The sequence below is a fragment of the Melanaphis sacchari genome, unplaced genomic scaffold (assembly GCF_002803265.2).
Source record: "Melanaphis sacchari strain LSU unplaced genomic scaffold, SCAv2.0 Contig43_pilon_pilon, whole genome shotgun sequence".
Classification (NCBI taxonomy): Eukaryota; Metazoa; Arthropoda; class Insecta; order Hemiptera; family Aphididae; genus Melanaphis; species Melanaphis sacchari.
The window spans coordinates 4,022,279-4,094,367 of record NW_020271284.1 but is presented as its reverse complement, the minus strand read 5'-3'; the positions used below and the strand labels follow the sequence as shown (position 1 = coordinate 4,094,367).

The 72,089-nt window shown below is 26.2% G+C and overlaps 2 protein-coding genes and 1 non-coding gene across 4 annotated transcripts; 1 reads left to right on the top strand and 2 right to left on the bottom strand.

Moving 5' to 3' along the window:
* Nucleotides 1–24,079: 24,079 nt before the first annotated feature.
* On the bottom strand, nucleotides 24,080–43,248 carry LOC112597689 (pro-resilin-like). The gene is made up of 3 exons (XM_025343852.1): nucleotides 43,143–43,248; nucleotides 25,988–28,164; nucleotides 24,080–24,374 (listed from the first exon to the last, which is right to left on the bottom strand). The coding sequence occupies exons 1-3, from the start codon at nucleotides 43,164–43,166 to the stop codon at nucleotides 24,143–24,145; spliced, it is 2,433 nt and encodes an 810-aa protein (XP_025199637.1). The 5' UTR covers nucleotides 43,167–43,248; the 3' UTR covers nucleotides 24,080–24,142.
* Nucleotides 43,249–63,434: 20,186 nt separating this feature from the next.
* On the bottom strand, nucleotides 63,435–68,202 carry LOC112597794 (caspase-1-like). 2 transcript variants are annotated; one of them, XM_025344008.1, is made up of 6 exons: nucleotides 67,694–68,202; nucleotides 67,516–67,635; nucleotides 66,779–66,820; nucleotides 66,174–66,430; nucleotides 65,767–66,063; nucleotides 63,435–63,724 (listed from the first exon to the last, which is right to left on the bottom strand). In XM_025344008.1, exons 1-6 carry the CDS (start codon nucleotides 67,723–67,725, stop codon nucleotides 63,486–63,488), a joined length of 987 nt encoding a protein of 328 aa, XP_025199793.1. In that variant the 5' UTR covers nucleotides 67,726–68,202; the 3' UTR covers nucleotides 63,435–63,485. The 2 variants fall into 2 exon arrangements, with proteins under 2 accessions (XP_025199793.1, XP_025199794.1); XM_025344009.1 differs by lacking the exon at nucleotides 66,779–66,820 and having other exon boundaries at nucleotides 67,694–68,200.
* A 1,728-nt stretch (nucleotides 68,203–69,930) lies between these two features.
* Trnam-cau lies at nucleotides 69,931–70,003 on the top strand. The gene has a single exon. It is a non-coding gene; the product is annotated as a tRNA-Met (tRNA).
* The last annotated feature ends 2,086 nt before the right edge of the window (nucleotides 70,004–72,089 follow it).

Genomic DNA, 72,089 nt, shown 5'->3' with positions numbered 1-72,089 from the left:
TGACCAATGCATTTCTATGTAAAAGACGACAAGCACATCCGTGCTGATTGTGTATCGCAGCTTAAATCAGTGTCAATAATGTATGAATATCAATCTAAGGAGGAAAGAAATTAAAAACACATAAAACATCGAAGTAGAGAATATCACTCAACAGACATTCTTGATAAGCAGTAATGAACTACTTAATATAAGACTTTAAAAAAAGATTACTAATTTGAAAAATTAAGAAAATAATAACAAAACTACGTTTCCTAAAACCGAGTTCTTTATTTGTATGATTAATATCAATCAGTAATATATATAATTTAATATAGTCTAACTAATGTTATTTTGTTATGTTCCAGTATTCAAAAGATTCTCGTATTTATATTCATATTGTTTTAGTTTTGTACATATCAGTTATCGAGAGCAAAAAGCGAAATCGAATGATCAAATGTTTCCTGTTCTGGGCCTTATGTTGGACAGACTACATGACCAGCACCTACTAGATATATATTAAGTACCATGGACTGGAAATCAGAGTTATATTTGGTCCATTTTATCTAGTTTATATGATAAATACAAAGTATACTCAGTACATATTTGCTCATTGCCATCCACATACAGTAAAATACTTTCATAAACCTTAAACGTTCCGAATTATCGTCACCCGCACTCATATTAATTATCCCAGTGACCAGCTTAGTGAATATAAATTCGTACCTATGTGGTTATTACTCGGTTTTTGGCCCTTTACAGTCTACGCAGTGTGAACCGTACATTATCTGGCGTTACTATTTAGCTGTTACTAATAAGCTAAACCTTCAGTTTAATAACAATTTGAATCATAAGAACATGTTGGTGTGTGTGCTCTTATAAGTTAATAAAAGTATAAATAACTTACCAGGCGAATATAATAATTGCAATCTTACCATTTGTTCTGTAATAGGATAGAATATAAATAAATGTGAATATAATATACTATTGTAAATTATGTGAAAAGAGCGGGATGTGAACTATTTCAGTCATGAAAAATGTTAGGTTAAGTAGTACTTTCTAGTAATTTTTTTATTATTATTTAAAATAACTGCAAGTATTTTATTATAACGATCAATGATCATTAAAAATGCATTACAAATATATTCATAAATACTTAAACATCTAAACACTTTGTTAAAAATATATACAAAACGTGCTTGGGTTAAAACACCCAGTGAAGTCTGGGACGACTTAGGTTCATAGTTTATACTACGGGAATCGTCTGGTTTTTGAGATTTAATCGCAATATTATGTCTTAAAAGTTGCCATATTACGTATTTGAATCTCTACTAAATTATTGTGTTGATTCAGTTCTATCTTGTGATAACCTACAAACCTAATTTATACTAGACAGAGGATAATGTGGTTTCAGTCGTATCGGTATGTTACTACAATAATACGGAGAGCGGTATTTTGGTAGCGTTGAATAGTCTGAATGTTGGACTTACTGACACAACTCCATAGTTGAATTTTATATTACTACATTGGTTTAATTATTGCAATGTACATTAGACGTTTTTCTATAAGGTCTTGTTCGAAGTGTCTTCCAACCAGCCAAACAATTTTGCTTATTTTTTGCAGTGTTTTTTTTTTTTACGTTTCCAGATGAGTTTTCTGTTAAGGTGCATTCCTAAAATATTTTAAGCCATCTCTCCGTGGAATAATGTGTTGATCAAATATTATCGGACTGTAGAATCATGTACGTAAAGCTTAATTAACGTGTAGTAATTTTTCACGGTTAATTTGAGTAGTTTTTTGAATAATTTTAATAAGCTTCGGAAAAAGCAATAACGATCTGTATAAAGTTACTTCTTATAACGGTTTATGTGGCTTGAACAGTATGATAACTTAAACTTAAATCTATTCACGTGTTTCGCCTAATATCAATACTATACTATAACAAGTTCAGAAACAATAGTATTTGGGTGGAAAACATATTCTAAATGTCGTGCTTACGTATCAGTTTTATTTTGGTCACAGTGCTGTGATCCTTTTTTTTTTACAAATTAGTGATGATTAGCCTCCAGGCTTTTTCATTTGCCTTGTGTCTTCTATAATGAATAATTAGGGTCATTCGAGGTTTAAAAATCACTCAAATAACATTTGGACGTTTCAGTTTTGACCTATTTTGTTTTACCATGTAATAGTTTACTAATGCGATTTCAAATAGTTTTATTAGAAAAATCTCTTGTTAAGTGCCATTTTATTCGTGATTTGCGCTTTTCTTTGAACTGTGCACTGACTATTAATGAATAGGTGATTTCTTGATATCTTCTTACCAGCAATTTTACGGTGTTGGTAATTTCTCTGCTTTAATGATGAATTTATTGTACAACAGCGCAATCAATTCCAATTGATGATTTTAGTCTTACTAAGATATTATATCGTCGAAATTACCACTGAAGATGTCATAATGTGTTATTTTATTGGTTAAAACTAGTTTCGATTTTTTTTTTTTTTTTAACATTTGATCCTAACGTATCAAGCAAGGTTATGTTATGGGACGTCAGTTCAATGAGTTTTATAATTTCAAAGTAATTCAAAAATGTACCCAGTATATTACTTTACTTTTAGAAATTACTTCAAAATTGATACTGTTTGCAACTTTTAACAGAACACGTCCTTATTGGGTGGTGATAAGTCTCAATCACCAGTAAGTATGCTTGGAATTTTAATCCTCCTCCAATAATAAATTTAGCAACCAAAGCATCGGTTAGGTTAATACAGCAAATTTGATTTCATTTAGAAAATTACATAGACGTTGAGATTATGTTTTTGCTATTTATAATAATGCTGGTCGCTTGTAATATGATTTGCAGAACATTTTACGCGTCCTCTTACTGCTTTAAGAATTCTTTTTCTATAACAGCAGAGTCATTTTAAGCTTTAAACTGGAATGTAATGTGATATACGTTGGAAAGTTTCTTATCTATAGGAAAATTCATTATGTAAGGTAGATTTCCGATTTAAAAACTTTATGTATATCATCGATACTTAAAACTTAAAAGGTCGTCGAATTTCTATATGCGCTTTACTAACCCAAAGGCGTTTAATGCTATAATCCATAATTTAGGTTCGTTTCTTTTTTGATTCGATGTTTTAGAACTTGGTCTGTTTCTAACTTTTTCATCCTCATTGTTTTCTGATTTTTATGTTTCATTGGTTAACGCAACGAAAATATCATTGAGTCGGTGTTCTTCATTTTCCTTTAGATGTTGATTTGGTTTTTGAGATGCTATTCGATTACTTATTGAAGTATTCGGATTACTAACTATACGTGAAAAATATTTTTCCTGCAACTGACTGAGCTGATTTCTTACAGTTGGCTTTGTGATTTTCACCTCAATTAGCTCATTTTTCTTTTGACATTTTAGGTTTAGTGTAGTCTATGGTAGGTTAGATCAGGTTGACCATGGTCATAGAATTCATATTTTATTATTCGCTGATCTCAGTAATGATTCATACATACCTCATGATAATACTCGAAATAGTGTTTTTGTTTGAATACCGTCTTTTTTTTTTTATTATTTTTGTCATGTGTCTTAATTGAGATATTTGTTTGTTGTTAATAATTTTTTTTTCTACTAAGACTTTTAGTTTTTGTTCATATCCTGTCGGTTCTTTACGTGTCAATATTTGTTTTAATTTAACAAGGTGTTTTATACCTTCAATAATAGATCTATTTCAAATTGTTCACATTATTATTGCAATAATAGGAGTATCTAATATGATTCAACTAATTAAAAAATAAAGACATGTAGTTTAAACATTTAAATTAACTAGACATTTAAAATTTATAAAAAATTATAATTACACATTAAAAATAATTAAAAAAAAAAACCTAATTTAAAAAAATATATATTTTATAGGAATTAATGCATTGTAAAGTAAATAACTTACCACAGCAAAAATTATAATTTGCTTCTAAATTAGATAATAATTAATGATAAATATATTATTTTATAAATTCGATGGATACAATTTAGATGAATTATTAAAGAATATCATATCAACTTACAATCCAATAAAAGTGTAAATATTATATAAAAAACACAATTCAACAGAATAAATTTTGTATTATCTACATAGTTGTAACTCATAATTAGAGCGCGGATTTCTATGCCATTGCATATTTTTTTCCTTTTAATATTTTTGGATTTTTGTCAGTTATCTCCATGAATTATCATAATTTGAAGCTAATGGTGAAATTTTTTTTTGCATATTTCTGCATATTTGAAGGTTATTGCATATTTTTGCATATTTTGACAAAATTCAAAATTTATTGCATATTGAAGCGAAAATTTAAAAAAATGTATAGGATAATATTTTGTCAAGTAGAATGATTTAAAATTTATATCTATTCATTTGGCATTTTTAGTGATAAAAATAGTCATAAAAAAAACTGGAAACTCGAAATATGACTTTATATCTAAGCTTTTCAATAATTGACGAAACGAAAGAAAAAATGCATTCTATTCCTGGATTGAAAGGTGTAACACTTACAACAAAATTAAACGAGCTTTCCAATAAAAATGAAAGTCTGAAAATTCTACGAAAAATTAATTCACTGTTATTAAGTGAAAACGTTCATCTTGAAGATCTTTATCAAGATCCGACAATACTAAGTTGCTTCAAATATGCCCCAATAACTTCGGTTGACGTCAAACGTTCGTTCTCAGTCTTTAAAAATATGTTAATCGATAAATGATACAACTTCACAGAAGAAAAACTTGAAATGCATATGATTATTAATTTTAATAATAAATACAATTTTAAAAATAAATTAAGTTTAGAAAATTTCCTAAATTATTTATTATTAAGTATTTAAGTAATTAATTATTATAAGTTTTATTGTAAATTTTAAATAAATAAAAAATTTTTGTATATTTTTGCATATTTTCATAATTTTGACTGCATATTTTCATTATTTTTACTGCATATTATATGCCATATTTCGATACTTTTAAGTGCATAAAAATCCGCGCTTTACTCATAATACAATTAAAATATTAACATAGATTTTCACATTAATACACTAAACTGGTTTTGCAGAAAACAAATTTGATATTGAACCTTAGTTATTATTAAAAATATAACATGTTAGTTAGGCATCTTTTTTTTTTATAGAATATGACATTGTTATTCAATAATATTTTATAAGTTACAACATGTAATTATTACAAAAATATAAATTATGAAAAAAATATATTATATTATTTAAATTAGTATTTTAATACAGTACAAATATAAAAAATTAGGTTTATAACCAAATCATACTGTTCGATCGCGGAACGGTTTTTTCTTTTGGCCAAATTATATATATCTCCTCGGGACACCACAGGTGTGGCAAAAGATAAGGTGTCCGGCTACAAAATAAAGCTGTGTCCAGCAAGCTCCCCCTCCGCTGTCTGGTGACAGTTCGTAAACCCATGGCCGAATCGCTAGCCAGCTCGACGTCTGTGTGTCTGTCTTTTTACAACGGTTGACCTGAGAACAACGTGTTCGTCAACCGTTATTTTTGCGTGTCGCAACCAACAACACCGCATGTGATCACGAGGTGTCATTTTTGTTTTAACTCGTCAACGAAGAGCTTGTTTGCATCAGCTACAGTCGTCATCGGTGTCAAGGAGCCAATTGGTCCAGTGCTGTCGCCATCAGGTCCTACATTGTTAGTCTACTCATATTTGTCCCCTCGTGTTCAGTGGCCAGTAAAATTATTATTTGTATACTATGACCTTAATGCCCAACTGTTATTATTAGTATACGATTACGTATTATTATATATTTTTTTTTATACCTGTGGCATTGAAGGTCCTTGTACTTAAAGGCCTATAGAATTTTATTAGCGCACATTATTATAGGTGTAATTATTGTTTATTCATTTGTTATACTATATTATCTTATATGTAAATGCTCTGGGCGCCCGCATATTATTAATTATTAGTCAATGCGAACCTTTTCATATATATAATTTATTTGTAATATATATGTATACTGTACGCTAGGCGTTGCAGTGATATTGTCATTCTTAAATTTTGAGTATTTCGTATATATTTATAAGTTGATCACCCGATCCTTTGTCTATCATCTGCGCAAGTTGCGGCAGAAAACTGCCCTCTATCGTAAGCTCTGTCGCAGCGAAGACACATACTAAATTTAACGTTAATTAATACTAAAAAAATCTTTAGGTACCCAAATCTGTAAAATAAAAAAATTATCGTAAAATATAATTTTACTTAAAAAAAGTCAAAATATTTTAATAAGTATTGTGGTTAGTTCTTATTGCAAGTTTTAGATTTGGTGACTTTGTTTTAGACCTTTTTACAATAACATAAGAAAAAAATATTATACTGTGTTTATTGATTATTAACTCTAAATAATTACATTTTAAATAATTTGAACAATATTTTTGTTCATTCAAATTTTTAAAAACTTTGTTCTTAAGATTGTATTTCATAAATGCTAAAGAACATTATAATATACAAAAAAATATAAATATAAATTTTAATATTATGCATGATTGAAGATTTAACAAGTTTGTTGAGTTAATAAATGCATTTTCATATTAAATTTAATTCAATTGAATAATATATTTTTATCAGCACATCATTATAATAAATAATAATACATCCAATCAATTAATTAAAATTACAATCAAGTGTGAAATACCTAAGATTAATATTCATTTGTGATTTATTTCTGTCTTAAAAAAATTTACTCACGTGCAGCATAGGTAGATCCAATAAAAATAATCATAAAAAAAATAGTTAACAAATTAATATTTTTGACCATTTTTGTAGGTATTTATCGAATTTAAATTAATAACGAATAATAACAGAGGTAAATGAGATAAAGTAATAATAATAAAAATATTGTTCAACAACGATATTTAAATAGGGTTGTTATGCAATAACAAATCAAATAATGTGAATTTTGTTTTTGTATGCACCTAAGTAAACTAATAAAAAAATAGTACCTATTGTAATTAATGTTTTTGGTTTTGGGTATAGTACAGTAAAGTGATATCATATTCTAAAAACAACTAATACATTGTAAACAAAAACTCAGAAATTACGACATCGACCCACATTGAACATTCAGAGTATAAATTATTATATTATTAATATTTTATAGTTTTTCCAGTGCTGGGTTCAAATAAGTATTTTTTTAATCAAATAAAAATAGAGATAATATAACAAATATTTATCTAAATAAAAAAAATATAATTTTTTTGTTAACACATTGAAACTTGGCTTTTGTTATAAGTTAGCTATTATGCTACTATAGCTATTACTTTAATATGTTTTAAACATGGATAATATATTTAAATTAATGTTTGTATTAGAAAATTGCTATTAAGTATTAACGAAAAGTAGAAATGAATAAAACATTTTTTGAATTTAATATAACTTTAATATTTATAACTTATGAGTTATGACACAAAAACTATGAGGGATTAAATAATTCAACGATGTGACAATATCCTTAAGACGCATAAAATAAAAAGCACATTATTGAACTATAGTTTTTAATATGTTGATTTCGCCGTTATGGATTATGATTAGAGTCATACACATATTAAGCAATAATTTTCGACAATATTATGTCCATACTCTATAGTTTAACGATTATACTAAAACACTATAACTCAAATTTTCAATGGCAATACAATTTCGCTACCTATTTACTTTTTTTCCCATCCGTTATATCATTGTGGAAAGTAATAAGTAATAAAACTAATAAAATGTACCACTCTAATACTATAATGTTATTATTAATTAATAAATAATCTATCAACGAGTTTATATGACTCAAAACTTGAATACTATTTAGATACCAACTATTGTATATTCGTGTAAATTAAAATAAAACAAAAATTATAAGTTCCCTCAACTATTATACAGCCAGATATAGATAATATAATTTTTGTGTTTTTTGTGTTCGTGGTTACAATTTAACTCAACATATTATTAAAAAATGGATAGATTTCTCTCTTAGTACAAATAAGTAATAACATTGTCTGATTTCTAGTGAAAGTGACATTAAATCCGAATTAATTTTTTCACGAACAGAGTGATTTGTATTTGTGTGTGTGTGTGTGTGTGTGTATGGTATAATATAAATGTTCTAGAACTAACCGAACAATTTCAGGTAGCTCATAATTACAAATAGTAACAATTTAGCAATGTTAAATTTCGAGCACTAAAAAATTTAGAACAGTACATGATATATCAAAAGTTGATATTATTATATCAAATAAGGGCAATGTTTTTTTTTAAATAGTTAGAAATATTATAAAAATAACCAATTTTCATAGCAAATGAACAATTAATATTATTTAAAAAATGTGTGATTTGAAATGTTGTTATCACTTAATAATATCTTAAACCAGAAAAACCCGATTCGATTGTTGTATAATATAAATAGTGGTTAATGTTACTTATTTAATTTTTTTAATAATATAGGAAGGATTGAATTTTAGCAAGTAAGATATTTTAATTAAATTAGGTCAGACCTATGAAGCAGATATGCTGAGGCAACAAAAATTGTACAATTTATAACGCCGCCAAACAACAATGCAGAGGGACTCCAAGTCAGTCCGGGGAGTCCTGGTCGGTCCGTGGTCATCGAGGTATTCGACGAGATACAGAAGGACGAAATAGAAGTATTTTTGTTAAAAATTATTTTTTTTTAATAAATTGTATTTCCGACCAATAATTTTGTTTGAGTAATCATGAAATTCTGCCGTACTCCTTTCAATCCGATCTGAAACCGGTTAATTCATGGTTTTTGAGGATTGAAAGTCTAAGTAGTTATGTAACGATATCGACTTTAGAGAGCCAATTGAAACCAATTAATTTATAATTTTTTGATAACTTAAGTGTCAATAGAGATATATCACACCGAAAGGTGGGAATACGACACGATAAAAAGCAACAGTTAATTAGATACGAAATAAAAAAAAAAAACCATGATTTTTTATTATCAGATTGAGAAAAACAAGTACTGAAGCACTCAATCAAATATAATTTATTGACTAAACATTGGCTTTTATTGATTCAAAAATTTATAGATTTGAGACATTATTGACAATGACAACATTTAAGTTATGAAATGTAAGTTAAATATAAATCATAAATTAAAATATTATTTGGTCAATTGCGGTGAAAATGTATTTATTTAATATTTACAAATCTACAATTGTTTTAACAAACATATTATTTCAATGATTAAAATTTTAAAAATAATATAAAAGTATGAAGTCATACACTAATTTAATTTTTTAATTAAAACAAGCTTTAAATAATTATTTATTTAATAATATATCAACTGATGAGGTCATATAATATTTTTAATTTATAATTATAAAATTTGGATTTTAGTTAAAATTCCAAATTTTTTCTTGATTTTTTGTTTGTTTTTATTATTATTTTAGAAAATACTGTGAATTTTTTATGACGACCTGCTTTTTAGTATCAACTCTTTTTAATTTTTTATTAGAAATTACCCTCAGTTTTGAAAATCAAGGCGTTTATAATCATTGTAAAATCAATACATTCATCGCTCCGTTCATTATCTAAAATGTGGTATTATAATTTAGCGCAATAATATTTTATTTTTTTTAAAACAAAAATATTGAAACAAAAGTTTTTTTATTCTGTAGTTCTTTGTGTTACACCCTATAAACCAGGGATATTCAACCCACGGCCTGCTGTTTATTTTAATGCGGCCTTCATTTTAATTTCAAAACCATTAATTAGTAGTAAACAATATGATGAAAAAAATCTATTTTAAGAATACTTAACTATAAAATATTTAAAATTAAATAAGCTTTAAAAAAGTTTAATAATATATGAAGGTGTTATTTTTATTAAGTTCGGTAGCGATATCACGGATATCGGGCACGTAATATTATTGTTACGGGTAAGATTCGAAAAAAGCAAGTAAAAAAGAAAAAGAAAAAAACTATAGTAAAAAATGCAGTTGTATAAAAAGTAAAAAGAAAATGATTATGTGAAAAATTTTGTTTGGGAACAATAATAAGCGAATTTGATATAGTATTTTTATGTAGGTATTATGTATATGTATTTGCTTATTATTAGTATACATAAATATATACATAAAAATACTCTACCAAATTTGCTTATTATTGTTCCCCAAATAAAATTTTTCACAATAATTTTATTTTTGATTTATATACAACTGTCATTTTTTTAACAATTATACGTAGTTAGACTCAAGTTAAGATAAATAACTTATCTTAATCTTTATTTTAATAACTTCGGTATTTTGTCTACTAGAAAAAAAATCTAAACCATTTATGAATATAATATATTACAAATATTAATTAATGAATGTCATAGTAAAAACCAGTGGCGAAGGAACACTCGATAGCGTCACTGGTAAACTTAGAAAAAGCTCCTTTTTATCAATTAAAAAATGAATGTGTTAATATTTTTTTTGACCTTTAATTAACTATTTTTTTTTTTTAAGAATACAATTATATTTATAAGTTATTATGACAGTGTAAATTTTAAACTTTAAACTTTTTCTTTTTTGCTTTAAGGCAGGTGAATTCATCAATAATTAATTCATATGACATTTTTATAGAAAATTCACGTTTCTTTGGATAAGATGCAATGTTTATTAAACTTTCTTGTTCAATAGTTATACTTAAGTCATTTTTTATTAGTTTAAGGCATTTAAGCTTACTAAAACTTCTTTAATAACTAGCAGTTGTTACTGGAACGATAAGAAATATTCTCATATTCTCAACGCTATTTCTTTATTAGGATAATTTTTTTTTAGATTTTATATGTTTTGAAAGTAGTATAAAAATACCACTTTTTTAAACACAATTTTACGCCTATGACGTAAGCACAGTTTACCATAACTTTGCTACACCATTATTGGTAAAAACTTATATTCAGACATTCTAAATGTGCATATTGATTTTGAAAAGACAACCATAAATTCAATAATTTCTATACTAGAAGTGCATATACTTATAAAAGGTTGTTTTTTCACCATACACAGAGCACTTGTAGAAAAATACAACCCCTCGGTAAAGTAAAATTGTACATGAATAACGAAAGTTTTGATTAATTTTGTAGGAAAATTGATTCTTTAGTTTTTTTACCCGTTGATGATGTTCCTGCTTAAATGAACTGTATTAAAAGTATTACGTCAAATAGATTTAGTTAATTATTTTGATTAAACCTATGTTTTTGGTACAAATAGACTTTTAAGAATTTCACGGCCTTGTAAACAAAGCACTTTTCGACATAGGTAAGGTCTTTTTCCTGTTACATAGTATGTACTATTATTATTAGGTACTATTCAAAATTTAGAATGAACAAGTAATCAAACAGAGGGATTTAACTATCGATTTTAAAACTTGTAAGTTATAATTACACTTAAATTTGTAGTTTGTACTCTTATGAACAAATTTGGCTTGAGAGAAATTCTGCCGTAATACAATTAACACAATATGATTTATGTAATTTGCTACCAACAAAAAAAATAAATAATTTTTACTGTATTTTTAGTACAACGTAAATAACATTGAACTCTGTAGCGTAACATAAAAGATTATTGATTCATTTTTTTCAATTGATTTAACAAACATTATAATAATTTTAATGATTTTAATTTTAAAAATAATTTAAAATTATGAAGTCATGCGCTATTCTAGTTTTTAAATTAATACAAACTTTACATATTTGGTTTAATAATATTCAATGATGAGGTCATATAATGTTTTAGTTTTATAATTATTATAATTTTTTTATGTATTTAAAATTAGAATTTTAGAGAAATTGTCAAAATATAAACTTATTTGTAGTTGGAAATTCATAAAAATAATACAGCTTTCATTTTAAATAACTTCATAAACCATAAAATCTAAAATTATATTTTTTATAGACATTTAATTATTTCAAATTTTGAAAAAATTACTTATTTAAATGATAAATAACGAAGTTAGTTATTTCGTTGAAATTTAAAATTATTATACGTGGTAACTTGATAATACTACTTATCATGAATTTTACTACGCTCGATGACATTTTTGATTTATTTTAAGATATTTTATCTATTTATACTATGAATCAGATTTGCCGTTTAACGATATTTTCAGAAAGATATTATTACATTTTGACTTATATAATATTGATATAATGTAATATAAACATGTTTTACTATTATAATAATTAAATACTCATTATATAACATTTTCAGGAAAAAATATATCAATTTACTGTAGTACTATAAGTAAAATTAAAATAAAACATTGGCCTTGAACACGGTCTCCAGGGGGCGCGGCATACGTTATCACTTAAATAAATAATATCAATATTATCACTGAACAATATATTGTTCAAAATTAGTTGAAACTGTTGAAAGAACACTGAATAATAATAAAAAAAATGCAAATATTGCAATTTCAAATTTACTCGTTTCTAGCAATGTTTGGTTATATAAGACCCGCGAAAATCACGAGGGCAATGGATTGTTTCAGTTTTTATAATATCGTAATAACAAATAGGGATACACATTACCAACATCTAGTTAGATTACGGATACGGTTTTAATTTTTAGAATAAAATTCAATACTTCATATCGTAGGGATACAGTAGACCGTCCAGCTGATTGAGTTTAGTTTCTATATTGTTCTGTCGTTCTGTGGTATCGTGCGAACCACGGTGCGATTGACAACAGCTGTAGTGTAATAACCGACCGGTGCGTGCGTGCGGCAGTTATTCCATGTTCGTTTAAAATGTTTTCGTTGTTTCGTAATTTCGTATTGTGCGTGTGCGGTCGAAATAAATTCGATTATGTTTCATGTTTTTTCTCAAGTCATTGACCTCAGTGTCACCGACAGTTCCATAAGTTCGTGTGTTTTTCATTTGTATAGGTGGCACTGAGCTTTCGTTTCGTACTTCATGATGTCGTCGGGTTCGGTTCGTTAAAAACCGCGTGTCGGACAGGCTCGTCTCTCCTGTTTTTTTTTCCGCATGTTGCTGCGGTGTGGAGCTCCGCATGTATTGTCTGTCATCCATTGTCTGCAGTAGAAAACCACGTTGTCTGTGATTTTCATGAATTGGTTGTTGGGTAAATATCGTTCGAACAATTTCTATTGTCAACATTTTTATATTTTTTCCCCAGTCTAGGGTGTTCATTATTGTTACCAACAATCATTTGTGATTTTGTGAGTCGTGGTTTTCGTATTCTTCATTTCCTGCTGTGTGCACGTGTCTGTGCTGTTGTGTATTTAAGTTCGTCATTGGTGGCTGTGACCAGCTAATCGCGCACGCGTTTGTCATTTTTTATTGTATTAAATTATTATTACGTAACTGGTGCGCGCATTACCTGACATAACCACATTGTGAGTATTGGTTGACCAAATATTCGTGTTTTTGTAGGACCGACGGGTCCATAGTCATTATTATTATACATATATTATTTACTTTATTATCATTGCATTATTTTGTATTATCTGAGCCATTGTGAAGCCTGATTTTTTTTATTATTTACATTATATTATCTGATTGGTAGTGCAGCATTTTGGGTGGCCTGCCTTCTCATCGTAAAGACACCTTAGTATACAATACTGCTTAATATTAAAGCCGAATGCGGCGACAACTACAAAACCTTATAAATTATAAATTGAACAAAACAAATATTGATTCAATAACTGTTCAATTAGTCGATCAAAATTTTAATCCAGTCGTTAATTTTGGTGATAATTTATTTTTAAAAACATACATTATAGTTTTTGAAAATCACTGTTTTTTTTTTTTTTTTTTTGTGTTACACGAGAAAAAAATGACCTCAAACGATATTTTCCCCCTTAAACTTTTTAAAACTCCCTGCCCAAAAAAGCCGTGAACATATAAATACATACTACTCAGATTCATCTTATAAAGACAGTTTGACAATTGGAATTTTATGAAAACTACACATTAAGTAAGAAATATTAGTAAGTATCCAAAACCTGGTTTTTGAATCTCCCCCGTGCTAAGAAAAATCGAAAGAAGCCTAATACACGACTAATGTAAGACAGTTGAAATCATACTTGATCAGGGGCACCTTCTCAAAAACAATATAATACCCTCAGGCTCTCTGAGCGCACTTTTAAGTTTTAAAAATAAAACAAACACAACTGATATAGCAAAATTCATACAACAAAAAATCTTCCAGGCAACAAACATATTAGGGATCAAATATATCCCTAATCTGGATCCCAGGGCACTGCAAATTGAAGGGAATGAAAAGGCAGATGAAGAATCCAAGAAAGCAACAAAATCACCAAACACCCCTAAATTAAACTTAACAACTTACGCAGATGTAAAAAACCAAATCTAAACCTCCATCCAAACTAGATGGTAGAAACACTGGCTGAGATAATGCACAAAAATTCATGAAATCAAAAGTACAATATAACAATGGCCTAACCTCAATCTTAACAGAAGAGAAAGAATAGTTATCAATCGCCTCCGAATAGGCCACACAAGGTTAACAAATAAGTTCCTTATGGCTAAAGAAGAACCTTCTTAATGCCCAACCTGCGGAGTCATCTTAACAGCCAAGCACTTAATAACTAAATGCTTTAATTATGCAGAAAACGCTAAAAAACATAATATCTCATCTAACATAGACAAAGCTTTAGGCCCCAACACGAAACATTAACAAGATAATCAATTTCTTAAGAAAACTATAACTAATGGCCTTTTCAGCTGATGTATTTTAAAATTAAAATAAAAAAATAGTAAGTATGTTATTATTTGTTGAAAAATTATTTAGATATTTACAAATAACTCATTAGAATTTACAATAATTTAATATTATTATTTAATATATTTGCACCTTTAACAATATCTAACCAACGATTGATATAAGCTCTAAAGAAGCAACAGTTGAAATTATTTTCAAAAATTCTTATTTCACAGCTTATAAATCAGCATCAATTATAGATTCACAAAAAAAAAAATTACTTTAAGCATATACATTTTTTTGACAAAAATAAAGCCACTAACCATTTTATGTAGACCATTATTATGAAATTGGACATTAAATAAATTATAAACAAAATTATAATATCACTATTACTAACTAATTATTTCTGAGTAATATTAAGATTATTCAACTTAAATAAATCAATTTTAAATCATATTTTTCTTCAATGTATCATATAGGTATACACGCACCTAGTATAGTGGTATCTATGTCTATAAATAATTATTAATTATTAAAACAATAATTAAACTCTTATAATACGCCTATTTTAATTCTTCGTTACAATTTTCTTATGAACTATTTTATTAATGGTTATTATCCGCTAATAAAAGTTATAAATTATAATAAATATAACTAGATATAATACCTCATAAAATAAAATCCAGACTCTTTGAATAATATTAATTTAGGGCTCGGAACTTAATGCACTTAAAAAGCACTAAATATGCATGCACTTATGCGCTTAAAAAAGTACAAATATTCACTTAAATTTTATTTTTTTACACAAATATTTTATAAAACTATATAATTATAGAAAAAGCAAAATAATAAAAATAATTCGAATTTTTAATTTTTATTTTGAAGCAGAGCAGACAAATTTTTAACCACCCGAGCACCTAAGTTTTTTTCAGCTATGTCACCAGATTTCTCTGTGTACACATCGAAGTTCCTTAAGTATCCATGTTTGTCAGTAAAAGCCCATACTATATAACCTCTTTTTATGGGCTTTTTAGGCATATATTGTTTACATGAATTACGACCTTTAAATTTCATCATAGATTCGTCGATAGCCACTATTCGATTAGGATTATACAATACCTGACTATTTTTTTAAATAAAATTTAGGTATGATCTTACTTTGTATAATTTATCAAAGTTTACTTCACCTCTTTTTGGAATAACCGAATTATCGTTCAAATGAAAATGAGAAAGTACCCAACTAAAACGATTTTATGGCATAATACTACTTATTACGCATCATGTAAATCTGGGGCGGATGACCAATAATCTCTATAGCTGCATTGTTTTTTTATCCCCATCAGCAGATTTAATCCAATGAATGCATTTATTTCGTTAATAGTTGTTTCCTTGTATGATTTTCCGTCTCGCGTGTATTTTTAAATTGCGTACAAATTAGCGTGAAAGGTAATATATGTAATAACTTCGTCTGTCAGTAAAAGTTTGAAAACTGAAAATGGAGTAATTTTGGGTAAGGTTTTCACAATATTTGTAGGTCCTTCCAAACAATCAAACGAAGAAATGTCTATATTTATATTTTTATTAGACGATCAAACAGGTTCTATAAACTCGTCTTGAAAATTTGAGTTTTTATCAAAAGTTGATACTTCACTTTTATGTTGTGTCAATATAGGTACTAACTGTAAGTTCATCATTTGTTTGATAATTTTCAGTATTAGGAAAAATCTCAAGACAGTTGGAGAAAACATTTGGTGTGCATTTTCGACGATTTGATGAACGATTTTTTTGTGGACTTGGGAGAATATAAGTAATATTTTCTTCTATATTTAAAATTTCTACATTTTCATCACTTTCTGAACCTGACTTCGTGACTAATAATGTATCATGATAAGATTCAGAAACATATGTTTCGTCGTCATCGATATCGTCAATTGACAACAAACTTTCATCATCTGATGGTAAATCTTCAAATAATATTTTATTTACTTCATAGTCTGAATAACGTTTAGCCATTTTAATAAAATAATAAAATCACACACTCCAACGAATAATAAACAAACGAATTCGAACAGTACGCGTACCACCGTCGGTGTCTATTACGAATACTCACGTTATTGCACGGTGGCACATTATAATGGACGCTCGCTTTTACGCAAATATTAAGCCATATATTTAGAATAACTTATTAAAACCAAAACCTAAATAAACTATATTCTATTTGGAATTCAGTGAAATAATAATCAAACTAATTGGTCAATTCAATAAAGAGAAAATTAAAATTTAGATTTTAAGAATAAATATTTAAAATTAATAGTTTGAAAGAATTAATTAAATTACGAGTATATTTAATAATATTAGCTTTCTAAGAATTTATATACATAAGCTATATATAATGGAAAACATGTTAAATTTCTTAAACCAAACCAACAGACGATTGAAAAATAGAAAAAAAAATATTTTATATGTGGTATTCTATTTGTCCCATTGTGTCGAATGGGTTATTTTTTTGGTGGGATTACATGTATCTCACCATGCCGGAAAGAGCTAGTCATTACAGTCATTTTGAAAAAGCACAAACTAAACACAGACGAAACCGAGTAATTCAGCTAGTTCATCATAAAATATTCGTTATATTTTATTTTAAATTTTAATAGATACCACTTTAACAAAAATAAACATATTTTATTTTTTTTTAATCATAAAATATATTGTAATTTAGTATGTTTATAAGTCTAATAATTTGAAGTCTAACATACGATTTTTTTTTGATAGTACTTTCGAATTTTATTACTGCAACATCTTTTAAATTATAATGATTAGTTTAACCACCACAGTATGCGTAATCTGATGAATCAATGGTCATTTGAATTTTTTCGATTGGTATAAACCTGTCTGAAATACTTTAGTGAATGATATTATAGAAACGTTGTCAAAGGACTTGCATTTATGCAAAATTTTATCAAATAAAAAATTTATAATTGTACACCAATTTTACCATCTAGTCACAATTAATTTATTTTCTCATGCACTATATATAGGCTAACTATTACATTGTATAAGCTATGATTTAATTTAAAATTTAAATTACTTTGCCAAACTAATAAGTTGCAAATAAAATTGGTGAAGATAAAAATATTTTAAACGATTAAAAAAAAACTCAATCAAGCCGTGAATATTTAAAAATGTAATAGCATAACAAATATCTAAAAAAAAGGTCAATTTTTTCATAATTTTATAGGTTAACTGAAACTGTTATTAAATTCTTAATTATAATATATTTATACATATTTTGTTATCGCCAAACATATTTTGTACATCAATAGTTATTATTTACAGAAACATTTTACCAAGTAATTCTATCTTATGCATTTTTAAAGTGTTTTTACTGATTAACTCTAAATAAATAAAATTTAACTGTGTAACGGTATAATATGATTATTTTTCAATTATTAAATAAAATTCTCTCTTTTAGGTAGAAAGTTTTTCGTTATATTCAATAAAATAAAATCCAGAACATTTATTACAGTACTACTCGTATAAGAAAGATAAGCGAATGAATTAACCCACTCCTGAATAAATTTAAATAATATAAGTTAATAAGACGTAGAATTTTAACAATTATCATAAAAATGTTATTTAACTTAAATGTCAAACGTTCAAACACAATTTGCAAAATGCATAGATAGAATCTGAAATAAAATACCATACTTAAACTAAATAAGTTGCCTTTAAACTTTTTAATCTATCTTTAGAAAATTATTTTGCTGTAAATCACATTATTCGATACTAAAATAAACTGTATAGAATGTGTACTTGTATAAGTGTACACTGTACCTATATATTTCCTAAAATCACATAGCCGAAAGGCTTTTAAGAGTGTCTCCATTTATTTTGTCAACTATTCACAAGTTATACATTTTCACGTGAAATCATTATTATTTTTTTCTAAAGTTTATACTTTATTTATTTATACACATGGCACTTAGTATAAAAATTAAATAACGTTTTAAATTTTAAATTTTAATTTAACAACATTAATAGGTATATATACATAGAAAATAAAATAAAACAGAACAAACTAAGGATATGATATGTTTTTTTATTAAATGATTATAGAGTCATATTTCAAGCTCCTCTAGACATTTGACCGCTGTTGGTCTGCAATCATGCAGTGCTGTTATCCTACCTTCAAATTTTATCATTATTAAATATTTATTATTTGTAAATCTTTAAATATCAAAATTAGCGACATAGACTATAATGTAATATATTAGTGTCGTGTGTAAAATAACATTTAGATTATCTACCTATATATTATTTATAATACAACAACTAGCCACACATTTTCCATGCTTAGGCCATTTTTTTACAGATACCTTTCTTGTTTATTATAGTTTATTTTTTGTAAAAAATAGTGTTAATTTAATTTTCAATTAAATTATTATACTATATATCAGCGGTTCTCAATTTTTTTAATACCGCGAACCAAATTTCCCCTCGAAAAATCTTTAGTGAACCACATGGTTTCACTTTTCAAAAAGTAGTTAAATAAAAAAAAAAATTTTGATTTAAAATAATATAATATAATAATATATTTCAATTGTTTTAACAAAATTTGTTTATAGATTTAAATTATTATTTTTATTATTGTATAGGTTTATAATCAATATATTTTTACAAATGTACTTTTATTAATGATAATATATTTAATATTAATTTAACATGCATTTCTTGGAATCTGTATAATTTAAAATTTGTTGGCGACCTACCAAAAATTTACCGACGACCCACAGTTTGAGAAACACTGCTTTATATTGTATCATATTATTATAATTTATCTTTTTTTAAAAATCTTCAAATACTTAATTTGTATTAGGTAGGTATATGTATTTATAAATGGCTTATACGTATTATTTCTTCCCTTTTTTTATAATTTCTAGATATTTTCCTATATTTTTTAAATTTTGAATACATACCAAGTTACTGCATATTCGATAATTTTACTCTATTCGTTGCTTTAACTTATGAAAAACTTTTGTAATGTTTAAAATACAATATTTTATTATTTCATATCTAAAAGTTATTTAACCGAACAGGAAATGAAATATTATTTTTTTTAATGTTTTGCGTAGGTAAGTAAATATAATAGTTATTGATTCTCATAAAAAAGTTTTTCGAGTTTTTAATTATTTTAAGGTGACATAAAAACACAATATTAAATTTTAACAACATTGATGAAAACTTTTTATCATCAAACCAGTATTTTTAATACGAAAAATAAAAATAATAAAAACCCTGTTAATGCTTAGATACTATGCAAAGTTAAAATATATAAATTTAGTCGATAATTTGTTTGTGGAGTCATTATATTACTAATGATAATAATTATTATTATTCATTATTTCTTGACAGTTATAGCTTATATAAGTTATAGGCTATAACTGTAAAGTTTTATCCTAAACAAATTTCAAAGTTAAAAGATAGAGTAACGTTGATAACATAGATTCAAACATATTGTGTGCATATGGAGAGAAGATAAAAATAAAGTGTTCGGTAAAATGTTTAGTACTTATTTCTGATCATTTTTACTAATTCACATTTTTCAGCATTGTACATGTATTATAATTTAAGCAACTATACTGTCAATGATAACATTTTGTCCAAATAGCGGGTATATATTAAATATTAAACACTATATATTATATAATATATATAAATATAAATAATTATTATGTAGCTTGTAACTTTTAAGTCATATTCAGTTGCACTAAATACTTAAAATGTCTCACTTTTTACATTTTTACAAAGTAGCTATAACATAAATGTTATGCATTTAACGTAGCTAGTTCACTTAGTATACTCGATAAATAAATCCGGTGAATGATATGGTGCAGCGACGAAATTGTATACGACCTGTTACAATCAAGTTATTCAAAGAAATAGCGTTTTAAAGCTTAAAATAATTTATCCAAAAAAATAATAATTATTGTAAAAACATACATATGCTACTATGTAATATTCATGTAGACATGTGTATTACAATTTGTTGACGGGCAAACACCCCCTGGGACAATTATGGATAAAAATCAAATAACATAATGGTGTAATATATAATAATGTATAGTATTAGAATAATCCCAACGGAGTTAATTTTTATGTTACTATAAGACAGTTAAACGAACAATATTATGAAATTTAATTTGGCAGTTATTAATATTATACTAATAAAATTTTTACTTTTATTGCTATATAATTTTATTGTTTACGTACATAGAATATACATTATTAATTATCTTATTATTATAAACTTAAAATAAAAGTGCATAATATTATACTTATAAGATTAATTTTAATTATTTCTACAAATTTTTCACATAGTATTAAATATTAATCATAATTTTATATGTACATAATAAAATACATTTTTTCTATAAATACATTTAATATAATGATAAATATTTTTAAAACATAATATAATAAAGTTGTTTAAGTGTTAACAGAGTTATATGTTAAGACATTTTTTTAGATCTAACATAAATCACATAATTGTAGGTATTAACGAGTAATGTTGAAACATTAAATTTTAAAATTTTAAAACATTGCACTTAATATATTATTATATCTTAAGTATTGATAAATACCTAAATAAATATATAAATATATTATTAATTTTTATATTTAATTTAATTTTTACTTAAAGCAAAGAAAATTTATTCACTAACGACAAATGTTTAGTATTATTAAGAAGATATTTGATAGATAATATATGATTGATCGTACTCATTTCAGTAAATATAGATGATTTAAAATTATTTTATTTTTTTAAAGTTATCATTCTAAAATCTAAAGAATAAAATATTAGAAGTAGTATTTCATTTAACTTTTTAAATTTACTATGACTTCGAAAATAAAAAGCGGGCAAGTGGGTACCGCTCTGCTGTACATTAGGGGGTGGGGTGAACCTCGGACTAGGGTAGGTTAAATTTGAATGCAATGATAAGTATCATTGTATACGAAAAACGATTCTGAACGGAGATGATTTGTTAGTCTAGGATATATTATATTTAAATATTGTCATACATTCTATTTTGAAACAAATATTTTATTTTTCAATTAGGACGCATTTGAAAAAGTCATGGTTATCAATTAATTATTAATTTTTATGAATTATACCTACAAAATAGTTTGCAAATATTCATGGTCTTGACGAATTTTTGTCAATATTTGAACTTAAAATACTAATAAAAAAAATTGTGCCTATGTATCTTAAAATTTTTTGATCATTATAAGAATAACTTATGAGAAACTTTGTATTAAATTTTAAAGTATTTTAATTGGGCCAAAAATATTTTATAGACACTTAAAAAAAAAAATTTCAGTTGTCTATAAATAGCTCAAAAAAAGTCAAAATATTTTGAAAATTAAATCATGTAAAGAAAATACCAATCTAAATAACTGGTAAAACTTTCAAGTATCTACGACTTATACTTTTTGAATATTAACAAATATTTAAAATCGTTTGAAGATAAATTGTTATCGTTATTACGCTATTTCGTAAAAATTTAAAATTCAAACACACTTAAAATTTTTGAAAACTGTTGTTAAATGTTTACTTTTTACCTCTATAATGCATGAAGGATATTCACTTTGCCATCGGAAACCACCCCCAAAGTTTGAAATTGAAGCATTATTTCGACTACTTATGCTGTACACAGACACAAAAAAAAAATCACACATCATTGTAAAATCAATACATTCATCACTCCGTTCAGATTCTAAAAATATCATTATCTTTCACTTAATAGCTGTTTTGTAATGAAACCAGTCTAAAGTAATTTATTTTATACTTTTATTAGATTTTATTTTCAATATCAAAACAGCATTTTAAAATATTCAATATGGCTTATAATAATATTATATACTTACAATCATAAACATAATATTGTATTTAATATAATTCTCCTTTTTTTAAAAAATTTTTATCCCTTTTTGATGTCTACTTTTATCGTGGAGCTCTTATTTTTTTTTTAGCTTTTTTGCTTTTTTTTAGGGTTAATTTCGATAAAACTTGAAATTATTTCATATATTGATTACCTATACTATAGAATATAGAATCTATACTACAGACTACACCATACATATTATTATGTAATATACAAATATTTTTTTACCCCTCTAATCACCACTAATCTTTAGTTAAATATTTTAAAATAATTTTCTTGGAAATTTTGAAAAAAATTAATTAAGCACCTTGAAGTGATCTTCATGAAGCCACAGCTTTCCGCGGAACACAATTTAAGAAACACTGATGTAATTATTACTTAAACATAGTACAATACATATTACTTCTACAAATTATAAATGAGAATCATTAATACCAACTCTTAAGATAATATTAAGTATAAACATAAACCGATCTTATGGCAAGGATAAATCTTTAGACTTTAATGAACCTATATTTAATTTTAATAACCCATTTATATATACCAGATAATTCAAAATTTATGTTAACAGTTATTTTATAAATAATATAAATATTAGGTATATGTATCATTTTTTTCAATATTTTTGTTTTTACATTACTATTTGAGTTGTTACAAAACAATATTTTTTAAAAAGATATAATATTATTTACGATTTTTAATCATTATTATTTAAATTTTTACTCTTTTTAATAACATATACTTATAATTTTACATTCTAAAGCTGAATATTATTCGGAATATGTAATTCGAAAATCAAATTTTTAACTAGTAGGTAGTTAATTAGTCATAATTATTTAAAGTTTAGAATTTTAGATGAGCAGATATGTGAGCTAATATTTTGCTAAGTACCTTTATTCTACTTTATTATACGCTCATAACATTTTTAAATTGCTTTAAATAATGTATTTTAATCACAAAATTTCAAAAATTGATTCTAAACTTTCTTTAAAAGATTTTAAAAATTTTCAAGTTTTTTTAGATTTTTCTTAACAAAATAACTTTCGTTTTATTTATATTTTATTCTATTTTGTATATTTTATGATAAATAGCTGTGATATTTATTTTAAATCATCTAGTATATATATATTATTATGTTTATAGTTTATACCTAGGTAGTAAGTACGTATAATTAGTTTAAAATAATTGTTTAAATAATTGTCGATTTGTTTACATTAGGTACGTATATAATAATTAATTGTCACTAACCACATATTATGGTATTGCGCCACATTAGAAAATTTAAAAAAATATGTTGCAAACATTTTTTTTTAATCTATATTAAAATAATATAACTAGTTATAATTATATTATTCATCCCATTAGCGCTAAGAAGGTATTATTGTATTACACGGCTTAAATATCAATAAAAAATTAAATGATTAAAAATCATATTAATTAAATTATGATTTATATGAAAACTTTTATGAATTATTAGTGGTTGGCATAGGAGTGGTAGACGAACCAATAATCGTCGACGGACTCCTGTATAGGAAACCATTGTCGGTTGATGCGCCGATCCCACTATGCCCGTTGTAATGTAGAGGAGTGGACTCGGAGGGTCTGAAACTCGATCCGGATTGCAACACATCGCCATCCGGTCTCCTTTGTAAGTAGCCCTGCTGCTGGTCGTTCCATCCATTGTTGAACTGTCCCCTACAAAGCGAACAAAACACTTTAGATCAAAATTGTGCACAGTAAGTACCGTGTTAAAGACTTTTATAAAGTTAAATACGTAGGTAAATGTAAAAAAAAAATAATGATGATATGCTAACGTTAAAATTATGGCTACATCTCAATTATTAATTTCAGCAGCTAAAACTCGAAATCCGAGTATTAGTTATCACTAAGATTTTATTAAAAGCAGAACTTGCAAGCGTTATAATAACGTAATATTTGACAAAAAATGATTGAAATTTGTTAACGTTATTATAACAGAAAACGATAAACATAAATAATTAAACAACACAAAATAAAACACAACGATTTACAAAATATACGAGTATGATATATCATCAAATAAGACATTACGCAAAACTTTATAATATAGTATATCATTAAATGAAATAATTAATTTCCAATTATTTAATAATTATAAATTAAACATTTTAATTCTGAATAACGATAAACGCAAAAATTGAATAATATTTAAATTCTGAATAAGTATACCACTAATAAAATAAAATAAAATGTGGAATATGGTTAATGGAAAACAAAATTTACATTGGAATAAATTATAAACAGACGAATACAATACGTTTGATAATAAAAGTTCCAATATAGTATTGGGTAAATCAATGTTTTAAATTACGCATTATGAGATTACAATAGATAATTTAAAACTGTAAATTGCTTTTAATAGAGATAAAATCGCGGGTAACAATTTTTACATTATCTATTTATAACATTTCATAAACCAATTCAGAAATTTCATAACTTACAGATCAGATACAGTTTCAAAACCATCCGTTATCGTTTTATAATTCCTTCAAAATTATATCAAGCGTTTGCATTACGAATGTTTCAAAAAAAAAAACAACTCATCCAAATAATTCATAATAATTTCAAGGTTCTGATTTCAAATTAATATATACCTACCATCCCGATTATAATAATAATAACAATATTCCTGTTGTCTAGCATAAATTTAACGGTCCGCTGGGCCGATGATACACACGTGTTACAAGTTGACCTTTCGGGTTGCCGACCGACGTTGGTTGGTTGTTCAACTTTTATTGTTTATGTTACGCGAAAAGAATCTCGTATTCGATAAAAAAAAAAAAAAAAAAAAAAAAAACAATAATAATAGTGAAAAAGTATATTATTATAGTTTTTAAAATAATAAAAACCTTGCAAAGTGTATACACATACCAAAATTGAGTCAAGGGAAAATAGTATATATTTGAATAATAATAGGTAATCGTTTCTGATATCTATTCGTAACTATCATGTTTATCACGTATTTACAATAACAAAAACTGGAATTGAAAAAATATCGATAAAATCAAACACGACACATGTTCTGAGCAATGCAATAATTGCAACTTAGTGTTCATATGGATTATGATACACCATAATATCAAGTGTTTATTTTACGGTGACACACGATAATGCTATAAGCTATAAGTACTAAATATCTACACCCATCTTGTGAGCTATATCTGTAAGGTAGCCGACAGTCTCAGAGTAGGTATGTTATGTACTCAATATGTTGCTACACGCATATCTAACTATAAAAATCCTAAAGATTAGTATATATTAATTATTACCTCATGGAATTAGAATAATAGTCCCAATTCGATGCGTAACCTTTTCCATATCCCGAACTCGTCTGCTGTTGTGAACCATAAATTTCGTTTCTGTCCATAAACGGTCTTTCGTTATTGTATCCCGGTCTTTGAGGTCTACCACCATCGTTATCTGAATAACCACTGAATTTATCAAACTCCTGTTTTTGAGAACCGTAATCTGATACCATATTGTTCATGGACCCCACGTACGGCCTGAAAGATCCATAGTCTGATGTTTCTCTTTCACTGCTGGGTCTAGAAGATCCATACACATCTGGACGAGAATTTCCATATTCACCCGGACGAGAAGATCCATAATTTTCTGGTCTCGGAGAACCATTACCTTCTGGTCCCTGAGTTCCATAACTGCTTGGTTTCGAAGATCCATAATCAACTGGTCTCTGAGTTCCGTAACTATCTGGTCTTGAAATACCATAATCGGCCGGTCTTGCTAGACCATTTACACCAGGTCTGTCATAACCCATTGAACCACCAACTACACTATTGAATTGTTCATCAAATGAATTTTCACCCCAATGTTGAGTAGGCCGAGAAGCGATCATTTGGTATCCAGGTTTCTGAGAATCCCACACAGGAGGTCTGGGAGATGTAACTACAAATCCAATTGGACGTGATGTACTCTGTAAATCAATATGTGGACTAGAACCATAATCATGAGTAGTTGGAGTACCATAGCCTTGTCCATTAGTATTACCGTAGTTGAGTGTGAGTTTTCCGTAATCATTTATTGGTTTATCATATCCGTGCAAAGTACCATAGCTGTAAGGCCTACTTTGGTCGTATGGTCTACCATGATCGACGTTCATTGGTTTTAATCCGTAATCTTGACTTGGTTTGTTATTGTAACTTTGCCCCCCGTACTTATAACCGTTTCCGTAAGAAATTCCATAATCACTGTTACTATTTCTGTCAATATATTTGTACCCGTTGTTCATTTTTATCACCTCGTACGATCCAGAACCTCCCCAACCCATATAAGGTTTCTTTCGGTCCGAATTGTTTTCGTAACTGGTTCCTTTGTTGTAGTAATCGTTGTCATCTTTGTCATTTTCCTGATGCGAACCGTATGCTATTGAAGGTTTGCTTGACTCATATTTTTTCGGGCCACCAATCCATCCTGCTATCACTCCCATCTTTTTGCTTGCCTCATCCCAGCCAATATCTTTAGGTGGTTGGCTCTGCCAATATCCTGATTCTACTTTCACTGGATGTGCTCCTTTGATACCCCACCGATCGTTGGACGGCTTATGGTAATTGCTCTGCACATGTGTTTTATGACTGTCGGGAATATTAGGAACAGGATACGACATTCCTTGATAATATCCAATACCGCCGATTCCTGAACCACTAGTACCATGTTCATAACTACCACCTACGCTGATACTGTCTCCATAGCCATTACCCCCTCCTATAACACCTCCATAGCTACCACCACTACCAATACCACTTCCATAACTATTGCTGCCACTAATAACACTAAGTTTTTTATTGTTGTGTCTTCGTTCCCATTCTGGGCTTAAATTGTCGTAACCATTACCACGGTAATTGGGATTTTTTATTTTATTGTCTACGTTATGAGTGTTGTAAATTTGGACATGATTATCAGTAACGTGACTATTACCAGCGTAATTTGAATTTGACATATAACCGTTGCTAGTAACATAACCGATTGAATCATAACCATTGGGTCGACTATTCGGATGGTCACGATTGTCATTTCCATAACCATTACCTCGGTTATCGGAACCATAACCGGAATATCTATTATCCGAACCATGCGTACTCGCACTACCATGATTATTCGCCATGTAACCGCTTACAGAAACCCGATTGTCTGACATGTAACCACTGACACTAATACGGTCGTTAACACTATACATCCCATTGTCATGGGATTGTGTTGTGTACTGAGATCCAGGCAATGGCGGAGGAACATTTGTACAACGGCTACAAGGATCTATAGGTTGTCTGCTGTCCCAGCCGTAAGAAGATATCCCGCCGCGAGTTGTCCATGTTCCACTTGCAGTGGTCGTTGGATAATTCATCCCACTGCCATGATCCATAGAACATCCTGCCCCAGTCGTCTTGTAAATAAATTGCAGCAACAACATACAATTAACCACATAACAGGAGCTCTGAAAAATATCATTATTGTTTAACGATTATTTACATATTTACCTCAACTCATTACAACGGTTTTTAATGTTCAATATTTAGCAAAACAGAAATTAGTATGTACTGTACATTATCGCGTATTAGAAAATATAATATTTAAATAAAATTACAATAATTGCATTAGTTAGAGACTAATAAGTATTCCAAAAATTGAGATACTTCCAAAAATTATACATAACAATATAAGTAGATACCTACTGGCTACTTAATATAAAAGTAATTTCAGATACATATAATTTAAAAATACGTTAAATACTAGTAAGCATACTTTAAACTACGTTTGTAAGTGTAGACCACTTTATAACTCTGATGAGGAATTGATCACGTCGATTTATAAGTAGTTTTATTTAATAATGTATAATATTCATAATAATATGTTAATATGATAATATTTTTTATTTTTTTTTATTTAAACTTTGTTATTAAAATTAGTTTCAAAAATTAAAAAATGTTAACAAACAAGATTAAAACATGGGTAATATAATACATGAATTATTAACAAATAAGCAAAGAATAGCAAAGTAGCAAAGTGAGGAGAGAATGATTCTCAATATTTAAGCCATAGGTTGGTTGTGCAAATCCTAAGGTTAGGGATAAAGTCAGACCATGGAATTTTGGAGCTCGGAGGGCACCTGATAGATGCCGAGGCTTTTACTAATTTGACAACGAATTCATTACCTGCGATACCAGTATGTCCTGGGACACATAAAAATTGAATATCCATACCCGCTCTCGTTAAGAAATATAAATAAAGAGAAAAATATTATTGACATAATTAGGTGGTGAAGATATTAAAAAATTGCACGAATGATTAAAGAAATCTTTGTATATGTGAGTATTAGTGAAAAGTAATAAATATAGGAAATTAACTTCATAAAGTGGAAGCTTGTTTGTATTGATAATATAATTACGCGTATCTTTGAGAGAATGTGCTGTCAAGGCAAGAATTGAGAAAATCTTTTGAACATAGTGCCAGGAGTAATAAATTTCGAGGAAGATATTGAAAATATAGGATTCTTTATTTAGATAATATTTTTTAAGTAAGAATTTACCGGCAAGCCATCTAGCTTTAATATGAAACGGTTAGCATGAAGTTCCGACCTCAATAGTAGGAGAGAGGGTAGATTTTACAGCACCAATGATGGATCTTGGGCAAGAAGTTTGTAATTTATTGAGTTTATTAAGATGCGAGAAGGCAGAAGAACCTAAGAAGAAACGAATTTGCTATGACCCTCATACTCATGCATTATCACTATATCTCATATTCTCATTATTTTAACTGTTTTATGTTGTGCTAACTCAAATATATATACCCCTACCCCCCAACAAGCTTTATGTTTTAAGTGTAGTTGCAAACTTAAACCTTATATGTATTTTTATTTATTATTGTAAAATTGTATATTTTTTTTTTTGCATTTAAAAAAAAAAAAATTATTACATTATTTAAAGGTTATAAGTTTATAACGAACATAATATTTAAATTTTATAAACTTTCGCTCTGTTAATTTATATTTTATTTATTTATTTATTTATTTATTATTATTATTTTTTTTATTCGGTACATTCTATACGTTTATTTAATTTTTTTCGAAAATTGTATTTACAAAAAAAAAAATCAGTAGAAACCATTAGGTTTTTATCTTTAAAAAAAAAAAATAATTTTTAAAATCTTCTTACAATTAAATAAGTATTTTTAAATAACAATTAATCATATTATAAAAATATAAAAACAAAATTATATTATTTTTAATTGTTAGCAAAAGTTAGGTTAAAATATTATAATATAAACATTTTATGAAAAAATTCAAGTATCTACGGTTATTATTATTTTTTTTTTTTTAATTATACCAATAAAACGAAATCAATTTGGTCAAAAATTTGATTTGCTTCTTTAAGTTTTTTTTAAAAAATTTTTGTCTGTTTTCCAAATTATATTTAAATATTTTTATAGATTTCTCTGAAGTACAAACTAAATTCAATTTACCTAATTTTCAAAATCACCTTCATTTTTTGAAAATTTCATCATTTTATAGACAACTTATCATTTATAATATAGGTACCTATATCCACGAAAAAAAAAAAAAAAAAACACAGCAATAGATCAATAGACTCATCATTCCTTTCAAATTTAAAACATTAATATGTCCGAATTCCAAACTACCGAATGTAATAGTTTCTAGTAATACATTTTTATAGTTAAACATATAAAATGTAATACGTAATTTAACTGAATTTTAATAAAATTTAAAAAACTCGTGTGTGTGTTACCAGTACGCGCGCGGGAAGTTAAACTTCTTTTGAGCGGTACTCACTGAGTGAGTGAAAAAGAAAGTAAGGCATGGATAGAATGGGGTAATGAGGATAATAAAGAAAGTAAAGAAACAATGTAAATTATATTTTTTATATTTTTTTTATTCTAATGATTGATTATCATTTTGCTCAATTGGTATAGTAGTTATGATTGGCATATGATAACTAAAATAGGAAACGTACATTTGCGACTGAACATTATCGATATATCGCGTAAAAATCGAAGTAACCATTAAAATTTAAAATAGGAATTAGGAACTACTTATTACTTAATAACAATATTATTATATTAATAACAATGGCTAAAAGCACACTGTCTGGATACGTGTACAACTTAGCCACCACGGGAACGCGGGCCGCCGCCGCCACCACCACTTCAACCCACCCAATAATCGAAAAACCGGCTCGCCACACGACCTGGACCTTTAATCGCAAGTCGCAACTGCACGTGTATGGTATTATTATTATCATCGTCGTCGTCGTCGTCGAAACCGCATCAGCTGTCACCGTCCAACATAATAATTTATAATACGTAATATTATTATTATTATGTGATATTATGTATATGACGTACTGATACGCTTCGCACCGCCGCCCCGACGACCGTATGAAATCATCTCGGACGATCATTCCGTTTTTATCTAAATATTTATCTCATTAATATTATTGTTGAGTATTCTTTGTTTAATAACCCAACTAAAAATACTGTCGCTTAATGACACAACCCATAGCCGTTTACAAAATACAGCTACGACAATCCGCGGCTGCGCACAACGACATGTACGCGTTTGCGTTCGTACGGCCGCCCGTTCGCTTTTTTTTTTCCTCACTACCCTGCGTAAAGAAGTTTAACTTCAAAAATAATTTTAACGGTCCAATAATATTTGCATATTTTATAAGATAATTTGTTAGAACAATATCAAATATTTTCCAAAATGTAGTAGTATAGTAATATTTAGTATCTTACCTTTTTTATTTTCTAACAGTTCGTTTTCGTAATTTTAATTACGTATAAAATTATGTATAAAACCACTCACAAAGTATATTCTAAATCAACTATCTGATTCTGTCGATTGGTTTGAATTTTTAGTATAAACGTTTACATTTCCTTTGTGTTTTTTTCTTTGCAATAGAAGTTTTCTGGATTTTGATTTAAACTTCCTACTCATTTTAAAATATGATTAACCTATTTCAAAATATTTCAAAGTTCATTATTAAAAAATAGTATTGATTACTCTGGGTACACTCCTATTATTCTAATTCGTCGAGAGACTGCACCTGCAGCACGATGAACGAAAACTCGTCGTTTCTCCCTACAACACTTAACGGTTATGGCCCGCCTAATTATAACCTATTGCTTTAAACTTAAAAGTGATGGCAAGTTATCGTGTCACGTTTTATTGTAGTGATTGTGATCTGTGATATTATGTTATATTCGACCATATTCCGCATCACAGAGCTGTTTATTTGAACTATTTTTGTATATAAAATAGTTTTAGTTGGCGGATAGGGGATTTTTGACGAAGAGTCCATATTTCCGTCAGTCAGATACGCAAAGTGGTCCGGTCTCTTGACGAACTGAGTATAGTCGTGGTAATGGTAAACTGTAGTTGAAGACTATTAAATGTCACATCAATTGAATCGTCCAATAGCCTACAATACACCCGTAACACTATTTATAAATTACAAAATATTTACATTTCATAGGTTCATACAAAATAAATTATATTTAGCTGCAACGTGATTTAATGAAAAGTACGTCTTATTTATTATACGCTTATACTAACTTAAAATATAACAATTTTATCTCGAAAATCATTAATTTAATCGAAAAAAAAATGCTTAAATCCGTTATATGTTTTCCAGCTAAAGTTTGGCCATTTTACAATATGTGGTTTCATTTGATGTTAAATGCAGTACTAAGAATACGAATTTTAAAATTAAAAATAAATATTCAGTAATATTTTTATTTTACTGTCGAAAATTTAGATATTTGTAAACCGTAATAAACATCCTATGCGGTACCTTTTTATTTATATGTGCGTATGGGAGTATAAGTATGAGTTTGAACACTGCCGCAGTAGTAGCAATGATTGCATACTATACAACCGCAAATTTATCATTTTTTTTTCACCAGAAACTTGGAAATAATTTTAATTTGCTAATTTAAATAGAACTTTCACAAAAATACTCCATTTTTAATTTTAAAAACATATTTGAATTCTTTATAACATATCCAAGGCATTGATATTTAATTGTGACATATTTTTGAAAATATTTCTAGTTAATTTATTATCTTTTATTTAAAATATTGTAATTTTTCAAATATTTGAACTATTTTTACAATAATTTTAAAAATAAAAATAAAAAATGTACACAAATCGATACTTAAAAAAAGTTCTTAAAAATCTCGGCGATGATATAAATACATTGAATTGACACGTTACGATTGTACATTTATTAAAAAAATATTCATCATGCGAGAAAAAAATGCAACTAAACATTCCACAAAGTTTTAGCAAGGTTCACATAAAATTAAACGAGTTAAATATAAAAAATAATAGATGAGAAATTTTTTTATTAATGATAATTAATACAACATAGCTTTTTTTTTTTATTGATCTTGAAAATAAATCGGAAACTATGGCCATTATAGTTACAGTCATTACAAATGTTTCAGGTGTTGAAGTGTGTTTATAGGGTACATTTGAGTTATAGTAATGACACAGATTAAATAAAACTGTAAATAAAACTTAAATTTAATCTGTGGTAATGAGGTGACAATATTAGCTATAGTTTTGATACTTACAGTATTTACAATATTTACACAATATGTACTAAAGGAATAAGGACCCAACTAGTGTAGTATCTAAAATAAATCGGACCCAACTTGTAGGTATAGCAATTTTTAATTCAAAACTCAACTAGGATAGGTATAGTTAAAAACTCTATCTGTTTTCAACATTTATGTTGGATTATGCGTTCAAAGTATAGTTAAAATTAGAATCAGTCGATTTTAATATTTAATGTATTAAATACACATTTTAATTTTGAAATAAATTTAATATTTAAGATTTAGTAAATAGTATTTGATATTATACATACTATATGTATGTTATAAAAAATACTTTCTAGTAAATTTTCATTTATTCTTTTTTTTTTTTTTTTATTGAAAATAAAACCTCGGCAACTATGGCCATTGGCAACAAAGAGTTAACATGTTACATATAAATATTAAATATTATTAATTATGTTAGATTTACAAATAAATTTTATAACGTTTTCTATATTGTCCGGGTGTAAAGCTTCCGATAGGATGTTTGAGACGCCCGTTTCTTGTCTCTCCGTCTCGTACGAAAGGCATTCCGTGAAAATGTGTTTTATTGAGAGGGGAACACCGCAGCTGATACATAGTGGTGGGTCTTCCTTCTTCATCAGATACTGGTGTGTTATCGATGTGTGTCCTATACGAATTCTATTAATTGTGGTTTCCATTTTCCTTGAGAAGCCTGGTGGAGAGGGCCATGTGTGGATGATGTTTTTAATTTGGTTTAATTTTGAGGTACCTTGATTCCATGCCCGTTGTTTAATATTGTTCTGGATATGGATTTGGCGTCGTGCAGGGTAAAGTAATTAAGTCTAATGGCATTAGAGGAGGTTATTGCTTGGCGTGCTATTTCATCAGCCCTTTCGTTTCCCGGAATTTGATTGTGACTGGGTATCCATATTAAGGTAATCGAGTAGCCGATTTGTGTAAGGTTGTAGATCTGGTTCTGGAGAAAGCTATATCCGTGCCTTGGATTGCAACATTGTATATTTGTATTGCAGAAAAATATTTATTGTTAAACAGTATTAGTAATGAATATTTTTAATTTTCATCCATACACTACATTGCTCAAACATTTATATATTTTTTTTAACTGTTATGCGATATCTAATAAATAATAATAATATAATATAATCATACATTTTTAGAAAATGTTCGGCGTTTACAAAAAGATGTTTATTTTTTTCCGTCTACAATATTATGAACATAATATTACATAAATACAACAATATATATGTTATGGGTAATGTTAACATTTGGATAATGTCGACATTATCTGGCTAATGAGACATTAGCCAACTGTCATCATAAGCCGCCATGAATATTGGCTAATGTTAACATTAACCGGGTAATATTACAATAGCCAAGAACTTTTGGATAATATCTTAACAACCATAAAAATTTATCATACATGAGATGCAATAATTTAAATTATTAACAATATTAATTATATTTAAGACAACAACCATAAAATACATAATATTAATTATATGAGTTTAATATAATTTTAATTTTTAACAGCGTAACCTACTAATGATACATAATGTGTTATCCTTTATTATTGCACGGCATGCTTCCGTAACATTTTGAATTGCACAAAATGCTAGATGCTTTACATTTACATCGATTGGTGTCACATTTCCCCTTACATGAACACCTTTTATTTCCTTGACCACCACCATCTGACATTTGACTCGCAATTTCCCTCAATGATTTTTCTACATGTACCACCTCATCATGCAGTATTAAAGCCAACGGACAAACACTAAACTAATTTCTGGTGTATAATTGTGGCAAAGTACCATATTTATTGCTAAGTTTACAATATTGTCCATCCTCAATAGACACAACTGCAAATATAACATTTCTCGGGTCTGCTCGTCCTCTGTCGACATCCGGTAAAGAGATTCTCACACATATATATTGTTCACTTTATCGGTAAGATAAAGCACTGCTGCACTATATTATAGCAGGTATACCTACGATTAGCTTTAAACTCGTAATTCAAATAATCTACAGATAGACGGATATAAATGTGTAATCGATAAAATATAAAATTTATTATACGTGTAGATTACACTTGGCCCCACTTGGTTAAAGAAATAGAATTCAGTTTTCACTTTTAACATTATCCACTGTTGACTGAGTAATGTTAACATTATCCGGATGATGTTAATATTTCATTAATATAAACGAAAAATTACACATTAACCAAAACGCATGGCTAATGTCGACATTATCCAAATTTTAACATTACCCGTAACATATACATTGTTAATGAATAAAATACCTATTATATGAAAAATAACTAATTATTCTTATAGATATTATTCATAATTTTATTTATAGTGGCACATAATTATTATTCGCATCCGCGTTTTAATTCGTAGACCAAATGAACTAAATGTTTAGACCTATATCACCAGTTTTAGGGTGTAATTTAAATTACAAATTATTGTAATAATTTATTTTTTATTAAAAGTAGTTTATATGTAATTTAAGTTACTTTTTTGTTGTAAAATTACTAAATTGCTTGTTACTTTATTTTTTAATACGTTTTCAAAACCAATTGATAATATATATAAAATTATTATCTAAGTACAATTTGAATATAACGAAGAGTTATAGTTACACATTTTCGTCGGATTTTCCCAAATTCATTAAATCCACAGTGCAAAACTTAATATATTCGTATAAAGAAAATAGCTGTTAAATCGTAACTTATCGTGACTTATAGGTACAAACACAAACTCAAAATATTGCCTTTGCCTTATAACGTATTTATTATAATACGAGTATACTATTGTATAAAAATCGAGTTAAAAATTGTACTTTATGATTAGTTTATAAATATCTCGAACAACCATTTAATTGAAATAATGTCTTAACGCTGCCGCCATTAAATATATTTGATCGGAATTGGTAAATTTGGTCCCAAATGACTTTATCTCGGTAGATTGGGTCCCGGGAATAAAAAGGTTGTAGGTAAGTTGAGTCCCGGAAAAAAAAATATATAAATTAAAATGTATGTGGTTTTTATAATATTATTTTCTCAATAAATAATATATGTTATAAATGATAAAAAAAATTGTGTACCGAGAAAATATGTCAATACGCTAAGTAATAGCATATATAGTACGTCAAATTTTACAATATATGGTATAAATAATTAAAAAATTGTGTCCCGGAAAAAATGTTAATACGCTAAGTAATATAGTAGGTACATCAAATTTTACAATATACCTGTCTATACACATTAACATCATGCGTAGAATTAATTGGTTTCCAGGCGGTGTACCACACTGTATGCAATATGACGTATTATTGTAACAATTATTCAAAAGTAAATTATATAAATATGAAATATTAAAGTTTTAAGTTTTTAATATTTTAGACCTAATTGCGCCAATGATTTATAGCCGGGACCCAACTTACCTACTACCATTTTATACCCGGGACTCAACTTACCGCTTTCAAAACGAACCCAAATTATCGCGGACCTAATTCACCTAGCTCCTATTTGATAACGAAACAATGCGGTACCTAGTTGCAATGCTACAAATTATAATTGTGCTAATAAAATATCTTAAAAATTAAATTGTAGTTCATCGCTGTCAATGACGAGATTCAACAAACATTTCGCGAAAGCAAAGACAGCGGATTACTCTGTTCAGTGGCCAATTTATGTGCGAATCAATGTTACTTGGGTGCAGATCTCACGATCGATTATTATTAGCATTATTATTGTCATAATTTCAGTTCATAATGTAATAGTATTAAGTATTAACATAATTGCGATTAATACTGAGTTTGCCAGATACCTCTGATATTATTGCAATATTCTGTTTGGCGAAATAAATTTGTAATGATAGACTATAAACCGTGGTAATGGACTCGGTAATCATGATTATAGTAATAATATAATATTACCTATGTCGTTATAGTTAACCATCACAAGGTTTGTAACATATTAATACTCGTATATAATACACACGCCACGTGCATAGTGTATTATAATAATATCGTCCGTATACGCGACAATGACCCGATACGGTTCAAAGATTACTGTCCGAATATTTCACCCTATTGTTTCGTCTCTAATTGTTGAGCAATTTCCTTACTATTTGTTCATCTTTTTTAGAAAATGTACAAAAAGACAATGCTCTCGCCCTTGAAGTAGTTCGTAAATCGTAACGGACTTGGGTTTTGTCTCATTTATGGATTATTGACGTGACCTAGTGCAAATCGCAATCTGCGAGCTGGACACTTGCATTTTTTTTATTTATATGATTTATATTTATGATTTTATTCATCAGCAATGACAAAATTATGTTTATGATTTTACCTTAAAGCACTTGGAGAGGTATTATGACTTATATAATATATTGTTCAAATATCAAAGCATTAGTTATTGAAACGAATATAAATTATAAATCACAACGTTGTCAATAGTTCAACAAAACATCCAGCGACATTGTTGCAGTTTTTAAAGTTAGTCGTAATTTTATTAATTTGTTGCAATAGTAATAATTATTTATTCTCATAGCCTCATATAATTCATAGACACGATAAAATAATTGAATAGTATACAAAAATGGTAAGTCATAATAATGTATTTATATAAAGACTCTGAAAGTAGGTATGGGACACAGGTCGATTATTTTACAGTATTCCTACATGCATATATAAATGTGAAAATGGAAATCTTTATCACGCATATTATATGAAACTTCTCATCCGATTATTTTGATTTTTTTAAAATAAAGAGTACATCGCGGAGTAAGTTTTCGCCTATTTCTGATTCTACCTATAAGTAAATGAAAATTCGAGTTATTTATTTTTTAAATAATCATCAAATACGTATATAAAGATATTTTTCATCTGTGTTCTCAATTATAAGTTATTATTATAAATTAGTAGTTTAGTGAATAGTTGATGTAGTTTAAAAGTGCAAAACTTTTTTTTTTGTTTTTGGTTCACACTATTGAAACTTTATTAGTTAATGGTTTTTAGTCCCGAATGAAAAGAGAACTTGAGTAATGAAGTAATCAAAAAAAAAAAAAAAAAGGTAGAAAGGAAAAATAATTTTAAAAAAAAATGGCACTGTTAAATGGTAAAAAAAAGTAACATTGAGTGGGACAGCTATGTAAAATTTATATGACAGAAATATCATCCACATATATACTAAATCAGAAAACCAAAAATACTATTTATCTATATGCGTTACGATAAATGTTAGCATTAGGCAACCAAATCTAACATGGATGTACATTTTGTACGGCAACAGAGTGTACAGAGATAACTATAGTAATATATAAATGTGTAAAAGTTGAAGTTGATAAAGCTGGGTCATAGAATGGGTAGTTAACGGTTAATAAATAATTATAAATTTTCTACCTGTAAATTATTAATTATTCTAGGGTTATCAATATATTTATATATTCTGTAATAAAATCACTGTTTATATGTCTTAAAAACTGACTAATGACTAATTATTATTGTAGTATATATACACTATATTTATTTCTTTTAAAAATTAATTATTGATTGTAATGTATCAAATATCAATATATTGTTATTGTTAAAATACTGGAGTTATTTTCAAGTTATATTTTGTAAATGTAGTTTTTCCTCTCATGAAAATATTAAATAATTAAAGATGCTTTATATCATACTGATTGCTCAACACGGTGTCTATATAGACGCTAATTTGAATTTATTATAATGCATGGTTCTATTGCATATTATGATGTTAAAAAATTTCGGAACAACGGAGTTAATAATAAGAACAAATAATTTGAATTCAAACTGCTAACATTCTTGGTTATTGTTTTTGCTATGGTTATTTTATGCGAACATACTGTGTCTGAAATTTGCGTTGCATACCTATAAATAATATAAATTGTTGCGTTTATATTTTATAATTTTAGAGGTTAACTGATGGAATTGGCATGCAAAAATAATAAAACGTTTGTTTTTGTAATGTGTATGTTATTTAAATAGTTAATTTTTTAAGAATTCGCAGTTAATATTTTTAAAAAGAAATATTATAATTTATAACTATTCAATTAGCATAAAAGTGTTACATCATATTATTGTAGATAAAATCTATCTGAAAATCGAGTGTCCCAACTCTTTGATTTGATATTTTCTACTAATCAAGTGGATGTTCGTTGATTAAAATAAAATAAATTTAAAAGTGTGGTTGGGAAATAGATCCAATTTTTACCTATAATCATTTTTTAAATCAAAGATTAAATAATTTTTCAAGTAACTTAAGACACGAAAAAAAAAATCATTTATTTTTAAACCAATACATCCTATTGGCATACTCAGAATTTAAAATATGGTGTACAAAAACGACTTGATAAATCTATTTTCATCACAATCTTATCTGGCATACTGAACTGAAAGGTCACAATCGAATCTACGTAACTACACAATACAGATACCTACACACCACTTTAATTGTTTAATGTAAATAATCAAAAATAACTATGCAATAGAATTATAGAGATTATGAAGACAAATTTAAATTATCTCCAAGATACTTTATTTATTTTGATAAAATCTTACAGATTTTTTCCTTTAATATTACATTTATACAAATTTTAAATGTTTGGACTTTTATTCCTGTTTTTTTCAAATATTTTATTTTGTATACCATTTAGGGTGTATCCTAATTTCTAAGCTACGCATTTTTCTATTTTCAATGAAAATCTGCACTTTTTTTCTGTACATTTATAAGAAGTTGGTTTTTTTTTAATGTTAAAGTATATCAATCGAAATCGGACGAGTAGATAGTTTCTGAATTCATAATTATTTAACTTTGTGTACTAGTCTATAATAATAAGTTTAAATATAATGATGGTCATGATAATTAGAATACTAATGTGATTGATAATTAATATTAACATTGATAATATTATTAGCATTTTAAAATGTGTATAAATTGAATAAATAAAAATTTGAGAAAGTTAGAATTTTTTTAAGTTATAACTAAAAATTTAATTTAAAAATCCAATCTAAAACTAAATTTGTGAAAAATTTTACTTGATCTAATATGAGTAGAGGATAAATTGTAAACGTGTACACAAAACAACTTAATTTGAGTAAAATCGCAGTTTTCTATTATAAAATGCATAAATTATACATAATGTATCAACATCAAATAATATTAAATATTTCTACTAAGATATTTGGTCTTCTCAACCCATTGTCAAAGCAACGGTTATAAAATCAAATCAAAATAATGTGTAAATTAATATTAATACATATCATTTAAAAAATAAATAAAATTATGATCGGAAACGCTAAACAAATCAAAGTGAAGTAACAGAATTTGGTAATTATTATGTATGGCTGTTCTTGTATTTGCCGTTTTCCGAAGAAAACGTTATCATACAAAAATAATAAGAAAATAATACTTAATGAGTAATTTGGATATTTGACGTCTTGACATCGTAGTACCGCATTATTTTATCATTCATTATTTTCATTTCATTTCGTATAAGAGATGCTTCACCAATTATGATCACTGTTTACACATTAAAATGACTTAGAAACTATTTACTCGTCCAAATTTTAATATTTTAATACACAATTTTCAAAAAAATCATCTGTTTAACAATTTACAATGACAAGGTTTGGTTATTGTTCGAAAAATCAAGTTTTTATCACCCTTTAAATGTTAATATAAAAATGATAATATGTATGATTCTTATGTATACCTATAAAATAACAAAAATCAAAATTTGTACAAATTCATTACTATATTGAAGAAAAAATAGGCTTGAATGTTTGATAGATTACATTATATAATATTATTTGCGTGATGAAAATATTTAGTAACCGATCACCGTTAATGCCTTCGTTTATACTATATCTAAGTACTCAATTTTATTACATAATACAATTTAGTATAATATATTATTCTAAATGTCATTCAATAGGTTGGAATCTAAATTACTCGTAACGTCTTTTCAAGTTCCATCGTAAGAACAAAACAAATACAAAGCACATTATAAGTTTGACTAAAAGAAACTTCAAATCCAACTACAACTTATAATAACTTGTATATTGTATACAAAACTACAGGACTTTGGTATTCATTTCGGATGACGTAAATGTCAATGACTATTTTCGTATGTACATATTTAGCACCCCCATATGTATGCAAATACTATTATATAATTAAATTTAATATATTATGCATTCTAATTCCTATCTTAATTTCTACTACTTACTATCACATATCTAATCAGACATTTTAAAACACAATTTAGAATAAACATTTCAAAAACTTTAATACTGTCTTGCCATTTATCCCGGTTTTAACAGCATATCCCGGGTCCCGGCCGGTCACCAAACTTAAGACTAAAAAAAAAAGGTTATTCAATATGATGTCCCGGTTTTGTGATTTAAAAATCTGGCAACCCTACTATAATAATATAATAAAAAATTTCATATCCAGTTTTAAGAAAAATCGTGAAAGATTCAGTCGATTGTATACATGTAGATAGTATATTAATCGGTACCGCTGTTATGCATGATCTATATAACTATCTATCGAGTTCTGTTTAAATATTTAATTAAATAATGTATACATTTAATTTTTATCACTTATAATGTTTTTGTAAAAAAAAAAACCCCCGTTGTTGTTATAAGGGTAGAATATTATTCGCGTTAAATAAATTACACGTAATAATGATTTCTATTAATGTGTAGATATAGTTTTGTCTTTACTTAAACTATTATAAATTATAATGTATGAAAACGATATCTTCTGCAACCAAACAAAAAGATTGATCAGTTAGGTTAAGGTTAGGTAATTAATCAGTACTGGACATAAAAGACCTCATCTCTCATTCCTCGATATTTAATGATGATCAAGTATTAGTTGGAATATTATATTAGTATAAAAGAATGCTAAATAGTCTACATAATTTGTAGATAATAATATTTTTTTAGAATAATAAAATTAAATTTTTAATAAAACAATTTAGCAAAAAATCAGTTCATTAATATTTTTTCAAATAGAAAACAATAAAAAAAAAAAATATAAATATCTTAAAATATCCTGGGTTCTATTATTGGATGGCTTCCCTTCTCGTGTTTATCTATGTTGTGTATTCTTTTAATTTTCTAATTTACTTATTATGGTTTGTAGCATAGATTGTAAATATTCTTTATAATAATAATAATAATAGTATTTTAAATTAACAAGTTCTAAAGTTAACGTATTAAACGGTGTAGATCAAAATATTATAAAGATAGTTTTATGAAGAGGTATAATACAGGGAATGCAATTTCTCAGTTAATGAGAAGGCGCCCTAAAGTCGAATCCACTAGCAAAGTAGGCAAATATTTTTATTTTTCAAAACAAAAAGAATTCTTATCAAAAAATATTTTTAAAAAAAACACTCTAATCCAGATTTAGAAATTTTCAATTCCTGATTTCCAAATTTAAGTAAGACTTAAAAAAATCCTCTTTAGTAAACTTATTCAGAAAACCTTAGATCCTAAGCCCCGAGATAGGATAGCCCATTACAAATAACGATTGGACCATCTACAGCAGAAGTAACCAACCTTTTTCAACAAGTGAACTACATTAAAATATTTTAGTATCAACCGATCGACCACTATTTATTCAAGTATATAACATGTTGACGACCCCTGATGACAGGTTTTCATCGTAAGATTCCCTCTCGTTATTTGTATTGTACGACCAATAATACAAATTAACCATATAATAACGTTACGTAGATATCAAATACATATTACAATTATAATAACACTTACATTTCGCAGCCGCTTGACGTACATGATGATGACGACAAAGATGCACGAAAAATATATCCGGACGGACAACTATATTATTATACAATATGGTGAACGAGCGATCGCCGGCGACGTACTGTTTCTGCGATGTACAAGCACAGACTTTGAGGCAATGCTAATACTCGCAATTAATTCGTGTGTGTGTGTGTGTGTGTGTGTGAATAAAACACTAATAGAGAACGTACATGTATATATATATACATATATATATATATATATATATATATATTATATATTATACTACCAAGACTTATAGAACTAAGACGACGACGAGCGGGCATTACCGTAACGGTTCAGGTGGCATGGTGGCCTCGACGGTCGTCATTTCTTCGTCTTGGCCGTTTCCTCGGAGGCCCGCGCGTCCGCTCGATACAGCGGCACAGCACACTGCACATCATAATATTCTGCACTGCCGGATGATAATTACCGGTCTATTGCTGCTGCGGGTCTGTCGTTTTCGTAATGTTCGTGTCCACCGTAAAAACATAATTTACGAACATTAAAATATTATCTGAATATACCGACGGCTATGGCCGAAGAAAAGCGAACGCAATTGTTATATATTAATATCATATGAATTAAAAACATACGCAGGTACCAGGTAGGTACCTATATGAATTTAAAAATCATATAAGTATACTACGCATGCGTGCGCCGGATATACGCAGCAAAGTATTACCTGCATCGTCGTCTGCGTATGCCGTATAATATATTACAGTATTATAACTAGGGCACGGATGTTGTTGCATTTGCAACTTTTCTTCTACCTTTCCAATGTATTGCTAAGTAAGTTTTAAATGCGTTTCATGTAAGTACGAATTCAAATCTAAAAGTTTTAAGTGCAATTTTTTTTGCAATTTTTGGAATATTTGGAATTTTATTGCGATTTTGTTGAATTTAATCATTTATACAACCATTTTAGCTATATTCGAAACTCGACAGTCGTATAGATAAGATAATACTTAAATATTTCCAGTATATAGAAACGCTCCACTTACATCAACCGACGTAGAACGAAGTTTTTCGAGGTATAAGAACTTATTGGCTCCAAATCAAAGAGCGTTCGAATTCGAAAATTTAAAACAAACACTTATAGTCCAATGCAATAAGGTTTAAAATTTAAAATATTTAATATGTTTAGAATACGTATAGATTATTAATTAATATTTATTATTATAAAATGTAAAAAATATATTTTTTGGTAGAATTAAAATAAAACATCTACAAATTATAACAAAACGTTGTAATTTTTAGTGCAATTTTTAATATTTTAAGTGCAATTTTCGGTATTTTTTAGTGCAATACTGCAATCAATTTCAGTAGTTTTTTACTACTACAACATCCGTGCCCTAATTATAACCTATAGGCTATAGGTGTAATACCTACCATAATACAATTCGACCTAAGTATAACAACCAATACTGCATAGGTACCTACCTTGACTATACTCGTAAATACAAGCATTTTCTGTTCATTGGTACCTACTATTTGAACTGGGAAAATCTGATGCGGACATAAGTACAGATTACAGAATAACGCTGTCGTATAGCTGTCGCAAATACCTACTGCTAGACCATCGGCGACTGTCGACTGCAGCCAAACGTGTAGAAAATCCGATCGTTTTACAAACTCAAAACTGGGGTTGGAAATATAAAGCCCTATAATAACCAAAAATATTCTCAATATTATTTTTTTTAATTCAAAAGAAAAGTTTTTGTAGGACTAAAAAATATCAAGCCTTTTGCGTGAATTTTTTAAAAAGAAAAATGTATTCTCATCTAATTTTCTTTCACTACTCGGATCTCCATTTTTATATTGTAGGTACTGATTCCTTTGAAAAATTATGATTCACAATATTCCATTTGATAAGAACTTTTTTAGCACGGTATAAAATTAATTTTTTAAGTAAAATCTTAAATTTAAAACCGGATTTTAATGCTAATAATAATCTGAATCCTAAAATTCTCAAAATAATGATAAAAATTATCTTAAAATTAAAATTTGATACAAATATCATACTAACTTATTAAATGAAACGTATTTATTTAATGCTATTTACATTTGTTTTATATTTTTATATCTTAGAATATCACAAAATCAATGATTATTAATCACATTATTCTTTATTTGTATTGCCATAAGTAGTGATAACATTTTTATTGAAATTATCAATAAATAATATAATTTTAATTAAAATAAAAACTGTTAAAACTAATTGTAAATAACAAAGTTTAAATAAAAAAAAAAATTTAAATAAAATAAATATTAAACACAGAGAGTATTGTTTCAAAGCGTTTTTCCTAGAAAAAAAAAATGTTATAATTAAATTTAAATTTATACATGTTACAATAAAATAATAAGTTAGATATCCCCAAAAATTGCATCTCCCCTTTCCAGAAACAAGACCAAATTATGCAGTAAACAATTACAAAACATTGCTAGAATATAGACGCAAATTTTCCGCGATACTTTTGGTAGTATTTCTACTTTAAGCCGCCGGAACCGTGGTTTATCGACCTTCGTGAATCTCGTAGTCTGTGGTGCGTAATATTCACACGCGGACAAACGGTACTATTATACATGTTATTATAGGTACCGTACGATATGTATGATTACAGAACTACAAGACAAATGATATAGTCACTACTCACTAGTGCAATATCGCTCGAAGATTTACGAAATTTGATGATCAGATTGCTATAGGTTTTACAAGAAACTCACGGTGTATTAAATATGCACATTTTATAATACAGGAATATTTTTTTGATCACATAGTTTATAAATGTAATATGTCACAAAGACATGTTCGATAACATTAAAGACCACGCGTATTATTGCGCGAAAAAAAAATGTAAGTAATTTATTTAGGTTAGGTAATAAACATAGACTAATTAAAGAGTAGTATCGGCTATTATATGGTGATGAATGGTAATAATATTAAAAATGTGAAGAATAGTTAAATGCAATTATTGACGTTAAATTGGATACAAAATTAACTTTACATTAGGTTGTTGCAGTTAATTCAAATGGTCAAGGTTTTTTCTTATATACGAGTATCTACGTATTATCTATACCTATAAAGCTAAAAATCCATATCAATAACTTCAAAATGTACATGATGCTTTATAAACAAAGTACCTAATTTGTAATAGACTATAATCGTTGCTACAGTTCTTTACCGTGTATGAATAAATAATAGCTATATAACACTAAACTCTTATAAAAAATAATTTAATATTAATTATGATAAAATTACATAATATCGTATTAAATAATTATGTTAAGGGGTCCAATGTCAATTTTCTAAATTTACCGCAATTTTATTAAATTTGAAAAAAATATTTTGAATGTTAACTGCCATTTTAATTATTATAGATACATATTATTTTTTCATTAATTTATTATTCGATTGTTCGATACTCATTAAGAAGAGAAGGTGGGTCAATTGATACAATGTGTTACATCAAAAAAAATTTCTTCATAGGAAAAATTATTAATCCTTAAAGAATAATTTTGGGTTTTTTAAATTATTTTTTATTTAGAAAAAATTATTTTTAGAAACTGCATTCAATTCTGACTTTTATTTCAAAAAACAATATAAAATAATTTGTAAAAAACTTTTTTTTTTTGAAAAAGACATATTATAAAGTTTGATGTTTAAATATTGATAAAGGTATTCAATGCAGGTTTTAAAATATTTTCATCTATTAATTGAATATATATACAAACTTTATTATAAATTATTTACTATGCTAAATTGTGTTAACTTGTATCATCTATATAAAATACCAATTTAACAACTCGTTTGTTCTGAGAAATTAAACTAAATGACTTGAATAATAAATTAAAATGCATCTTAAATCACATAAACGTACGAAATTGACGTTACAATCATTTAGTTTTCGTCATCAACCAAAACAAAACGTCGAAACATAATGTTCAATTTCCGTGCGTAACTATTACAAATCTGATGGACCTCTAATTATTGATATATCTAGATCTCGAACCTTAAAAAAATACTTTTCAAAAAAAAAACATTAAAATATTTAGTTAAAGTTATGTTGTGATATTCCTGTCTAACACAATAACTAAATAATAAATATCATGATTTAAGTAGGTAGATTAATATTGTGTTAATGATAATTATGTGATAGTTCGATTAAAATAAAATGTTACATAAATAACAATAAAATCGATTAACCTGCAACATCTTACATATTATCAAGATAATTAAAAAAAAAAGATTAACATAATATTATAAAATATCATAATGTACATTTTGATCATTTCCGGTTCGGTGAAGGCTTGACTGTTTCCCGCGATGATTATATGTACCTACGTTTCATCAGCTTGGTCTATTATAGAAACAATTGAAACCCTCCTTTTTCGCAAAAATATATTTAGCACGTAATTACCATGAATTTGCACTAAATTATTTTATTCACAACATTTAATTTTAAGTTTTTCTTAGTAAATCAGCTCTTCCCTTAATTGACATTTCGTAATCTTTGGAAATCTAGATAAGGCTCGTGCAACGTAAAAACGTAATTTTAATAATATAACAAAAACAAATCGCAAGCCGCCATTCAATGTAAAATATACTCCACGTCACTGTCATCACTTACATCTATTTACTATTTATATGTCCCTTCTATAATGAGCGTAGACAGTTACGCTTCAACTTCTATTATTGGCAATGTTTAAAATTTATTGTATTGGTCTATTTGCTTTTTATCAATGTTTTTTGTGTTTATATATTATTATTAAACTAAATAAATGTATAATTTAAACATATAAGAATTAGATGAGTGAGCTTAAAGAAATTACCTTTACCCATATTTAAATAAGTACCTATTAATCCTTAATAGAACATAGGTTTAAAGAAGATATATACCTAAATTGATAAAATGTAGTAATCTCACTAATCTCAGAATAGTACTGATCAGTTAATAATTAACAAAAAATCACGTTTTTAGTTATAATGTATTATGTTTTAATTCAAAAAAATATTAACCGTCAATAGACTGGAATGGTTAAGTTAGGTTACATAAACGATTATTTATTTTACTCAATGACATTTTCAAAATATTTAAATTTTAAGCCAATATAAACTATTTATACCACGAACATAAGACACCGTTTCAAATAGGTATTGCATGTCAGTATATTAGCTTAAGTCTTAAAATTAATATTAAATAATAATATTTATACTCATATACTTATAATTAGGACTCAGAAATCATTGCATTTACATATTTTTGAGGCTATTAGATTTATTGTTAAATAAGCTTGAAATTAATTTCTCGACACTACAAAAAATATTAAAAGTCTATAGCGTATATTTTTGCACACTTAGTGATTTTGTAGTTTTAATAATATATTTTTTAATTTTACCATTTTTTAGAGCATGTTTGATAATTATATGTTAATAATATAATTTGAAAATTTGATATAAACAAAATATACTTAATGATAAATATTTATTTTGAGGGTTTTCACTAGGTATTATTGTATTGTGTTTTCCACACCCCTAATTAATTTACAGTTTATCGTTTTTATTAATAAATATTTAATTCAAACAAAATTATAAATTATTTGTATTTATGAAAATATGAAATAGAATAAAAAATAAGTGTATATTTCTAAAGCATATTTTTTATACTATCATAAGCGCATAAGTGCATGCATATTTAGTACTTTTTAGATGTATTAAGTTCCGAGCCCTAACTATAATAATATGTGTTAATTTTAAAATTGTAATTAATTATTATTTATCATACAAACTATTTAATTTTAATAAATGCAATAATTTTGACAAAAATGCATGGTATAAATAGCTTAGAAATAATCTAAATATTTAAAAAATTGTATTTTATACATAAAATAATTAAGTACGTAATGGCGAAAGTTCCAGTAGTTTGACTAATATTTTTTTGGATAACAACAAAATAGCTAAAATATCTAGAAGGTAAATCATCGTTATTTTTTGTTTAAATACCCAATTCCATTGACATTTGAATTTTAAATATTAATAAAAAAAATAAATAGCAATATCTATATAGTTAAATATTATGTTTTAAATAATTATCATAATAAACTACGAAAAAACTATTAATAAAAATTTTATTAAAAACTAATATATTAAATAGGTATTTTCTTAAATATCACTATAATAAAATAATTTGATAAATTTTTTATATATAGGCACATTATTGCAGGTATATTATTATACTATATCGGTTTACTTTATCCCTGTAATCTTTTATTGGACAATGATTTACGTGTTCAGTAACTAGAACTATAATTGACACCTAACGTTTAGTAATATAAAATCCAATTATTGGAATCAAACGTGTGAGTATAATATTTCGTAAGAAAGACCGGTGAAACAATGTAAATAGAGATCACCTATATTAGTTTCGCATAAAATAAAATTAGTCTATATAATCATAGAATTCGACTGCTTTATTTTTACTTATATCATTTTTCGACAAAACATATTGGTACCTAATAAAATATAACAGAAATACATATTTCTTTTATGAATAAGCCTAATAAAAATGTTTTTAATAAAGAAACAGTTAGAAAAAATATATGGTATTTTTTAAACGTACATATTCATAAGAATAGTTATCAAGAGAAAGACTTAATTACTTACCTATATCTTTATAAATTATATGAAACATTAAATTTTTGCCACTAGGTACATACTTATCACAAACAAACAACATTTAATGTATAATACTAATGCTAGTAATGCCTAATAAGTTAGGAATAATGTCAACTGTTATCATATTATATTTAATACTTTTTCGTAATACAATGAAATTGTACTTAAAAAAAAAAAAAAATGTCATACATTTTATATAAACATACTATTTTTATAGATTTATTGAAAAAACAGCTTTTATAGTTACCCACAGAGGCATATTTGAGGGGGGCGATGGGGGCGATCGCCCCCCCCCCCCCATGTATAAGTTATTTGTTTGTATATATTATAAATTTATATTAAGAAAATATTACATTTATAATTTTAATCAGTCATATTTTTATAAGTAAGATCTACGCGTCCATCTTTCATATTAATAAAAACATCGATAACTTTATCATTAAAATTCTAATTACACGCATAGTATATTAATAATATTAGCATAAATAATTAGTATTTAACGAAGTTTATAAACTTCAGCTATTGCAATTTTAAAAATTTCTCATTTATTTTATGTAGATTAAAAACATGACTTAGATCCACAATGGGGCAAAATAGATTAAACGGATTGGCTTTATTGTATGCGTGCACAGATCAATAAATATAGATATTGACAAAATTATTGATAAATTCTCACAAATGAAAAAAAGAAACTTTGATTTTGTAATTTAATAAATATAATATTACTTTACTGTAACTTTATTGTATTTTATTTATCTTTCTCAAGATACGTACAATGTGTAAAAGATGTGATTATAAAATGAACTATTAGGTATATGTATTCAAGAACATAAGCATATATATACATATAAAATAATATTGTACTCATCTAGTATTTAATGCTCGTACATTTAGTACCGCTCTCCCCCCCCATAAAATTTAATCAAATACGCCACTGGTTACCCAATGGTTATAAAATTAACCAGTGGTTAGGTTTATTATCAGTGAAACTTGAACCACAGCAATATAACAAAATAAAACGTTAAAAGACGTTGATTTTGTCTTTTTTCTCAATTGATTGATAATTTATTTTTATATTCTAAGAACTAATGAGGCAAGCTTAATTAAATAATAAAAAAAACTTATTATAGTATAAATCTTTTTAAATTACCAACAAGATAAAGTTGCTAACAATAGATAAAGTCAAATCAATCTTTTTAAATACACGTTCTACATAATATTATACAATTTATACTAATACAAGAATAACACGCATACTCTGATACTCGTGTATGTACGTATTTAATAACAGAAACACATTACAAATAGATAACAAGTTTCGTTTAGAATCTAAAAAGAGACATCAAAGATAATTGTAAAACTTTACTCTCAGAAGCTACTCAAGCTAAAACTACATTTTTATAATAAATAATATACTGCATAATCGAACAGGGACAAATGGACTCGGCTATTTGGACACCAAGTCATTTACTATGTAGACGCTGTCATTTGGGCGCTAGTATATTTGGATGCGAGCACAAAATTATAATTATTCAATTCTTTATTATACATACCTATGACAATAAATTATAAATATACGTATATTATAGTAGAATTATCATAAAATATAGTTTATAAACATACATTTTATTTAAATATTTATAATAAATAAACAAATTAATCGTAGGATAAACCCTAATATCGTGATAAAACTATAATGTTAATTGTAATTATTAATTTTGTCCTCACGTCCAAATGTACTCGCGCTCAAACGGCTGCATCTAAATGACTTCGCGTCCAAACGGCCGTGTCCATTAATTGTCCTATAGATCGTATACTGATATAGGAATACGATTAAGCTCTAAATGTAATACTCTCGCATAGTATTTTACATGAAAAGTTTTGACGCAATACTTATTAGTATGACTTGATATATTAAACAAAAATATGTGTATAACTTAAGAGTGGTTCAATTATTTTTTTTTTAATAAACTCTACTTCTATATGCCCCTTTTGCTTAAAAAATACAAGCATTTTTTGAATTTTGTTATCAATTTTGATAAGTGTATTGTAAGATACACATTATCACTTATTATCGATGAAACTTTCATCTAGTCTATAGATGCACTAGCTACATTATAACAAAATCAGCGAAATAAAGTAAACCTATAGAAGACTATAAATTATTAATAGTAATTTAAACACAATACAGGTGTATTACCTTAGTTTTAGGTACATGACTCTGTGAACAGGTCAAATTAATTTTGGACTTAATAAAAATAATGAAATAATCCAAACATAAAACAAACAAATAAATCTTATTTTTACCTATGGAAATGATTGTTGTGTTAAGTATATGATCCTTGTAAATACGTATGATTATGACCTTATTATATTTTGATATTCAACGTCGTAATTTGTTATCATCCTTTCGATTGAACAGTCAGATGTAATTATCATAGCCTTGGTCCTTAATTAATCTATCCATGAAGTCAGTTAGGTATTTACATCTCTTTTTTTTCAATTTTTTTTTTTTTTTTTATTTTGGATGCATGAATGCGTTTTATGATGAATATATATATATATAAACTTAAGAATCACGCCAATCTAGCTATCTATTATAATATTATTAATATCTGGAATATATATTCCTATATAATATTTTGTTTTCAAAACTTTAAGGCCGTAGATATTTTTTTAGTTATTTGCTTGTCTTATTTTAACTTTCAGTTGAAAATATTAAGTATAATTGATCTTTTTTCGTGATTAGATACTTGTGCAGTTTGTTTTTGTCAAACAAATTACACCCATTATTTACAAATTGGTCTCGCGTCGGTGAATTTTTGATATGTCGAGTTATCCAAAACAATCAAATTACTGCTTGTTTTACAGGACTTTGGTTTCATTTTCCACCTATAAGTAATTCAAATAACATTGAAAATGACTGTATTATATAGTTTTTTAACTATACCACTATATCAATATGGTCAGCACCAGTGCCGTAGCCAAGGGGGGGGCACCGGGGGCACGTGCCCCCCCCGAAATCCGTAGTATTCTATTATCTTGTACAGAGCCACTACAGACATTTTTATAAATTATATCATTAATATACATATTTATATAATTCAAAGTAAATCCATAATAACGATAAATTATTTGTAATTTCAAATTTGTATTTTGTTTTCAAAAATATCAATTAATATTAAATAGTGATATGCACGAAATATGATTGAAAAACCGGGCCTAAACTGATTAAAGATTTATCTGTGATTGTGGTGATAAAATAAATACCGACCACGATGTAGAGAAGAGAAGGTGATAACACTCGACTTGATTGAAAGAAAAAAAGTGGCTTATTTTTATACTTTAAATTTAAAAATGTTCATAAATTTTGTTTAGTCTTAACTTGCTAGTATGATATATTCATATTTCATATGAATTATGTCAATTATGAAATTTGAACAATATTATTATATTATAAAATTCATTTTCAATGCACCTTAATAGGAAATAATAATTAACGTAACCGGCCTTCGAGTACTGTGGCGGTGCCTGGTGGTATTTGTGTTAACTAAAATAGTGCCGTCGGAAAATAAGCCACTTTTTTCACGGAGTGTTATCACCTTCTCTTCTCTACATCGTGATACCGACCATACGAATATGTCGTGACGGTCTTTAGATAAGAAATACCAGTGAATTCCATTTTTATTGTGAACACGGTTATAGTTTGATTATTATGTATATAATATATACATAATATTTATTAATATTTATTAAAATATTATTTAACCATATTGTAAAACAATATTATCTATTATCTAATCATTCTAATCACACTAATCACAGTTACAATAATAATTAATGATATTATAATCACGGACTAATAATTAAGTCAATTAAGATATTATGTCTTAAATCAAAAGAAATTCAAATGCTTATTGTTATTTCATATATTTTGATTTTTGTTTATAATATTTTTATGTTAATTCATTCATTATTATAAAGAATATTGAAATATACATTCGAGACGTTAAATTAGTAAAGTAGGCAATACTCATCAAATCATAATGAAAAGGACCTCGAACAATTTGTTAAAGTTAAACTATTTTGCAAAAAAACCGAATAATGTACAAAATACTAACGTTTTTGAGGTAATGGTAATTGTAATATAATTAATAATAATTAATAGTTAATGAAATGTATCAACATACCTATTATAATAGAATTTAGATTTAAATTTCCCAAATATGTACTTACTTTATAGCAAACAAAATATGGTGAAAATAATGATGTAGGTACAAATAATGATAAAGTTGAAAATAATGAGTCAGTTCATGATTTGGTCTGTTCAGATAATCTCATCACAAATGATCAACAGGTAAGAATAATGTTTGAAAACTAATAAATACTCAATAATTGAGTATTTATTATAATGTAATGTATTACCTACCTACTTTTATAGCACTATATATTTATATAAATTAAGTAAGGACACAATCTAACACATTAAAGATTTACTATTTACAACACTATTTAACCTACTACTGAGTATTACATGTGACCTATTACTATTTTAAATTAAGAATACTTAAATTGCACTTTTAGTTTTTAGTGATTTGTTGTGTTGTCAGCTGTGTCAGTGTTATTTTGTTTTATAATTTGTACTGTGATATTTCTTATAAATTGCATTTATTACTCAATAGTTATACTAATTTCTATTATATATTCTACTATTCTATGTATAATATTATACATATGCCTATGTATTTATATTTGCATTTATAAATACTTATAACATTAACAAATACTGAACACTGAATAGTATAATATCCATAAATATATTCTGTCATTCTGATATATTCCCATTTATTATTTTAATATATTAATGGAAATATGAGATTGTGTATTTGTGTGTATATTAATGTTTTTGTAATTTTGTTAATGTATATTGTATATATTTAGTTACTGTTACCTGATATGTCTTTGGGGAAGCAAATTTTACAATTACAATATTATTTATACATTGTTATGTTAAATGTATGGGAATCAATGGAACCATAGTTTGTTAATATAATAGTAGTCATAAAAAAAGTATATGTGCAGTAAAAAAACTATTGTTACAAAATTTGAGGTGCCCCCCCCCAAAAAAATATTCTGGCTACGGCACTGGTCAGCACACTTCAATACTTTAAATTATTAATTAAATAATATTATATATAAACTGAAATAAAATGTTTTCGTATTACTATAAATTATAGTTATAGTTTATAAGTTGTAACTATATAATTTTTTGTTAAAATTTAAATTAAATTTCTAATAAAGGGGAAAATATAAATTATGAAATGGAAAATAGTTGATTTTCTGAAATAATTATATTACGATTTACGAGTATATTAGTTCGCAACAGTATTCTTATACTTGTAAATTGTAATGTTTAATATAGCTTTATCAAAACGGGAGTACTTATCAATTGAATTTAATTAACGCATAATATGACATAATATTATAATATTATTAGTTTCCTAGTTATTATCTTATCAATATGTTGACAGAGAAAATTAATTGAAAACTGCAACTTACACATGTTAACAATTCTATACATTATGTAGGTAAGTAATTAACATTTAATGTATTTATACATAAATAATAAATTAATAATATATGGTTATATATAATACATTTTAATACTATTATTGGCTATTGTATTCAAAAAAATATTTTAAAACAAAGTTTAATTTAAACTTGATTAACTATATTTCATCATATTATGCAAATTAATTTTCTTATACATGTATATTTTATTCACTATTCAATTATGTTTAGATGATGCAATTTTATTTCATTCACTTATAACAAAATAAATTAATTTACAGTGTATGAGAAACATTAAGAGAAGCGATCAATATAGGTAACTATTAACTACCTTAAGTGATAATCAACTGTAAGAAATTTTAGAATCACAAATTAATGCAAAAACAAAGTAATATATTATGTACTTAAAAAAAAAACTGATAAACGCAAATAGCAATTACAAATTGTAATTAATAATTAATAACCTTTGAAATCAAATATATTATTCAATATTCATAAATACAATACAATTTCAATCATTTTGTTTGGATATTAATAAATTATAATTTAAAAAATAACACATTAATGCGTACTTATACAATAATATTAATGTAATTGGGTATTCAGTAACATAATATTAAAAGAGTCGCCTGGTGTGGCACGGTAGTTGGCCTCAGCCACTAATGTGTTCTGAGGTCAAGCATCGGCCGGTGTCGCTAGCTCTCGGATGGGTGACCACTGACCACCTAAGTTCTTAATGACGAATCCATAGCGCACACACATACATACACGAGTACCAACCGTACTAATCAAAACTTTCCAAATAAATCTTACACAAAAAAACCTACTGTTCCTATCCACAGCTAATGGCCTTAGTTGCCAGGTTTAAATAAGATCAATTAAAAAAAAAATATTAAAAGAATTTTTATGGAAGTTATCATAACGGTAACATCTCCGAAAATTATTTAATTCAATTCGTAATCTCTATTTTACAATTACAATTTTGTTTGAATCTGCGAGGTTTATCAAAAATGTAAGGTGTTACCATTTATTTTAATGAGGAGATTATACCTACTAGCGAAGTTTAACGAAATCTGAGACATTTTTGATTTGTAAGTCTTTGTGAAGTGAATAGTTGGTCATATACTACGAAGCATCGCCCAGTTAAGTGTGAAGAATAAACAATGTTTATTAAACATACTAAATAATTACATAGAATAATGTTGCCGGTTTCTAAGTGACGATACTTACTTATACAACAGCATGAAATTACGTGTAATATATTATAATATTTTTATTATTAACATTATGCTGTATTGACTATTTTTAGCCTTATAGCTAGAAATTTCCTATAAATTAATTAGTAGAAAATAAAAATGTGTATATAATATGTACATATATAATACAAGACGTATACTACTATACTGATAAACCTAGGTACACAAAATTTAATCATTACAACACGTCTACTTTATTGTACATAAAGCGTAGGTGAGAAGAAACTCTAAACGCGTTACGCTAGCGGTTATTTGAATGCAATTTCCTGTTCGCTCGCAGCCAATAAACAGTCGGCAAAACTCTAAAGCATATCAAAAATGCAAGAATGGGATTAGTCTTGATGCTTACGATTAAGTCTTTATAGTCATGCAATACCTATGGGGTTTACATCATAGCCTCGTGCCAAACTCCACTGACTCTATAAAGAACATACATTGGAAAATTTAATAGCTATTATAATATTACGTATTTTATTATTATTATTGAGTTTGGAAAATTATTTTAATTTTTTTTTTTTTACTACTGTTTGCGATTGATATTAATTTAATTATTTCATGATTGAAATAAAGATTATATTCGCCACATAAAAAATCGAATAACATGATATTCTAATATATTGTAGGGTACATGATAGATAAACATACAGTGGTTTTTTTGTCAAACAACACTCATAATTTCAAAATATATTAACGTTTTTGAAAAAATAAAATTTTTTTTAAATTTCTTTTAAACAAAACAATATTTTTTATTGTTATAATTTTTTATGTTTTTACTTTATTACAATATACATTTTTTATTTCATATTCTGAAACAGAATATTTTTAAAAGTATTTTGATACATAAAAACCAAAACCTGCACGAATTGCTAATAAATTGTAAACTTATAAGTATTCAAAATTTAGGTGAATGGTTTGGAGAGGAATGGGAATTCTCCGCAATATATGTTGATTCATTGGTATATAATGATATGTATTAACCTTAACTTTAAATACTTGTAACTCTAACTACTAGTCCTAATTTCGATTTGTTTGTATCAAAATACTCTGAAAAATATTTGGTCTCAGAATATAAAATTAAAAATGTATGTTGTCATTCAAAAAAGTAAAAACTTAAAAATTATAATTATACAAAATATAATTTTAAAAAAAAATGTCGTTTTATTTCGACTGGAAATTTTGTTCAATAATCACTCAGTATAATATATAGGGATGTCTCTTACGCCTATTGTTCATATCTAATATTTATTAAAAGAGTCAAAAATACATTCAAAAACTTCCAATTCCTATTATTTGTTAATGATTTAAAATTATTCATGAAAATTTGTTCTGTAAATGATGGCCACCTATTGTAAAATAATTTATATGACCTTTAGAGTTTAATATCACTAGATAAATGTTACACAATGCATTTTTATACGTAGAAGCCGCGTGTTCTTTTGAAATTCACTTACTCTCTATATGATCTAGCTCTTGCTAGTCTAAGTTATCATGTTAATGATATCAGGTTCTCTTCTACCAAAACTTGAACTTTCACACTCATATTGAAGCATTTTACTGTAAAGGCCTTGAAAACTCAAGAATTTTTAAAAAGGATCTGTAATTAATTTAAATTAGTATAACTCTTTTAAAATGTTTGTACTGTATAACTTGTTAGGTTGATTCTAAAGTTTAGTATTATTATCTGGAGTGTGTTACGATTGCGTTTGGACCTTTTTCACAATTATGATTGACGATTGTGTACGTTCTGTTTACCTAAACGTATTAATTAATATTGTAAACAGTGTAATAGAACTTAGAAGTGAATACATTTAAATATTTTAACACACTTATTATTCTCGTATTAATAACGTTTATCTTTATGACAATATCATATTTATTATACAACACTATCCTACTTGTACTCGTGAACCAAGTGTCTCAATGTAATTATGCATAAGAAAATAATTGAAATAATAGATCGCTCAATTTATTATTAACAGTAAAAAAACATTTCTAAACTACCATCTCTAACCGTATATGATATATAATAGAAATAAAAGATGTATAGGTCTTTATGACTTTACCTATGGCAATATCAAATATCCTTTATAATGGTTCATTACCAGCACAGTGAACTACAAATATTATTCAGTTATATATTAATCAATTAATAATAGGTAATATATTAATTCAGTTAGTGGCATACTAATGTACTAACGTTGGGTGGTAGAGAAAACCACCAGTGTCCACTACCACTCCGAAATTCTATAATAGTGATTTTTGGCAAACATATGTTCTGAAATGTCATTTTTTGGTCAGTTCAAGTCGCTAAATATTTAGCTTTAATACCTTTATCTACCACCCATAAAAAAAATGTAAGTCTTATGCAGTAATCTATTGGTTTTACTGATTACTGGTTAATATTATAAATAAGTAGGTGGTAATAACTAATAACTAATAAGTATGATAGCAAGACTGTACCTACTTAAAACCAATATGATATTATTGTTAGACGATTATATACTTATTTACACATTCTACAGTATTCGCATAACCTTCTTAAAAAACAAAAATTCTATTTTTTTTTTGCAAAAGTACGATAATCATTTTTGTTTATATCTCTATTGGCTATAATGCTATACTATAACTCATATTATATTATAAAAGATATACCTACGTAACAAACGCCTACATTTAATTTACCTATACTGCGAATGCCGTTTACCAATTGTTCAAACAAATAGAAAAGAAAAAAACAATTATAATTTATAAATAGGTACTATACATAATTGTATATATTATTATATATATATATATATATATATAAAATAATATAATATACGCTCAAGTATATTATTTATGTACCTAATAATTTCAATTCAAGGGCATCGTTTGTTCTAAATTCAACTGCGATTGTTTTTGCAGGCGATTAAAAAGCATAATATACACATAAATATTATACATAGGTACCTATAGATACTTATCAAAACGGTAGGTACCTATTTTTTCAACGTCTGCTGTCCACAAATTGTACTCACATAAGTATTTATACTATTATAAGTGTAGGTACTTACTTAGATAGGATGAACATTTAGTGTTGTTCGTGCAGTTGTGTGAAAATACTGAAAATTATTAGTGCCCTTGAGGCCATGAATGTTTGATACTTCGAAAAATGTGCAGTGGCCAGTGACGCACAGTGTCGAAGATGGGTCCGAGCGGGCCATGACCCCTCTTGAAAACTTACGGCCTGCTTGTTGGCACGCGCTGGAATTTTAATTCAACTCAAAAGTTTTAATTTGAGTTTTCAAATATTATTACAAAAATAGTTTAAAAAAATATAATGCAGTGTCGGAGTCTAGTTTTTCAATACCATATACACACATTGTCACACAGGTTGAAGACACACGACTGTAGGATATTTAAGTTTTGTATTGTGTGCCGTTTACTTAAATGGTTTAGATCGGAATATTATCATAGTATAAATTTAATTTAAAATCATTCTAAAAAATATGATTATTTATTATATAGCCATGCATATAGCTATAACATGTAGCGATTATTATAACAGAAAATCTACGTTTAACTTAATTTTTAGCTTCAATATTAAAGTAAAACAACCTATTATAAAACTTAATGGTAAGAACTTAATTTGTATTTATATTTAGGTTATTTATGATAATTTTATTTTAAAGCGAATTATGGACATTTTTAAACTGCACTATACAATATGACAACGTCAAATTCGATAAAAAATTAAATTATCGCAAAAATTCTAACAAACACAAAATATAACATTTTTACAATTTAGTTTCATAAAGTTATACATGAACTGCTGTACGACGAAGACAATAAACGCTGATAAATATTTTTTTATTACAAAGGTACTGTGTTAACTATTAATTTATTAAGGATCCAAGGTTGGGGACAGTTCAAACCATGGACGCCATTATCATTTCCCTATCTGCCCATTTGTATCTTTACCGTGTATCTGTTCTTGCTTTAATGTAATTTGTTGGTCACCTTTTTATCCGCTTCGGAAAAAGGACCTGGCGTTGATACTGTAGATATAAGTACCTAATATAAATCATAACTTATAATACATAACCATGTACAATATAATTATATATTTTGTTACAATAGAAAATCAAATAGTGTTATTAGTACGATAACGACCAGCGAATATTGTATTTGAATTATTATATATCTAATTGTACACCCAACTCAATAATCTAATGCTTAAATATTTTACTACAAGTACCTAATGTCAAGTAGGTAATATATGCAGCAGCAGCACTGAGTAAATTGGGATCTGAGTGTCATTTTTAATGAAGGAAGCAAAGATCCCAATTTATTTTATTTTTAACATTATAAACAAACTTTGAGGGCGATACATTTTTGATAATATCAAATGAAAATATAGTATCCAAGTGTTTTTTTTTAAATATACCTAGGTATATTATATTAAATTATATTTACATTCATAGTTTTATATACTACAATTAATTCTGTATATTGTTTAAATTTTAAAGATTTTTTTTACAAATCATATAATTTAAAGAAGCTATTTATAAAATGTATAAATGTTCAATGATATATTTAAGCATAAGAAGCATAGTGCATGACTGATCAGCAGTACTTTAAGTACCATGAGGAGGCTAGATTCTTAACAAAAAAAAAAAAAAATTAAAAATTAAATAAATACTCCAGAAATTTGAATATTATTAATTAATAACTACTAATATATACTGATTAAAAAAATATCTATCATAATAATATGCTTATTATCTTTATTATCTTACAAATAACAGTTTGTGAAAATCTCAGAGTAAAATTTTTAACATTAATCAATTCAAATACATATGTAATGTACTAAACATATTTATGATTTTTTTTTTTTTTAATAAGTGTTAAAAAATTATCCAAAATGTCACTAAATGTGTTAACTCGAAATATTACAAATTTGGTTAATATTGAGGTTTCTAGTAAATGACATTCCTAGTCTAATAGATAGTTACACCACTGATAGGTACCTTCCAAAATGTCAGGTACTCTGTGTCCCCATATAAGTACCATTCAAAATCACTGCTTGTTGTGCCACTGAAAATACATCAAAGGTATAAGTATATAACATAGCACTATATTAGAGATGGTAAACTTATGACATCGGTCACTCTGTACGCTCTTTTAATGATATGCTCAATTATAAAAACAAAGATCATCAAATTAGTTGACACAAAGTGAAAATAAAATCAAACCAAAATTTATTTAAAACATAAATACAGAATGGTTTATTATTGCGCTATACATATCTCTAAATGAAGAATAGCTAAATTGTAATGTAAGATTTATAAATATATTGTCATAGCGATATTTACCTTGATCATCCAAATGTTCATCCTCATTGTTACATTAAGTATGTATAGCAGTAAAAAATATAAAGAGGTGATGTAGGATAGAGTAGATTAATTCTTAACTGAAACTTCTTAGTATACCAGCATTTATTTTATATTTTTTTGTAAGAAGTCATAAAAATATAAAATGCATTTTTAGAAAAAAGTTTATAAATATATTAAAATTTAGTTTACATTCATATAAAAAATGTAGTTATTTTGATATAAAACATATTCAACACATTAAAATAAATGTACTATAAAATATAAGTGCAATTAAAATTATTAAAAAAAAAATATATGTTTATTTTTAAAACTAAAATCAATCAAATATAAAATATAAAATAGATATAACAATGTTTTATTGTGAAAAAATACAGTTTAATTATTGTTCAGCTTAAAAAATATAAAAATATACGTTTTTATTTTGTTTATTAATAAAAATGTTTTTCCATACCCTTAAAATACATTATTTTAAAGATATTTGTAAAATATTTAAATTACAAAACATTAAAGCAAAAGCTAATTTGAAATACTAGTATGAGCAAATTGTTTATAATTTTATAGTTTAAACTATATTATAAAGTAATTTTATGTAACTGAATGATAACAAGTTAAATCTATCATTTATATAAAAAATAAATAATTTAAAATTATTAAATGAAATAAGCAATGTTTAAATAAACTTCTTCTAGCAAAAATAATATGGAATGTATTTTTATACTTTACAATATGATTAATAATTATCTAATTTTACTTAAATATAAAGTAAGATTAAGTACACACCACTAATGCAATTAGAAATTCTTTGTAAATTTAGGATAAAACTTAAAAATAAAATGGTATCATAAATGCATACAAACAATGATTAAGAGGTAGATTAATATAAGGGAATAAAATATACATAGTTATATTATTCAATGTTAAAATAATAAAATGTATTTGTCAGTAAATTATTTTTTGTAAGATTCTTGTTCAATAAATTAATCCAAAGATAAAAAAAAAAAAAAATTAAAAAACTCATGACTTAAGTTAATTAAGTTCTCTAATAATATATAATCAATATAAAAAATCAATACTATCAAAAAGTAGTTTTAGTAATGTATATTGCAAAAAGCAAACTAATGATAATTTAATCACAGTAACTTTTATATTTTAAGATAGGCATTTAAATAATTTATTCATTAATAAAATATATTTTAAGTACATTTCTAAATAATACTTAGTTCAAGAGGGTACCATTATAGAATAATTTTAGATTATCTGATAATCAAAAACTACTTGATTGAGATTCTAACTGCACAATTGTTTTGAACCAGTTTAAAATTGAATTACTATTATACAAATTAAAATTTGTAACCATACGCTAAATATGTTTTAATGGAGTATATGACAAAAATATATTTTATATAAGAATTTTATTAATGAATAATATATATTAATTCTTTTTTTCAAATTTTACTAATCTGGTTAACATAGATGTAATGCAAGGAATTTGTTTCTGCTGATGCATTTGAACAGTACCAGGGACATTAGATTCATAGTCAATGGCTACTTGGCGATTCACAAATGTCAGTATGGTTAAAAGGTCTAGTTGATAACCATATCTGTCAAAAGCATCACAAAGGGCTTGCATAAACCAAGAGCCTTTTTGAGTATTGCGCCAAGAATAGAAACCTAAAAAAAAAAATACACAATTAAATAGTAAATTACATGATAAAATTTAAAAATAAATAATTATTCATTATATAGCAAAAAAATATTAATCAATCTTTGTATAAATAAAATACAAAACATCTTAAACAAAAATTAGATATATATTTATATAGAAGAATTAGTACTTATTTATATTATTTATAAACATTTTAAAGTAATACTTAAATAAAAAAAAAATACTAACACTATCTTTACTATAAATTTGTTGTATTTATTTTTATTATTTTGACAATTTAAATTATTTAATAAGTTCTAAAATAGAATATTATAATTTATAATAGATATAACTAAAGCCAATTTGTAAGTTCTGTATAATTATCACTACTAAGAATATGCAGTTTCAAAAAAGTACAAAATTTAGACAACTCATTTAATAGAATTATCAGTTTTTTTTTGAATAATTGAGAATATTTTTGAGGTTAGGAAATATTTAGTGTATTAAGTAAATTGTAAGGGTTATTTTCCAATATGCAACTTGCATCATTTAGTGTTTTAGCATAGATAAAACTAATAATTAAAGGTAATCTACAAAATTAATCATAAGTTAGCTATATTGAAGCGAGAGTTTACTATTAGTATACAAATAGTTTAGATAGTTTAATGTCGTTAGTTGTGTATAGAACTATATAGTAGATTATAATTTATAGATAACTTTTTAAAATACTTATAAAAAATTTTTATAGCACTTTTAGATAGAAGAATCCAATTAAACACTTAAAACATTATGGCCTGTTATATTTTGCAATACATACCACAAATATAGTAGTAAGGTAAAAGTAAAACTCTATCAAAGAAATGACCAAGAAAAAGTACGAGAAATTTTGAAATGTAAAAAAAGGTTACCAAACTAAGCTAATAATATGAATAGAAAATTCATTTTTTACTTAAATAGACACAAATGGTTGAAAAATAGTGAATTGAGTTTCAGTAAAATCATGGAAATTGTGTATTTATGGGTCATTGATAATCAACTTGTTCAAACAGTAAAATTTATTGGGAAATCTATAAATAATGTTTGTGACTAGATAAATTTCTGTAGACATTTTTCAATGTCTATTTTAACAAAATGCAACAATTTGTAGGTCCTGGTAAGATAGTTCAAATTGACAAAATATGTTAGTGGTGCATGGAAAAATAATTAAGAACACTTTAGACTTGTTGATTTAAAAGCGGTATTTATACCTAGACAAGAAGAAGACACCAATCGTAATAATAGTTGAAGAATAACTAATAAGTGGACTGCAGATAATTGGATTATGTTGTGTTTTGAAAAAAGATAAATTTGATGCAAGGTTTTTAATTATCAAAAAAAAAGACAAAGAAACATTACATCAATTAATTAAAAATTAAGAATAGAATAACAAGTCTATTTATCTAGCAATCTGGATTTATGGTTTGGTTTATTTTTAGGCATTACTAAATACTACGATTCATTTTGATTCCTGGTATGGATATATTTGCATACCTGAAGAAAGTAAAATAAATAAAATAGTAAATTATTTCAAAAATGTTGTGGACTCAGATTGAAAATGGTTAAAAAAATGTGTAACATGAATGAAGACATAAGAAAAGTACTTATCCAAATATTGGTGGCATGGCTTAAATTAAAGGGGTAATATTTTTGATTTGTTTCTAAGAGATATGAAATTATGTTTTGTGTATAATCCATAACAGCCTTTTTTTTTATTTCTAAAACTACTGTATATCACATTTATTGGTAGAACACATAACCTTTTAGTAAACCGCTAATTATGAGATAACCATTGTAAGAAAAAGTACATATATTTATATTATGTATATATATATATATTATATATACATATATTTTATTTTAAAACTAACTTTTTCCAAAGAATAAAAAAAATTTACAAGATTTTCTAACATTTAAGAGAATATAAAGAGGCTAATTGTATTTTTTTTTTTTTTAGAAAAATTAGCATCATATTTAATCTTTTTAAATCCAATAATTAACTTACAAATTCATACCTATATAACCTACTTACCAGGAATTGTAGAATAAGCTATAAGAAAATCAGCATAAATAGGTATTTTGAAAGTAGAAGAACCATCCACTTGCGTTCTTAACTGAACCCCACCATCCAATCGGTCTCCTTGACAAGCTTGTATAAAAAATAGCTTTGGTTTACTAGCTAATGAAACACATTTGTCACCAGTAAAACGTCCCCAAAGATTATCTTCTGGTTTATAAGCTCCATCTTTAGCGTAAATAATGCCTTGTTCACCATGTGATAGTACTGCCATTAAGAAGCAATCATAATTTGTATAGTCTTCTTTAGCCCCTGTTAAAATAAAGTAAGATGTTATAAAAATAAATATGAAAAGTAATATCTTGAATAAATAATAAATATATTATATTGTACAATATAAAAAATATTATATATATACGTACAATAATCAAGTTTTTTATCCAGTTCATCTAATGTTAAATCTACATATGGTGTAACATCAAATCCTAGATTTTTTAAGGATGCTTCTAAATTAATACAATCCAATCCAGTTCCAGCTCTTGATTTAAGATCTCTAATTTGAAAGTTTTCATGATTAAAGATTATAGCTTTTCCACGATACTTATGATGCATATTGTAATACCAAGCATCCTTATCTGTTGAACTAATACCCAAACCTTGACGAGGTGTACTTTTAAATCTATAATTAAACAATTCTAAATTAATACCTATATATTTACAAAGACAATATGTTTAATTTTAAAGCTATTATTAAGTGTATAAGATGATTAATGATAATTATTACTTGTACTAGTTCTCATATATATCACTTAGGTTATATACAAAAGAAAACATAATTGTTTATTTACTTTTTCTGAGTATAACACATTAACTGATAATTTAGGGGTTTAAATATTGTTTTACTATATTGAATAAACAAAATTTTAAATTTTTCAGATATTATCTATAATAATTATTTTTTTGAATAAAATGTAATAATAATACAATATTAATTTGTATGGTATGCATAGTTAATAAAATGGCTTACCCAAAGCAGCTGCCTACCAAATTTTTGAAACATTTCCGACTCCTAAATTATAAGCAAGAAAATAATAAAATATAATATGATACAATACAATTTACTAATATTAGTATTAAAAAATGAATGAGATATAAAGATAAAATAAATATTAGTTAAAAGCCCAGTCAACAAAATACATATACTAGGTACTGATATGTCAAATACAACATTCAAGTATCAAGGAAAAGTACTTACTTCCTTGTTTAAAATATTTTGTATTACCTAAGAGTTAAATATGAGAGATTCTAAATTTGGTATGATAAAAATAGCAGTTTCTGTAAGATCATTCCTAATGATTCTTGCCATATTTGGTATAATACTTGGTATATAAATATGTGTACTTGTGATATAATTTAATACCCGTAGATTAGTAGCAAGAAATTTACTGGAATTAAATTGCAAATGTTAATTAATATAATTGTTATCTTTACCAAATTAATTATTTTCAACTGGAACAAGAGTCCATTATTGCAAATACTTCATTTAACTTAAATATAAAAAAAATGAGGTTCAAAATCAAAGAAACCAAAACCACATACATTTTGGTAAATCATCTTAAAATATTTTAGTTGATACCTAGTAGATAGGTAATATAAAGATGAACTAGTGATCTGGTAAGACAATATAATTTCTTAAAATGAGTAAAAAATATATTTTGAGAAAAAAAAGCCTTAATTAAATAATTGGAAATAGTGACGACTCACAATGAACCAAAAGCGTCAGCAGTGTCACAGCCAGGTTGATGTAATCCGGTCAATCCATCAAATTGTGTTGTCTGTGTGCTACAGTTTGTAGTAACGGCATCGCAGTTGCCATTTTCATATCTGAAAAAATGGAATGGTTGATATGCAGAAAAAAAAATTTTAAAAATTATCTACTCACTGCAAGTGTTCAACGTTTCCGTTTTTTTCCATTGCGAAATCAAAATTTGATAAGTATATAGATACACAATAATGTAGGCAAAATTATAAATGTATATCATCAAATTGAACCGATAAAAAAAAAGACTCGTATTTGTGAAAAATTAATTCACTTGAGCAGTGATTTGGTAGTTAATTCGATACGGAAATAGCGAAAAATCGATGTTAAACTGTAGTTTATTAGTTGGTATAAACACTGTAGAATTTTAGTGTAGTGAATGCTGAGAGTAGTGACTAATAGCGAGTAATGAGCATGGGCACTGCCCATACAAGAAATACAGACTGATAGACTATTAAGACTTTTTGAATGATCGGCAATGATATTATTTGTGATTGCCGATTATCACAATGGTTAATATTTAATTATACCTCTTGGTTTTCACTTGAGACTCGTTAAATGTTAAACGTTAACTGTAAAAATGTTGGCTCGCGAAGTTGGCTTGCGAATCATTGAATGCAGTGAATGCGCAAATCTCCCACCGTTGTTATCGCTATTTAATGTTCAGTGATGTTAGATATTGATTACTAATATTCCCTTTCGTCTACCAAAATTTCCCGTTTTTGATAAAAATTTCCCCACAGCAAAAATGTTTTCTAAGATAGACTAAGATAGAAGTCAATGCAATATTCATAATGCATAGCATAGACCTAATAATAATACTTATAAGTTATTACTTATAGGTTATACTATTATAAGGTCTATGATGTATAATCATTAATCATAATTCATAACATAGTTAAAGACATGCTTTATATGAACGCATAATGTTATTATTATACACCGTTTTCGAAAGATTTAGTGTCTCTTGTAGTCATATTTGTATCAACATAAATATATAATAATCACAGACTTCTATATAATACTGGATAAGGTACGTGTAGGTATTTCGTATAATATAATAACTATAATTGAAAACTATAAAGCCAGAATTGCTGCAGTTGATTAAACGGCCGCCATGTTTTCGGTTGGCAAAACATTACCTATATTCATTATACATAATAATAATAATATTAGGAATAAGTCGGAATAACGTTTTAAATGGTAAATAAAATAATAATAATACAATAAAAATGCTTGAAAAATAATTTGTATTTTAAAAGGAAACAATTAAATATTTAATATCAAAAAATCATTTAATAAGTACCAAAATATATACAATAATATATATTATTTTAAATATAGATATTAACAATAAAATTAAAATTTTTGTTGATTCACAAGTTTTAATTTATAAATTATTAATTAAAAAAAAATGTGCACTACTTAAAGTGCATAAATTAATACATCAAATAGGTATATTGATATATATTTATTTTGTGCTATAAATTAAAATTTTTTTTTTTATTTATTATTAAGTGTTCTTGACATACATGGTCATCACTCATCAGACTTAGGTATTGATAAAATAACGTCGAAAAGTAGGCTTATTGCTGAGCTTGAAATATTTCACGCTTTTTGGATTGTTTAGTTGGCTGAAAAAATTGATTACCTATGAGATTTTAAATGAAGGTTTGAATTGATGGGAGTTTGAAGTTGATGTGAAGTGCTTTGTTTCTAATGAAAGCTCCCTAAGAAACATTTTAGAATTCTGATTTTTTGAAAAGGACCATAAAACGCACAAACTATTGAAAATATTTTTAAATCATCACCGTAAGCCTGCGCAGACTTTAATCGCTGATGCAGCCAATTTTTTTTTTTTACAATCTTCTAAATAAATGTTGAACAGCCAAAATTATTAATTGTATTATACACTGTAGGTAGGCCGTATTATTATAACTACAGTTCGTAATTTTCATTATATAGGTTATAACTTATAGGTGCGTATTAGTTGGAAACTAGCTACAATTATGAACACTATAAATTATCTAATAAATGAATTGGTTAAGACTTAAGATACATTTTATCTACTTATATTAAATAATAAATTGGATCAGTAGACTTGCTGTTGACTTTAACTAGGTAAGCAGTTAGAGTCGTTAGAGAGTAGATATAACTTATATTACTATAACTTTAACTTATTGCTGTTTTTGAAACATGCATATGTGGTGATAATTTATCATTAAAAAGTTTGAAAATTATGAATTTTTTATAGGTGTAACTATTGATTTTATGATAGTCTATAATAATAAAATTAATGATAAAATTATTAAAAATTTGTCCTAGATTTAATATGATAATTTTTTCTTCTGCAGATATCCGCCTCGGTAGCGCAGTAGGCAGCGCGTAAGTCTCATAATCTTAAGGTCGTGAGTTCGATCCTCACCTGGGGCATAATTTTTTTTCTTTTCAAATAATTTTAATTTCTTACCAAATCATTATAATTTATAACTTAAAATAAAAAAATATAATTAATTATAATATTTTAGTTTTGTGAAATTTAGAGTTAGTGCAATAATAATAAAAATTGTAGCATATTTTAATGCTATTTATTGATTTCATTTGTAATTTTATAATATATGATTTAAAAAGTAATAACCAGGGCTAGGATTTGTATGCAATAAAAAATTGTAAAATAATATGCATTTTATTTACCAAAATATGCATTTAAATGTTTATAAGATTTTTTTTATGAAGAAACTTGATCTGAACCATTAGTTTAAACAATTACAATAAACATATAAATATATAATAAATTATTATATTAAAAATAGTTTATAATAAATGGTGATGCGTGGACAGCTGAACGGTCTGTACTGTCTGTACTACATAGGATTGTGTGTAATACACTAATAGGTACCTGACAAATTATATTTTATTTCGAATTTCATATTGACGTTCATACTTTTATTAATTATTGTGTTTATCTTTCTCCGTCAATCTATTCAATCTTTTATCGCATACCTATTGTATTTACCATAGGATTATATTTATAAAAATAAAATCTATGTTTGACATAGGTAAATAAAAACCAAGTTTTATACTTTAATCAGCAAGGCTAGAATTAAATACCAAATATACTATAAAACATGCATTTTCGAATTATTTAATCGAAATTTGCAATAATATTCATTTTATTCAGTATATACAATAATATGCATTTTATCCAAAATATGCAAAACCATGCAAAATAAAAACACCACTATCTATCTCATCATGAGTCGTGGACATTACTGACAAAATCAATAAATAGAAGTCACAAAAAAAACATAATGTTGCATATACTAAATTCTAGCCTTGGTAATAACCTTAGAAACTTGAAAAATTCCATTATACAAAATATAATTTATCATTTTTTATACTTTAAAAGTTTGAAAATATAATATAGAATCTTACAAAAAATATTTTTTTTGCAATTTAAGAATTGTTAAAATCCTAAAATTTGCAAATTAATTTTTAATTAAAAATTCCTAAAAATATTTGTCATTAAGTGATTTTTTTATTTTGTTGTAATTCAGGAATGAATCTTATGAATCACTGTAAATACTTGAAACTTTCAAAAACTGTTTAATTTAGCATTTTCTATATACCTATTTCATTATATTTTGAATATTTTAAAGATATTTTTAGCCATAAACTTTTTTTATACAAATGTTGATGAATTTTTTTGCTTGGTCAGAAAATTTGAAAAACTTAAAAAATTAATACAAGGTTTCTCACAAGTTATTAATGATGTTATTACAAATAATCTAAAGAATGTAAGAATCTAATTTTTATGAAATGCAATTACTTCAAAATTGAATGAAATTAAATTTAATATATAAACAAAGAATAATGATTTTAGTTCTTTTGTTGTAATTTAAAAATATTATTTATGCGTATTTGAAACTTGAAAGTTAAGACTTATAACAGGTATATTTAATATTATGTTTTATACACACAACAAAATTTTCAAAATATTTATATTAATTGTGTATTTGTGTATATTATTGCTTATTATCTATGTAAGTAATAAATTATACCAAAAACCTATTTTATTTTTCCAGACTTTCCGGTTACTTTAAAAAATACTGGGAATTTTTTTTGGGTAATTGTAAAAATTAAATTAAAATAATTATCTTTAAATTAAATAGCTCAAAAAAATTTTGAAAAGTATATAATATCATGTAGAAAATTATAGTATCTACCTATTAACATTCTTCAAAAATATGAGATTCCTGGGGTTATTCGTTTTTATTACAAAATATTGAAATCATTAATCAATACAGCCAAAAACCAACTTACCGTAAAAATTCCAATTTTCTCTTATTTTTTCTAAATTATCAAAATAGAATTCACATTTTTCGATTTTGATTTCTCCAAAGAACAAATTAGATTCAATTTTCTATTCGAAACTCCTCAAAGTTGAAAATAAAAACAGTTTTCAACTACTAATCATATGTATTATGTACTTATACAAAATAAGCACATATTATTGTAA

Excerpts from the sequence above, each read along its gene's own strand:
- LOC112597794 (XM_025344008.1), bottom strand. The coding sequence starts at position 67,725 with ATGGAAAAAAACGGAAACGTTGAACACTTGCA. Across the intron at positions 66,064-66,173 it reads GGATAAAAAACTTGATTATT|GGGCTAAAGAAGACTATACA; the intron begins GTACGTATATAT and ends TTATTTTAACAG. Across the intron at positions 63,725-65,766 it reads AGCTTATTCTACAATTCCTG|GTTTCTATTCTTGGCGCAAT; the intron begins GTAAGTAGGTTA and ends TTTTTTTTTTAG.
- LOC112597689 (XM_025343852.1), bottom strand. The coding sequence starts at position 43,166 with ATGTACGTCAAGCGGCTGCGAAAT. Across the intron at positions 28,165-43,142 it reads ACGTCAAGCGGCTGCGAAAT|AGCTCCTGTTATGTGGTTAA; the intron begins GTAAGTGTTATT and ends GATATTTTTCAG. Across the intron at positions 24,375-25,987 it reads TATTATTCTAATTCCATGAG|GGGACAGTTCAACAATGGAT; the intron begins GTAATAATTAAT and ends TTCGCTTTGTAG.